The 65646-nt window shown below is 70.6% G+C and overlaps 6 protein-coding genes across 6 annotated transcripts; 3 read left to right on the plus strand and 3 right to left on the minus strand.

Annotated features, from left to right (window-relative positions):
* Window positions 1-18752: 18752 nt before the first annotated feature.
* SAMD11 (sterile alpha motif domain containing 11) lies at window positions 18753-30245 on the plus strand (the record flags this gene model as incomplete). Its single annotated transcript, XM_084241647.1, has 14 exons — window positions 18753-19242; window positions 20545-20636; window positions 22439-22617; window positions 22755-22805; window positions 24873-24997; window positions 27004-27093; window positions 27210-27344; window positions 28145-28295; window positions 28461-28576; window positions 28666-28744; window positions 28858-29345; window positions 29501-29625; window positions 29804-29914; window positions 29991-30245. 14 exons carry the CDS (start codon window positions 18753-18755, stop codon window positions 30240-30242), a joined length of 2484 nt encoding a protein of 827 aa, XP_084097773.1. The 3' UTR covers window positions 30243-30245.
* Window positions 30246-30556: 311 nt separating this feature from the next.
* Window positions 30557-38226, minus strand: NOC2L (NOC2 like nucleolar associated transcriptional repressor; the record flags this gene model as incomplete). Its single annotated transcript, XM_084241648.1, has 19 exons — window positions 30557-30712; window positions 30905-30979; window positions 31155-31290; window positions 31681-31794; window positions 31894-32037; window positions 32706-32807; window positions 32989-33102; window positions 33331-33442; window positions 33926-34065; window positions 34195-34383; window positions 34580-34693; window positions 34791-34901; window positions 35003-35081; window positions 36057-36147; window positions 36228-36348; window positions 36892-37008; window positions 37087-37261; window positions 37964-38116; window positions 38201-38226. 19 exons carry the CDS (start codon window positions 38224-38226, stop codon window positions 30606-30608), a joined length of 2220 nt encoding a protein of 739 aa, XP_084097774.1. The 3' UTR covers window positions 30557-30605.
* A 2251-nt stretch (window positions 38227-40477) lies between these two features.
* KLHL17 (kelch like family member 17) lies at window positions 40478-44716 on the plus strand (the record flags this gene model as incomplete). The annotated part of the gene is made up of 12 exons (XM_084244017.1): window positions 40478-40587; window positions 41259-41515; window positions 41592-41713; window positions 41831-42052; window positions 42279-42395; window positions 42612-42825; window positions 42988-43132; window positions 43211-43378; window positions 43719-43807; window positions 43894-43967; window positions 44063-44244; window positions 44378-44716. 12 exons carry the CDS (start codon window positions 40478-40480, stop codon window positions 44604-44606), a joined length of 1929 nt encoding a protein of 642 aa, XP_084100143.1. The 3' UTR covers window positions 44607-44716.
* A 1036-nt stretch (window positions 44717-45752) lies between these two features.
* Window positions 45753-51649, plus strand: PLEKHN1 (pleckstrin homology domain containing N1; the record flags this gene model as incomplete). Its single annotated transcript, XM_084241509.1, has 14 exons — window positions 45753-45835; window positions 45912-46008; window positions 47788-47934; window positions 48007-48087; window positions 48156-48228; window positions 48372-48700; window positions 48804-48884; window positions 49310-49385; window positions 49874-50160; window positions 50340-50474; window positions 50593-50724; window positions 50916-51107; window positions 51302-51350; window positions 51432-51649. 14 exons carry the CDS (start codon window positions 45753-45755, stop codon window positions 51548-51550), a joined length of 1881 nt encoding a protein of 626 aa, XP_084097635.1. The 3' UTR covers window positions 51551-51649.
* Window positions 51650-52038: 389 nt separating this feature from the next.
* PERM1 (PPARGC1 and ESRR induced regulator, muscle 1) lies at window positions 52039-56042 on the minus strand (the record flags this gene model as incomplete). The annotated part of the gene is made up of 3 exons (XM_084244018.1): window positions 52039-52810; window positions 52903-53028; window positions 53369-56042. 3 exons carry the CDS (start codon window positions 56040-56042, stop codon window positions 52719-52721), a joined length of 2892 nt encoding a protein of 963 aa, XP_084100144.1. The 3' UTR covers window positions 52039-52718.
* Window positions 56043-62182: 6140 nt separating this feature from the next.
* HES4 (hes family bHLH transcription factor 4) lies at window positions 62183-63124 on the minus strand (the record flags this gene model as incomplete). Its single annotated transcript, XM_084244020.1, has 3 exons — window positions 62768-63124; window positions 62591-62678; window positions 62183-62508 (listed from the first exon to the last, which is right to left on the minus strand). Exons 1-3 carry the CDS (start codon window positions 63044-63046, stop codon window positions 62183-62185), a joined length of 693 nt encoding a protein of 230 aa, XP_084100146.1. The 5' UTR covers window positions 63047-63124.
* Window positions 63125-65646: the final 2522 nt, after the last annotated feature.

A 65646-nucleotide genomic window follows, 5' to 3' on the forward strand; every position in this document is an offset into this window, starting at 1 on the left:
TTTAAAATACAGCACCATGGTCTCCCAGGTGGCACAAGGGGTTAAGCACAGCACTGTAAAGCTATCCACAGCCTCTGCAGCACAAGCTTGATCCCCAGCCAGGGAGCTGCCCACATGGCGCAGCAGACCTCTCCTGTCTCCCTGCCGCTCCTCTCAGCAGTGTATTTCAGTAGATCTGCCTGTTCTGTTCCTTGCTCTGTCTCTGGTGAGTCCTTTCACCACCCCCCACCCCCGCACCTCTGGCCTGTACCCCAGTTCTTGTATGAAAAAAAATAAATAAATTTTTAAATAAAACAAAATCGAGCACCACTTGCTCTTGTTAAAGGGAATGCCCACCTCCTCCATAATATTCAAAGACACAACATGAGAGACTGTATCCAAGTGGAAAAGAATTTGAATTTACTGAATTACATAAACAAAGCCCATAAAAAAATAACCTGTTTCCTTGTAACACTACTGAGACATGCAGGCAGCCAAACATATCAACATCTATGATCCAACAAGACTAGTGAACTAACTCTACCTTCGACAAATGGCTTCCACGGGCCTTTGCAGAGCAGCCGCATTCCAAGCTCAGATCTGCTGCTCCTCCACTGGTGGCTCAGGAGCTTCCATCAGCTTATCTTCCTCTTCATTGTGCCAGCTTTGACAATGAGTCTTGATTCAAAATTACAACATGGACATTTAAGTAAACTTTGCCATGGGCTGCTACAGGATTTTTGAGTAGAGATTCCAAAAGAAAAGCCTTGCCACAAATGGTGTAAGGACTGTGGACATTATGCTTATTTACTAAGTGATGCAAAACAGCGCCCTTTTTCATTGCACGACAGCAGCAGATTTTGCAATAATACTTCCACGTTTCATGTATTTTGAAATCTCCTCTTCAGAGATAAAAGTCTCTTTTTCTTCAGTAAATTGTAGTACATTTTTGGAGTGCTCTAAGGTAGCCATATCCATCTTGCTCTCTACTAATATCAATAGATTCCAAATTCACCTGTTCTTGGTCACTACTTGACTCTTTTTTTTTTTAAGATTTCTTTATTTATGCATACAAGAACTGGGGTACAGGTCAGAGGTGTGGGGGGTGAGAGGATTCACCAGAGACAGAGTGGGAAACAGAACAGACAGATGAACCGAAGACACTGCTGAGGGGAGCAGTGGGGAAACAGGAGAGGTCTGCTGCGCCATGTGGGTAGCTCCCTGGCCAGGGATTGAACGTGTGCTGCAGTGGCTGAGAATAGCTTCACAGTTTGCATCTTAACCCCCTGTGCACCAGGGAGGTCCCACTACTTGACTCTTGACCCTTCATATCTATCACATACAAATCTGTGTTCATAAACTCATTGCTACTCAGCTCAGCACCTGAGTTTTCTTGGTTGTCTTACAGTTGAGAGGTCAACTCTAAGTACGTGGGGTCAAGTACAGGTCTGAGGTCATGGAGAGAGGACAGGGGTCAAGAAGAGGTCAACCCTCAGTTCTCCGGGTCATGAAGAAGTTAGGGCTCAAGGAGAGGTCAACCCTAAATACTTGGGGTCAAGAGTGCAGCATAGAATTCAGTGAATTCAGAGTCACGCTTTCCTAGTCACTCGGGGTCGTGAAGAGATAAGTGAGTTCACAGAGAGATCAAATATAGGAATTAAGTCAGAAAATTAAGTTAGGGTTAGGGTAGGGGGTCAAGGTTAGGGCTAGGGGTCAAGGTTAGGGTCAGGGTTCATGGTTGGGGTTAGGGTCAGGGTTACTCAATCTGTACACACCCTCCCACACCCATTTACAAACGCAAACACACAATCACTTAATGCATTACTCGCCTAGGCTCACACACACATATCAGAACTTCATTGCACATCTAGACACACTTTCACAGACAGTGCTTCACACAGGTGACTAGACAATCCTGACTCTGAACTCACTGACATCTTCATGACCCCTTGTGTTTAGGCTTGATCTCTCTGTCTACCATACCTGTATGTAATTAACCATCAGACCCTTTCAAATATCTCTCTCTCTGATTTATCCCCTCACACCACACACTAACCCACTCTAACCCCAACCCCAACCGCCACCCTCACCCTCTGACTCGCACCCTAACCCATTACCCATATTACACTTATGCCAAAGCCAAAGACAGTGAATTAAAAAAGAAAATTATAGACCAGTATCTCTGATGAGCATAGATGCAAAAACATTCTACAAAGTCCTAGCAAACTGAATACAGCAACATATAAAGAAAACCATCCACCACAATCAAGCAGTTTCACCCCAGGGATGCGAGGCTGGTCCTACACATGCAAATCAATCAGTGGTCGCCAGAGCAACGCAAACCAAGACAGCAACCACGGGAGCATCTGGCTAGATGCCCAAAGGCATGACAAGCTCCAACATCAATTTGTGATCACGAAACACTCAACAAATGGGAGTAATGGAATTTATCTAAACATCGTAAAGACCACATATAACAAACCCACAGCCCACGTCACATCAGTGGTGAAAAGCTGGAAGCATTTGCCCTGGAAATAGGAGCAAAACAGGGCCCACCATTACCGCTGTGCGTCAACAGAGCCCCGGACGAAACAGCCAGAGCAAGCAGGCACTAAAAAGACACAAATCCAACTCAGAAACGGTCACTATTTATACATGACATGTAGATACACTTGGACAAACTGAAAGATTCTACCAAAAAAAACTTTCAGAAATAACAAATGAGGACGGTAAAATGGCAGGACACAAAATCAGTTCACAAAAATCAGTGCATTCCTATGTGCAGCAACGTATCCAAGGAAGGGAAACAAAGAAGACCATCCCACTTACAATCACACCAGAGCAAATGAGATTCCTGGGAGTAAACGTTACTAAGGAGGGGAAGGCCCTGTATATTGAAAACTGAAATTCTGTTAAAGGAAATAAAAGAGAACACAGAGAAATGGGAAGATGTCCTGTGTCCACGTCATTGAGAAGGCCGCACTGCCCAACGTGGGTCACAGTCAGTGCAACACAAATTCCTTTTTTCTTTCAAAGATTTGTTTTATTTATTTATGCACACAAGAGCTGGGGTGCAGGCCAGAGGTGTGGGGGGTGAGAGGACTCCCCAGAGACAGAGTGGGGAGCAGAACAGGTGGATCTGCTGCTGAGGGGAACAACGGGGAGACAGGAGGGGGCTGCTTATGTGGACAGACCCTGGGGATCCTGCTGGGGATCAGGATCAGGATGGCACTCAGGCTGGGTGGCTCAATGCCTTTTTTGAAGGAAACAGAACAATTAACATGTGTATGGAACAACAAAGACCCCAAATAGCAAAACAATCCTGAGGAAAAAGAAGAAAATGGAGGTACACCCCTCCCAGCTTCACACACCGTTACACAGAGGAGGTAGCCAGCAACACACAGCAAGGCACTGGGCCCAAAATGGAAACCCAGAACAATGCAGTGGAACAGAGAGCCTGGGGCGACCCCGCATGACCGCCCACACACACATGTGGACAGCAAGCCAACAGCCTCTTAAGGAACGGGGCCAGAAAGGTGGGCGATCACTTGCAAGAAGATGAAACGAGACCCATACTTAATGCCACACACTAGACTCAAATGGACTCATGATCTGGTAGAGGGTGTGTGAGGGAGTGTGTGAGGGTGAAGGTGTGTGGGGTGAGTGTGTGAGGGAGTGTCTGAGGGTTCTGTGAGGGGGTGTGTTGTGAGGGTGTCTAAGAGTGTGAGGGGGTAAGGGAGTGTGAGGGGATGAAGGAGGGTGGCGGGGTGTGAGGGTGAGGGGGATGAGGGGGGTGAGGCGGTGTGAGGGGGTGTAAGGGGGGTTAGGGGGTGTGAGGGGTGAGGGTGTGAGGGGATGAGGGGGGGTGAGGGGGTGTGAGGAGAGTGAGGGTGTGAGGGCATGAGGGAGTGTGAGGAGGGTGAGGGGGTGTAAGGGGGGTGAGAGGGTGTAAGGGGGTGAGGGGTTGCGAGGGGGTTGAGGGAGTGAGGGGATGAGGGGGTAAGAGGGTGTGAGGGGGTGATGGGGTGAAGGGCTTGTGTGGAGGTGAAGAGGTATGAGGGGGTGTGAGAGCTTGAGGGGGTGTGAGGCAGTGTGAGGGGGTGAGGGGGTGTGAGGGGGTTGAGGGAATGTAAGGGGTGAGGAGGTGTGAGGGATGAGTGTGTGTGTGAGGGGTGAGGGGGTGTGAGGGGTATAAGGATGTGAGAGGGTATAAGGGGGTGAGGAGATATGAGGGGGTTGAGGAGGTGAGAGGGTGTGAGGGAGAAAGGGGGGTGAGGGGTTGTGAAGGGGTGAGGGGGTGTGGGGGTTGAGGGGTTGTGAGGGGGAGGGAGGAGGGCTATGAGTGGATTGAAGGGGGTGAGGGGGTGTGAGGGGGTATGAGGGGTGTGAGGGGGTATGAGAGGATGTGAGGTGGTGAGGGGGTAAGTGGTGGGTGAGGAGGTGAGGGGGTGAGGGGATTTGAGGGGGTGTGAGGGTGTTAGGGGGGTGAGGGGGTATGAGGGGGATGAGGGGATGTTAGGGTGGTGAGGGGGTCTGAGGGACTGTAGGGGATGTGAGGGAGTGAGGAAATGTGAGGGGGTATGAGGGGAGTGAGGAGGTGTGAGGTGGTGAGGGAGGCGAGGGAGGGTGAGGAGGTGTGAGGGTGTTAGGGGAGTGAGGGGATCTGAGGGGTTATAGGGGATGTGAAGGGGTGTGAGGTGGTAAGGGTGTGAGGGGGATGAGGGGATGTTGGGGTGAGGAGGTGTGGGGGTTGTGAGGGGGTGAAGGTGGGCGAGGGCTTGTGAGAGGGTGGATGAGGGTGTGTCTGAGGGTGTGAGGGGGTGTGTGTGTGAGGGGGTGTTGCAGGGGTGTGTGAGGGGGTTTTATGGAAGGTGAGGGGGTAAGGAGTGAGGGGGTTTCTGAGGGTGTGAGGGAGGGTAAGGGGGTGAGGGGGTGTGTGTGTGAGGGGGTGTTGCAGGGGTGTGTGAGGGGGTTTTATGGAAGGTGAGGGGGTAAGGAGTGAGGGGGTTTCTGAGGGTGTGAGGGAGGGTAAGGGGGTGAGGGGGTGTGAGGGTGTTAGGGGCTGAGGAGGATGAGGTGATGTTAGGAGGGTGAGGTGTGAAGGGGTGTTAGGGCTGAGGCGTTCTGAGGGGTGTGAGGGAGGGTGAGGGGTTGTGAGGGGGTGAAGGTGGGTAAGGGCTTGTGAGGGGGTGGGTGAGGGTGTGCGTGAGGGTGTGTGTATGTGAGTGGGTGTTGCAGCGGTGTGAGGGGTTTGATGGAAGGTGAGGGGGTAAGCGATGAGGGGGTGTCTAAGGGTGTGAGGGGGGGTAAGGGGTGAATGGGGTGTTGCAGGGCTGAGTGTGGGGATGCACCCCCCTCACGAGGCCAAGGCAGGGTTTGGGGGCCGAGGAGCGGGACGAGGCCCGAGAGGGCGCCCGCAGGCGGAGCGGAGAGGCTGCCTCAGGGAACCTCGGGGACCTCGGCTTGGGGGGCTGCGCGGAGCCTGTGGCGCCCCATCGGCCCTTGGGCGGCTGCACGGCCGCGGCCCCGGCGAGTCCAGCTGGCTCGGGCGCGGCGCACAGACACCCAGACCGCGGCGCGCGGCCCCCCTCCCCGCGCCCGCCCCCCACCACGCCCCCCAACCCCCACCCCACGCCCCCCGCCTGCAGCGCGCGGCCCCGGCCCGTGAGCGCGCACCTGGCCGAGGGGGGCGGCGGCGGAGGCCGCTGTCTCGTCCATGGTGTCCCGGCCGCCCACACACAGCGCCCACGGGGGTCCCGGGGGGGGGAACTCCCCGGTGCGGGCGCTCGTGACGCCACCCTGCCTGGCTGGGCCTCCCCGCTGCCCCCGCCCCCGGCCTGGGCGGAGCCGCGGGGCCTGGGCGGGGCGGGCGGGGTCTGGGCGGGGCGGGAGGGTCTGGGCGGGGGTGGGCGGCACCGGCGTGGGCGGGCGGGGCCTGGGCGGGGCGGGCGGAGCCTGGGCGAGGCGGGCGGGACAGGGGTCTGGGCGGGGTGGGCGGGGCCTGGGCGGGGCGGGCGGGGTCTGGGCGGGGCGGGAGGGTCTGGGCGGGGGTGGGCGGCACCGGCGTGGGCGGGCGGGGCCTGGGCGGGGCGGGCGGAGCCTGGGCGAGGCGGGCGGGACAGGGGTCTGGGCGGGGTGGGCGGGGCCTGGGCGGGGCGGGCGGGGTCTGGGCGGGGCGGGAGGGTCTGGGCGGGGGTGGGCGGCACCGGCGTGGGCGGGCGGGGCCTGGGCGGGGCGGGCGGAGCCTGGGCGAGGCGGGCGGGACAGGGGTCTGGGCGGGGTGGGCGGGGCCTGGGCGGGGCGGGCGGGGTCTGGGCGGGGCGGGAGGGTCTGGGCGGGGGTGGGCGGCACCGGCGTGGGCGGGCGGGGCCTGGGCGGGGCGGGCGGAGCCTGGGCGAGGCGGGCGGGACAGGGGTCTGGGCGGGGTGGGCGGGGCCTGGGCGGGGCGGGCGGGGTCTGGGCGGGGCGGGAGGGTCTGGGCGGGGGTGGGCGGCACCGGCGTGGGTGGGCGGGGCCTGGGCGGGGCGGGCGGAGCCTGGGCGAGGCGGGCGGGACAGGGGTCTGGGCGGGGGTGGGCGGGGCCTGGACGGGGTGGGCGGGGTCTGGGCGGGGCGGGGGGGTCTGGGCGGGGAGGGCGGGTCTGGGCGGGGCGAGTTGGGGCGGGGCGGGGCGCTGTCTGGGCGGGGTCTGGGCGGGGCGGGCGGGCGGGGTGAGGCGGGGCGGGGCGGGCGGGGGCGGGGCGGGGCGGGCGGGGGTCTGGGCGGGGCGGGCGGGCGGGGCGAGGCGGGGCAGGGCGGGCGGGGCGGGGCGGGGCGGGTCTGGCGGGGTCTGGGCGGGGCGGGTGGGCGGGGCGAGGCGGGGCAGGGCGGGCGGGGCGGGGCGGGGCGGGGCGGGCGGGGGCGGGGCGGGGCGGGCGGGGGTCTGGGCGGGGCGCTGTCTGGGCGGGGTCTGGGCGGGGCGGGCGGGCGGGGCGAGGCGGGGCAGGGCGGGCGGGGCCGGGGCGGGGCGGGTCTGGCGGGGTCTGGGCGGGGCGGGCGGCCTCCTGCAGGGCCCGCGCTCCGGCCGCTGCCCGCCTGTGCTGCCCCTGCGGGCGTGAGTCGCTTCCCTGGTGCGAAAGGACCCAGCGCTTCCGGCTGTCCCGGCCGTCGGCCCCGCGACCCGGCCGCGAGGTGACCCCGCCTGCCGCCCGCCGCCCTCAGCAGTGTTTCAGTGGACCCGCCCGTTCTGCTCCCCACTGTGTCTCTGGGGAGCCCCACCCCCCGCACCCCTGGCCGGCACCCTAGCTCTTGTATTCATAAGTAAATCTGTGAAAAAAGATGTCCAGGACAAGTGGCCGCTGGGCTTGGGGGCCGTGGGGGCAGAGAGCCCCAGGCCGGGAGGGCCGCCCACGGCCTTCCTCCCCCCGCGAGGCCAGCGCGTCCGCAGGCGCCCAGGCCAGGCGCCCAGGCCCGGGCAGCTTCGGCCGCGCAGAACCTCTGCAGCAGGTTGGCTCTGGCTCCGCAGCGCCGCCGAGCAGTGGACAGCGGGCAGCGGACAGCGGGCCAGACGGTGGACAGCGGGCTGCGGGAGGTGGACCTCGGGCTGCGGGCGGTGACAGCGCGCCGGGCGGCCCTGCGGGCGGGGTCCGCAGCTTGCAGGCAGCCCCGGCCCGCCTGGAGCGCGGGAAGCGCTGGCGAGGAGGTGGGGCAGGCCCGGGGCCCGCCGCGGCCGTCGCCCTCACAGAAACTCAAGAAGCAGGGCCCTGGGGCGAGAGACCCCAAGAAGCAGGGCCCTGGGGCGAGAGACCCCAAGAAGCAGGGCCCTGGGGCGAGAGACCCCAAGAAGCAGGGCCCTGGGGCGAGAGACCCCAAGAAGCAGGGCCCTGGGGCGAGAGACCCCAAGAAGCTGGGCCCTGGGGCGAGAGACCCCAAGAAGCAGGGCCCTGGGGCGAGAGACCCCAAGAAGCTGGGCCCTGGGGCGAGAGACCCCAAGAAGCAGGGCCCTGGGGCGAGAGACCCCAAGAAGCTGGGCCCTGGGGCGAGAGACCCCAAGAAGCAGGGCCCTGGGGCGAGAGACCCCAAGAAGCAGGGCCCTGGGGCGAGAGACCCCAAGAAGCTGGGCCCTGGGGCGAGAGACCCCAAGAAGCTGGGCCCTGGGGCGAGAGACCCCAAGAAGCTGGGCCCTGGGGCGAGAGACCCCAAGAAGCTGGGCCCTGGGGCGAGAGACCCCAAGAAGCTGGGCCCTGGGGCGAGAGACCCCAAGAAGCTGGGCCCTGGGGCGAGAGACCCCAAGAAGCTGGGCCCTGGGGCGAGAGACCCCAAGAAGCTGGGCCCTGGGGCGAGAGACCCCAAGAAGCTGGGCCCTGGGGCGAGAGACCCCAAGAAGCTGGGCCCTGGGGCGAGAGACCCCAAGAAGCTGGGCCCTGGGGCGAGAGACCCCAAGAAGCAGGGCCCTGGGGCGAGAGACCCCAAGAAGCTGGGCCCTGGGGCAAGAGACCCCAAGAAGCAGGGCCCTGGGGCGAGAGACCCCAAGAAGCTGGGCCCTGGGGCGAGAGACCCCAAGAAGCAGGGCCCTGGGGCGAGAGACCCCAAGAAGCAGGGCCCTGGGGCGAGAGACCCCAAGAAGCTGGGCCCTGGGGCGAGAGACCCCAAGAAGCTGGGCCCTGGGGCGAGAGACCCCAAGAAGCTGGGCCCTGGGGCGAGAGACCCCAAGAAGCTGGGCCCTGGGGCGAGAGACCCCAAGAAGCTGGGCCCTGGGGCGAGAGACCCCAAGAAGCTGGGCCCTGGGGCGAGAGACCCCAAGAAGCAGGGCCCTGGGGCTCCGCAGCCGCCTGCGCGCGGGTCCTCGCCCGGAGCCCGGGGAGGCCGAGGCGCAGCCCCGCCCTCGCCCGCCGCCACCAGGGGGCGCTGCTGCCCCTCGAAAGGCCGCGCGGCCGACGCTCCCGAGCCGCGGCGGGAAGGGCCGCGCGGGCAGCCCCCGGGACGGCTCCGGGCGCGAGGCGGGGCCGCTGTGGACTCCCGGCCCAGCACGTGTCCCGGGGCGCGGGCTCCCTGCGGGCTCACGGGCCGAGCCGGCGCCCGGGACGCGGGGTCCGGGGGCGGCGGGGGCGGCGGGGGCGGGGGGGCCTTTGGCGCCGGCTCACCCCCTCCCGAAGGAGCCGCGGCGCTGGCCAAGCCCTGGCCCCCTCGACGGGCGCCGCTCCTCCGGGAGGGCCGCGGGGGCCGCCAGGGGCGCGGCGCGCGCGGGGCGCGGGGCTGGCGGCGGTTGGCTGGTGATTTCGTGTCTCATGCATTTCATTTCAACAAAACCAAGGCCGCGGCTCGGCGCCAGCTGTGCCCCCCGCTGGCGCCCCCTGCAGGCCGGCCCCGCAGGCATCGCGGCTCGCGCCTCGCATCCTCGGGCGCCCCACACGCGGGCGCAGCTACCCTGCTTCAAAACCCACACCCCAGTTTCCAGCAGCACCTCCTAGCCCGCCCTTCCTCCCCTTCACCGTCCTTGACCCGACCTTGAGGACCCCCACCTGTCAGGCGCTCCAGCCCTCCACCTGCAGGGTCCCCCCGCCCCCCGCCCCAGAGGCTGCAGACCTCTCTCCTGCACCCTCCACCCACTTGGCGAAGGCTCCCGGGTCACAGGAAGAGAGGGCTCCCGGCCCTCGCCGCTGCAGCTGCAGCCTTTCTGCAGGGAGAGAAGCTGGGGGGGGGGGCAGGAAGGGGGCAGGAGGAGGTGGGAGGGGAAGGGGTGGGAGGAGGGGCCAGGAGGGCTATGTGCGCCATCTGGGCCCCCATCCCAGGTCCTGGCCTCTGGGCCTCTGTCCGCGATCACCTGGGCCCCGCTGCAGGCAGCTCCTGGCTGTGAGTGCCGTCTGCAGCACACTTCGGGCACAGTGTGGCTGGTTGCCACGACCGTGGTGGTCATCTCTGCTGCTGGGGGGACCCTGGGTGGGGACTTGGGGCCCAGGAGGGCCCCAGGGCTGCCACTCGGTCTGTGTCTCCAGGGGGCGGGCCGCCGAAGCAGTGCCCCAGGCTGGGGGCAGAAGGTTACCCAGCCGTGCTCTGCTGGTGGGCCGGGGCGGGAAGGGTTAAGTGCTGACTCGCAGGGATCGGCCTGCTGGGGCACTGGACCGGGGGCAGCTGTGGGCTGGCCGCCCAGACTTCCCGGCTGTGCTGGCGCCTCCGCTTCTGCCGGTGGCCTCTGGGGACACATGGCCGGCTGCCTGGGGACAGCACCACTCCCGGCCAGCCCCCTCCCCTGCTCCACCTAGGGGAATGGGGGGGCGGCACGGTGGGACCTCCAGCCGGGGTCAGCGCTGCCCTCGCTGCTGCTGACCACAGGGGAACTGCCCTTTGGCCCTGGTGCGGGCGAGGCTGTGGGCCTAGGCCTCTGCTGGCTGAATCAATCCGTGCTGCTGGTCACCCAAGCCCAGGGCCAGGCCCTTCTCCCCTTGACTGCTGCCTGGCCAGACCCAGTGGACGCCGCTGATGTCTCAACCCCAGGACCCAGGACCCTCCCAGGCCACTTCAGAGGGGGCTTGCCCCCAGGCACCAGCGCCCACAGCAGCCCCCGGAGCCCCCAGCAGCCCCAATGGCCCCATCAGCCCTCCAGCGTCGCCGAGGTGGTCCCTGCCCCAGAGCCACAGGAAACTTCCCCACAAATAAAAGGGCCATTCCGGGCCCTGCAGACGGGCCTCCTCCCTGTCCAACCGCATGGCCCCGGCTCTGGCCTCGGCCTCCCACCAGCCGGCCAACCTCCCCACCTGTGGCTGTTCCCTCCTCAGCGGGGCCTCTCCCAGGGGAGGAGGGAGGTGGCGCCCCCTCATCTATTACTCTGCACAGTTCTCCTAATGAAATTACTCACATTGGCCAGCGAGAGATGAAACCAGCCCAGAGCGGTACCACTGGGGTCCCTTCAGGGGTCATGCAGCCTGGCAGCCCCTCCCTGGCCTGTGTGCCAGTGCCCTTGGGTGGACAAGCCAAGTGGGGTCCACTGCGTGCTCTGGACAATTAGAAGGCCAGGCCCCAGAGGGACGCCGGCCCAGGACTCTGAGGTCAGGGCATGTGGTCAGGTAGAGCCGGACCAGGCCATACCCCAGGGCAAGGGCTGGGGTGGGTTAGAGTGGGGTGTAGGCAGACAGGATGGGGGTCCGGAAGGCCAGCCCAGGACCCGGGGGGGGGCCTGATGGCCGTGTCCGGGGCACCTGCAGCGTCGTGTTGAGGCGCACCCCGCCCTGCAGACCCAAGGGCCTGGAGCCCCTCCCCAGGGCCAGCACAGAACCCCGAGCCGGGCTGGAGGACACCATTGGCCCAGGCAGGGAGGACACCCCTCTGGACTCACGCTTACAGTGAGAGTGTGGGGTGCCAGGTGAGCCACCATTCTGGAAAAGAAGGGCAGGGCGCTTGGAAGCCATGGGGACAGGGGCTCGTTCTGGCTGGACAGATCTGGGGGGGGCTTCCTGGAGGAGGCGGCACCAAAAGGCACGTGGGGAGCCTGGGGTTGCCACTCTGGGGGGGGGGCACAGCCGTGCCCCGGGGAAGGTGAGTGGAGTGCCCAGCACAGCGGCCGGCCTGGGGCTTGGAGACATGTCGGGAGCACCAGTGGAGTTCACCCTGCAGGCCTGAGGTCATGAGATGGGGGATGATAGGTGGACGCAGGGCAGCACCAGAGAGGCCAGTGGAGACCCACAGGAGCCGGGGCCCCTGCCAGGATGCCAGGGCAGGGGACTGAAGCCCCGGGGCACAGCTCCTCATGACCCTCCTGCTGTGGGCTGTGGCTCTCCTTGGGCCCGGCCACTCCCTGAGTTCTCTGGGGACGAGTTTACCCGCCAAGGAACCCCCAACTCAAGAGACAAGGGGTCCAGCCTGTGCCCCGAACACAAGGGAGAGGGTGTGGCAGACGGGCGGGGTGCTGGCTCCCAGCCCCACCCTGTCGCACCCCCATCCCTGGTCACCCCCCTCCCAGTGCTGAAAGGCAGCCCCTGCCCTGGAGCCCCCAGGCCCCTGAGCCAGCCACCTGCACCCGCGCCCTAGAGGACAGAGGCACCAGCCTTGGGGCTGGGAGGCCGAGGCAGCTCTGGGCTCTCTCTCCAGGACTGGGCACCCACTCAGTCCTGTGCTGCGCCCGCCCTCCTGGGCACGTCCTGGTGGCCCACAGGCCAGAGGGCCAGTGGAGGCCAGTGTGGGGGGCTGCAGGGCCACGGCCCCCGGTCCTGACTGCAAGCTGCCTCCACCAGCCTCTCCCTGGTGGGGTGTCCAGGATGTGTCCACTCCCAGGCCACGTGCTGGGACTTGGTGGGCCGAGGGTCACCAGGAGGGCTCAGACAGCCCCTCTGTGCAGGCCTGCGCCGTGCTCATGCTCACAGGACAGACCCTGGGCGGGACTCACACAGCCGGGACTGACTGGACACTGGAGAAGACACGGGGACATGGCAGTAGGGGAGGAGGGACAGGCGCCGCCAGGCAGGGCCAGTGGTGGGAACCTCCACGGCCCAGCTCCAGGCCTTGGGCCAGCCAGAGTCCCGGGAGCCGAGCGGGAGGAGCCGGTGGGGGCCCCCAGGGGTGCTGCTCAGGGCTGTCCCTCCCGGGCAGGTGCCCCAGAGGGGGCCCAAGGGTCTCAGGAGCCCTGTCCCTGGCTCAGGTGGGCAAGACATGCTGGCCCCCATGCAGGTGGGGGTCTCGCCTCAGCAGCGGCCACAGTGAGCGGATGGACATGCCGGGTCCTCCCGGCCAGGTGCAAAGCTGGCAGGGGGAAGTGGGGGCTGCTCCCCAGAGACTTCCCGGCCCAGAGCAAAGTCCAAGCATCATCACAGAAATGCAGCATCTGCGGCCTGGCCAGCAGCAGGGGCGGGGGAACCAGCAGGGGGGCGCTGGCACAGGCGCCTGCCCCAGGGGCACCAGGTGTGGGCGCCAGGTGTGGGCGCAGCCACAGGGGCGCCGCGCAGGTGGAGGCAGGCCCAGAGGGGCCCCTTCTCCCTGGCAGGGGTGCCCCACCACAGCCAGGCCTCCCCAGGTGGGGCTGAAGCTCGGGCTGCAGGGCCAGCCACGGGGCTCCCGGTCAGGGTGGGGGGTGTCTCACTCCAGCAGCAGCTGGAGCCGGGCCAGGGGGACGGGGCGCCGCCGCCCGCCAAGCCCGGCAGCATGAGCGATGGCGGGCTGAGCGATAAGAAAGTAATAATTTATGTTTCCAGCTCCAGAGCCCGGCGCCGAGGGAGGGCTGCCACCTCCCCCAGCCCGCGCCCCGGCCTCACTGCGCAAATTATTAACGACCTGAGAATGAATGGCTGTGGCTGGACCAGGCCCACACGCTCCGTCCGCGGGCGCTGAAACCAGGGGCTGCCTCGGAGCGGGGAGCACCCCACCAGGCCAAGCCCCACCTCCCCCTGGGATGGGGGGGGACAGAGGAACAGAGGCCTCACAGCAGACTTGCCGGCCTGTGCCTAGCAGGGGAGGCATCCCCGGTGCGGGATCCTCTCTGCGCCACTGGCCTCCCCTTGGGGCCCCTCCAGCCTGGGCAGTGCCATCCTGGTGTGGGGGCACAGTGACAAGGGTCCCCTCCTCTGCACCTCGCTGGCCCCCACCACGCGCAGGCTCAGATGTGGGCGGACACAGCACAGACCGGCCTGCAGACCCAACCAGCAGGCGAGGCCATCTCCAGTGAGGTGGGGGTTCCATGGCCTCCAGCTACAGGCCTGCGGGCACCGGCCGGGCCTCCTGTGCTGTTCCAAGGGGCCGAGTCCTCCTGCCACCGTAGCTGGCCCAGGCAGGGCACAGGGAAGCCAGAGGGGCTGCGGCGGCAGGAGGGGGCGCTGCTGTGGGCCTGGAGGACAGGCAGGGGCGTTCCTGGGTGTGGCTAAAAGCACAGCAGACCCCACAGCCTCAGAGGGGACCTGGCAGGAGCAGAGCTGGCTTGGGACCAGGGCCCCAGGCCAGTCTGGACCTGCAGGCCGCCGCCCACCTTATCTGCCACGGGCCCGGCCCCGCTGCACCAGCCCCAGCGCCGCGGCTCACCTAGTGCCTGCTTCTCCAAGACCGCCGAGTGCCCGCTGGCCGCACCTGCCCGCCCAGGCCTCATGGCCCCGCAGGCCAGGCACCATCTCCAGGCAGGGGCCTGCGGGCTCCCCGGGGTGAGTCTGGAAGGCAGCCCAGGGCCAGCTTGTCTGCGCCCTGGGACTCAGGCCACAAAAGTCTTAACTTTAATGTCCTTTGCATCAGAAGATAGGCCAACGACCATGGCGGCAGCGGGCCCAGCCTGGCTGTGCTGCCCTAATGTCTGTGCGGGCCGCTGTGGCTTGGCAGCCCTCAGGGGGAACAAGTGGTCAGGCCGCGGTGCTAAGGGGCCACAGCTCAGGGACGGGGGCGACGAGGGTCATGGGGTGGGCGACCAGATCCTGGCAGTGGGGCCCTGGGGCCAGGGCATTGGAGGCCGCCAGGCACGCAAGGCCAGGGCAGGCAGGCTGGGTGGCGCTTAGCCTACGGAGGCTGCTTGGCCTGGGCCCGGCCACCCTCTGGTAATAGGTCAGCCTGTGGGCAGGGGCTCTGGGACCATGAGGGGGCCCATAGGGCAGCAGGTCCTGAGCATCTGGACTGCAGCTCGGAGAGGAGGGCCAGGATGGACAGGTCGGCTGGACTGAGGCCTCAGACTGCCCATCCGCTGGGCCAGAGCTGGGGCTGAGAGAAACGTGTGGTCCTGCAGCCCTGCCTAAAAGGCCCTGGTGTGACCAGTGAAGGGGGACACTGCCAAGGACCACATGCAGGAGCAGGGCTGGGGCCAGCAGGAGCCCCTGAGAGAGGCAGCCAGGCAGTGGGTGGCCCCGAGTGGGCCGGGCCGGGCTCAGGCCACAGGGAGCCCTGCGGAGCCGGGGGTGAGACCCAAGCGGGCCGCCCCTGGTGCTGTGGCCATGCCCGTCACTCAGAACACACCCCTGCCAAGGACACGTGAGGAGTCCCGGCCACCCCAGGCTGACCGCTCTGCTGCTAGCTCCTGAGCTGGCCCTTGAAGACCTCTGGGCATGGCAGCTGCACCCCTGCACATGGCTGGGGTCGGGAGGTCCGTGAGTGCCAGCCTCGCCCCCACAGGGCATCGGAGCAGAGCACCCTGTTCTTGGGCTCCACCTCCCCCCAGGGGAGGCCCAGCCCCCGGCACCCTCGGGGTGCCCATGGCCAATGCGCAGGAAGGGGCTGCCTGGGCAGAAGCCCAGGGCAGGCACTAGAGAAGAGCTGGGCAGGCAGAGCCACCAGGGCAGGGAAGGCAGCGAGGCTGAGGGGCTGTGGGCAGGCGAGGCTGGGCCCATGTGCCGGCGGGGGCCTCGCGAGCAAAGGGAGCTCGTGTCCATCACAAAGTCCAGCACATAACTGACCGGTTGCTTCGGGGCTGTCTGGTCTGGGGACCACGGAGCAGGAGGAGCTGAGGGCGGATAGCCGTGGTCGCCAGGAGAGGAGGGGGCAGGGGTCTCCTTGTCCGCGCAGACCCGGGGGCCGGCGGCCATGGGGCCAGGCTCGCTGCTCCACCCGCGGCACCTCCCCGTGGGCACCTGAGAGGACCTTGGTGCTGTGGTGCCGGAGCCCAGGGGGTCCCGGGCGGCAGCAGCCATGTCTGGCCCAGCCAACTTTGGCGCCCCAGGCCCCAGGCCACCAGCCCGGTCTGGCTCCCAAGGCCCCAAACACCTGGGGGTTCCCCTGCATGGTCCACCAGTAGTGAGGAGCCCCAGCTCCTGCACTCAGGTCCATTTACGGAGGAAGCACCCGAGGGGAGCAGGCCCTCCTCCCCCTGCTGACCAGGGCTCCTGCAGCCACAGCTGTCCTAACCTCTCTGCTCCAGGCTGCAGGGACCCCACAGTTTTCAGATGGGGAAACTGAGGCCCTGAGGTGGGCAGAAAGGGCTGGCTTGTGCCCAGGCCAGACCCAGGTCTTAGGCCACCAGGGGTCCACTCCCTCCATGACCTGCTTGGTGCTCCCCAGCGCCCGCCCACCCCAGGCTGGCCACCACGCCGGGAGGGGAGGGACCAGTGGGTGGATGCCTCGAGGCTGCAGGACAGCTCCTCCAGGAGGCCTGCAGCCAGCGCCTTTGTGGGTGGGGCAGCTGGATGGGGCCAGGGGCCGCGCGTGCCCCATGGGTGCCCCACAGGTCTTGGTGGCACAGGGGAGGCCGACCTGCTTCCTGACCGTGGCACAGCCAGGCTGCAACCTCTGGCCCCAGGACCCTTCCTCATGCCAGGGTGCTGCCCACACCCCCTCCGAAGGGCCTGGCCTCCCAGGCACACCTGCGCCACCTGCCGCTGCCGGCGCACGGCCCCTCCCTGCAGGTGCGGGCACATAGGCGGCTGTGGGTGCCTGAGCGCCCCAGGGTGCGGCGCCCCCACCCTGCCCGCGCGGCACCCCGGTGGGCTGGGAGGGAGGGGGCGCCTCTGCACCCGTGGCCTCGCTCCGCTGGGCCTCCCGCCTCACCTCTGGGCTCTCCGGCCAGAGCGCACCTGGGCACCGTGACCGAGTAACGGCGCGGCCGCGCGGAGAGGCTCCGCAGGAGGGTGCGGCGGGCCGGCGGCCGGGCGCGGGCGGCCGGGCTGGCGGCCGGGCGGGGCGGGGGCGGCGCGGCGGCTCCCCGGGGACGTCTCGGGTCACCGTCTGCGCGCCCGGCGCCCGCCCGCGGGTTATTTATGACCCTCCCCTCCCCCTCCCTGGCGGCAGCGGCGGCTCCGGCCGCGGCCGGCGACGGAGGGCCCCGCGCGGGGGGACCGTGAGGGGCGACGGCGCCGCGCGGCCGCGCGGGGCGGGGCCTCCCGCCGGAGGAGGGGCGGCGCGACCTCACCTGCGCGGCGGGGGTGGGGGGCGGGGGGGGGGCCCCTGCCTCTGGCTCCCCGCGGGAGTGCGCGGGGCGGGCCGGCGCCGGCAGGGGACGCGGGCACATGCGGGGGCGAGAGGTCCCCGCGCCGGCGCCCGCCCCAGGGAAGTGGCGGAGGGCGCGGCTGGGAGGGGTCTGTTCCCGCCCAAGGGGGGCGCTGAGCAGGTGGGGACCCCCAGGCCGCCCAGAAAGGTCCAGTGGCGTTGGGCCCAGCCGCTGTCTTTCCAGGAGGGGCCCTGGTCTCAGCGCGGAGGGCGTCGGGCTGGAGAGCCAGTGCCCACACCCCGGCCCACCCGCCCTGGAAGCCCGGAGGGCCGCGCCTCGGGGAGCAGGTGGGCCGCGCCTGAGGACACAGGCCTGGGGGACAGGAGCCTCTCTGCAGGCTGGGGGGCAGGCCTGGCCACCTGTCACCTCCTCAGCTCTGAGCCGGGCTTTCATGCCCTTCCAGCCCCAACGCCCCGGCGAGGTCAGGGTCAGGAGGCCCGAGGCTGCCCGGAGCAGGCAGCCCTAAGCACTGGACAGAGAGGCAGCAGGGCCAGGGCTGCGGCTGGAGAGAGGACAGACGCCACTGGGCTTATAGCTAAGCCCTGGCGGCCTCCACACAGGGCCTCCTGCCTGCTGGGCGCACACCACCCTGGGAAGCAAGACTGGACGTCCCAGGTAGGGGGAACTCCAGCAAAGGGGCGCAGGGTGGGAGGTGAGGAGCAGCTGACCCCACCCCCCAGCGGCCTGCTACGCCCAGCACAGACAGGCCAGGGGTGACCAGCGAGGTGGCCACATGTGCACCGGTGCCCGTCCAGGCCTGGCTCCCAGGCCAGCTCTGGGGCTGGCAGCTGCCTCAGCCGAGAGGGGGTGGGCATTGGTGCTGCTGGCAGTCAGCCAGGGGCCCGGGGGTGCCAGTGTCCGGTAGGGGGCCTTGTGTTGCCTCAGTCCAGCCCTCCCTTGCAGAAGGTGCTCCAGCGAGCACCCCTGAGACCCAGCACTGCCCCCCAGAGCTTCAGGGCAGCGCGAATGCCCAGAGGCAGGCACCCCGCGGCCAGGGCAGGCCCTGTGCCCGCAGGGGTCTGTGGCTACTTCCCAGCTGGCCCAGCGTCGTGCCAGCTCTTCCCAGAGCTGTGGGGCTCCCGGGGCTGCCTCTCCCCAGGGGGTGCGCGGCCCCCACTCCTGGCACAGGTGCAGCGCTCCCTCCCCCAGATCTGCTCCCAGGGGGCACAGAATGTGCCGGCCCCAGCCCTGCTCTCCGCTGCGCGTCCTGCCCTCGGCGGGCCGGACGCGGCTCCTCTGCACTGGGAAAGGCTGGTGCCATCCCCGCAGGCCTTGTCCCGTCTGGGCCCCGCTTCAGCCTCGGCACCGCGGGGTGGTCAGGGCCGTCCTGCGGGCGGGCAGCCGGGTCGGGCAGGCCCTGCGGCCACATGCCAGCCCGCAGCCTCGGCGCCAGACGCTCGGGCCTCCTGGGCACCGGTGCGGGCCTCGGCCGGGCCAGCCCTCCCGCGGCGCCAGGCGGCCAAGCCGCCCGCCCGCGCCCCGGACGCCCCCCGCGGGCCGGGCCCGGCGCCCCCTCCGCGCCCGCCCGCGACCCAGCAGCCCCTCCCCCGGCGGGGGGCCGCGCCCGCGCTCCCGCCCCCGCCCGCCCGCCGCCCCCGCCGGCCCGCCGGGCGCGTCGGCCGTCACGCACCCCCTGCCGGAGCCCGCGCCGCCGCCCGCCGCGCCGGGGCCGTTTAAATGGGCCAAGTTGTGGCGGCGGCGCGAGTCTCCCAAGTCCCGGCGGCGCGGGGCGCGGGGCGCGGGGCGCGGGGCGCGGGGCGCGGGGCGCGGGGCGCGGGCGGGGCGGGCGGGCGGCCCGAGGGCGCGGGCGCAGGTGCCCCGCGGCGGTCGCGGCTCGGCGGTCGGACGGACGGCGCCGGGCGCGGGCGGCGCGGCCCGGGGGCGGCGCGGGGCGGGGGGCGCGGGGGGCGCGGGGGGCCATGCCGGCCGTCAAGAAGGAGCTGCCGGGCCGCGAGGACCTGGCGCTGGCGCTCGCCGCCTTCCGCCCGCCGCTGGCCGCGCTGCCGCTGCCGCCGCTGCCCGGCTACCCGGCGCCGCTGCCCGCCGCGGCCGCGCTGCCGCCCGCCGCCTCGCTGCCCGCCGCGGCCGCGGGCTACGGGGCGCTGCTGGCCCCGCCGCTGCGCGCGCCCCGCGCCTGCCTGAGCCTGCCGGGCGCGGCCGCCCCCGCGCGCCCGCCGGGCCCCGCGCGCCTCGCCGCGCCGGACTTCCAGCCGCTGCTGGACCGCGGCGAGCCGTGCATCGAGGTGGAGTGCGGCGCCAACCGCGCGCTGCTCTACGTGCGCAAACTCTGCCAGGGCAGCAAGGGGCCGTCCATCCGCCACCGCGGCGAGTGGCTCACGCCCAACGAGTTCCAGTTCGTCAGCGGCCGCGAGACCGCCAAGGACTGGAAGCGCAGCATCCGCCACAAAGGTGCGGCCCGGACCCCGCCCGCGCCGGGCCTCCCGCCGCGCCCCGACCCCCGCGCCGGCCCGGCGGGCGGCGCTGCGCAGCGGGGCCCCGTGGGCGCGCGGGTCCTGCCGGCGCCCCGCGCTCCGGGCCCGGGGAAGAAGTTTACGGGAACTCGCGGAGCCGGCGGGGCCTGGCGGAGCCGGACACTCCCCCCGCGGCGCCGGCGGGGGCGGGGGACACGTGCGGCCGGGGGCGCTCTGGGGCGGGGGGCGCGGGGCTGGGGGCGCGCTGGGGCGGGGGCGCGGGGCTGGGGGCGCGCTGGGGCGGGGGGCGCGGGGCTGGGGGCGCGCTGGGGCGGGGGGCGCGGGGCTGGGGGCGCGCTGGGGCGGGGGGGCGCGGGGCTGGGGGCGCGCTGGGGCGGGGGCGCGGGGCTGGGGGCGCGCTGGGGCGGGGGCGCGGGGCTGGGGGCGCGCTGGGGCGGGGGGCGCGGGGCTGGGGGCGCGCTGGGGCGGGGGGGCGCGGGGCTGGGGGCGCGCTGGGGCGGGGGCGCGGGGCTGGGGGCGCGCTGGGGCGGGGGGGCGCGGGGCTGGGGGCGCGCTGGGGCGGGGGCGCGGGGCTGGGGGCGCGCTGGGGCGCGGGGCTGGGGCGCGGGGCTGGGGCGCGGGGCTGGGGGCGCGCTGGGGCGCGGGGCTGGGGGCGCGCTGGGGCGCGGGGCTGGGGGTTCGGGGGCGCGGGGCTGGGGGCCCGCTGGAGCGGGGGCGCGCTGGGGCGCGGGGCTGGGGTTCGGGCGCGGGGCTGGGGGTTCGGGGGCGCGGGGCTGGGGGCGCGCTGGAGCGGGGGCGCGCTGGGGCCGGGGCGCGGGGCTGGGGCGCGCTGGGGCGGGGGCTCGGGGCTGGGGTTGGTCCGCCGGGGCGCCCGCGCGTCTGTGCTCAGAGGCGCTGGTGCGGACCCGACGAGCGCGGTGGGCGCCGGGCGCCGGGGCAAGGCGGTTAGAAAGTTAAGGACCCTTTAGCGCTTGACTTTGGGGTTCTCGGCCACCGTCTTCCTACTGTGGGGTCAGGCGCCTCCGGGTGCCTACGGCACCCCCGTCTCCGGGGCGCGACCTTCCTGGGTGGGCCCTGCTGCGCGCGCGGGGTGCCGACTTGGAGGGGCGCGGGCGCGGGCGGGGCCGCCTTCCCACCAGGGGCGCTCGCCGGGACCCTGCGTTTCGGGAGCTCCGCAGACCGCGGCGGTGTCCGGCGGGGCGGGGCGGCAGGGCGGGGGCACGCACGGGCCCAGAGCCGGCGGCTTATGCCGGCCTGGCTGCTTCGCGCTCTCCTGCAGGGAAAAGCCTGAAGACGCTCGTGTCCAGGGGCATCCTGCAGGTGCACCCGCCCATCTGCGACTGTCCAGGCTGCCGGATCTCCTCCCCGGTGGTGAGAAGCGCGCAACGCGCTGGGTTCCTATGGCCCTAACCCCAGGCCTGCGCCGTGAGGCCCAGAGGGGAGAGAAGGGAGACTTGGCCATGAGCGGTCATTTGGGGCGCCCTGAGCCAGGCCAGAAGAGGGCCTGGGCCGAGTTCTGAGTGTGGTGCCTGGAGGCGCCGGCCGGGCTCGCAGTGGGTGCTGAGCCTTGGAGCCAGGCCTGGCTCTGGGGTGAGGAGGTCTGGAGCTGAGACAGGGGGACACCTGTGACCAAACATCCCCCCCCCCTTGTGGCGGGAGCCGGGCTGCCTGGGCCTGTCAAAGCCCTTTAGGCCACGGGCCCAGCACTGGTCTGGAAAAGACATGGGTGTTGAGTGGAACCACTGGGAGCAGGGAGGAGCCATGGAAGCCTCGGCTCCCCATGGGCTCGCGGCAGCCGCTGATCCTGGCTGCTCCACTCTGGCATGAGGGGGGTGGGACCAGAGGCACACGCTGGGCAGCCTGTTTGCTTTGGGCAGGGGTGCAGGGAGGGGTCGCCCTGGGCAGCCTGGGCTAGGCGGAAGCCACAGACCTCACTGGCGAGGACAGACACAGATGCTGCCCCTGCTGCCCACCCCACAGACCTCTGACCAAGCCCCTCACACCCACAGTCATGAGTGCCCCGGGCTGCGTGCCCAGCTGGCCCGTCTGAGCTGCCCCTGTGGGACAGACCGGTCAGGGCGTCTCACCTGGGGCCACAGAGAAAGGCCCTCTTCTCTGGCTGCCCGGCCCAGGGCAGCTCCATGGTTCCCAGACAGACCCTGAGGGCAGGTTTGGGGGCCGCTCCCAGACCCATAGGGGGGACTTCAGCTCCCAGATGGAGAGAGTTGGCAGCCCGCAGGCCCAGGCGGGGAGGAGACTGGGGCCCAGCCCGGTGGCGGGCTGCCTGCGTCGGTGGGGTTCCTGGGTGTAGAGAGACCTGACCTGGACAGAACACAGGCTCTTCCAGGCAGGATGACTCCCACTCTGGGGGGGGTGATGGGCCTTCCCGACACCTCCTTCCTGATGGGGGCGCGGTGGGGAGTGGGTCAGGGTGCCCGGGACTGCAAAGACAGAGACAAGAGCTTCCTGGGGCCTGTGCCTTGCTGACCCTGCACTTAGAAAAGGCCAGCAGAAAACAGCCAGTGGCCGCTTCTCTCCTGGGTGGCAGGACCCCAGCTGCCCGGAGGCCGGGACAGGGAGCCAGCCCGCTGTGAGCACACCTCATGCAGTGCCCCCTCCCCAAGGCCCGGGGTGGGGGCTGGGTTGTGGGAAAGCCCCAGGAGCCCAGAGGCCCCAGCAGGGCACAGGGGTCAGGTCCCAGCCTCCTGCCAGGACCATGAACTTGCAAGGGGATGGGAGGCAACAGCCTGAGCTGAAGGCCCCAAGCCCAGCTATCCCAGCGCCACCAGGGAGACTTGCTGGGGGCCTACCCAGTGTGCAGGGGCTGCTGGGGATGCAAGGGTGGGTCGCACACAGTCCCCAGGACTCCCTGAAGCTGGAAAGCAGGGGCACCTGCAGCGCAGGCTCCCAAGGGCTCTGCACCAGGCAATGCCCCAAGTAGCCCAGCCAGCGCCCTCCAGGAGAGGGGAGTCGAGGGTCCCTGGCTCCCCATCCCTGCTCAGCCTGGGGCCCAGCCAGCATATCTCTGGCTGGCCTTGGTGCATCCCAGCTCAGGGGGGCCGCAGGAGCCTCAGACTTGAGCCCCCCAAAGCCCTCCAGTTGCTGGGCCTCCGGGCAGGACCTGGGGACGCCACCCAGGAGGCCTCACCGTCCTGTCCTGTCTCCCTGCCCAGAACCGGGGGCGGCTGGCAGACAAGAGGACAGTCGCTCTGCCCCCGACACGGGTCCTCAAGAAGGAGCTGACCCCCAGCTTCTCTGCCAGCGATGCCGACAGTGACGGGAGCAGCTCAGCCTGCGGGCGGCTGGGCCTGAAGAGGGAGGGCGACCCACACGTGCGCGTCATGAAGAGAAGGTGCCTCGGGCGGGGCATGGCCGAGCCCGAGCTGAGCAACCCATGTCACGGCTGAGGGCGAGGGCCCCTGGGCAGCCGCTGCTACCTCAGGGTGGGGGCTTGATCCCCGCCACCCTGACACCCCCTTCTCTCCGCAGAGTCCACACCCACTGGGATGTGAACATCTCCTTCCGAGAGACGTCCTGCAGGTGGGCAGGCAGTTCCTCTCCCGCCGGGCTCCCCGGGCCTCCCTCCCCTCCGGTGTGGTCTGTCTGGGTGCTGGGCCTTGGTGGCGGCCAGGGAGGACTCTTGGCAGCCTGGCCCCAGCACAGAGCCCCCGGCCCTGCCACCCTGACGCCCGAACCCACCTGCCCAAGCAGGGGCCGCCAGCCCCTCCGCCCCCCAAGGCCGCCAGGGGGTGAGGATGGTGGCATGTGGTCGGGGCGAGAGGCGTGTCTACAGGGCAGGCGGGGGAGCCGCAGTTCTGGCCTCCTGGTGCGGGCCGGGGTGCGCCCCCCTGGGAGCAAGGGCATGGCGTGGCCGGGCTGTCCGCTCCGCCGGGGCAGAGGCCGGTGCGCAAGGGGCGGCCGGCCCAGGACTCGGTGAGCGGATGGGGAAGAGAGTGGGAGGGGCGCCCGGCTCGAGGGACAGTGGCAGCCCGTCCCCGGGCCCGCTGCAGCTTCTGGGCGCGGGGTCAGCTCAGTGCCACGGCTGCCGAGGGCCCCGGGCGGCGGCCACCCAGCTCGCGGGCCGTGGCCATCATGCCCGCCTGGAGGGCGCCCAGCCCAGAGCCGGTCACACGGGAAACATCCTTAAACTTATGTCCACTTCAACTGGGAGTTGCCAGCTCGACCGCGCCTCTTAAGGGCCCTCGCGGACACTGTGACGTTTTATGGGCCTCTCACTTGGAGGCTGCAGGGTGGACCTGCGGGAGCTGGGCCCTGGGGCAGGGCGGTGCGGTCAGAGGGGAGGGGCGCAGCTGGACTTTGGCCCCCACCGCTGTCTGGCCCAGCGCCCCTCCCCCAACGCCTTGTCCTCCTGACGCTTCATGGCCCTGTCCATCGTCCTCGCACCCTCCGTCCTGTCCCCTTGAGCACAGCTGGCAGGCGTGGGCCAGGGCTTGACGGCGAGGCTGGGGGTTCTGGCCCAGTCCTGCACGCCCTTCCCTGCCACCCGCACAGCAGCTGCCTCCTCCCTCCGAGGCCCACTGTGGGCAGCGTGGGGCCAAGGCTGAGTTTCCTTCCTTGACACCTGCGGTGTTGGTCAGCGTGAGCAGGGAAGGTTTCCCGGGCCCCAGCCAGGCCCTCTGGGTGGTCCCAAGGCAGCGTGGAAGGGCCTCTTCCCCGAGGCAGCACCCAGGGCCCCGGCAGTGGAATTGCCAATGCCACCTTGACGGGCCACCTCCCATAGCGTCCTGGGGGCCCCGGCAGGCGTCCCTGGGGAGGAGGGTGCCGCCCGCCTCTAGCTCTGCAGACTTCCCTGGTGCTGAACCCAGCAGTTCTGCCCACAGCGCCCAGGGCATGCGGACACGGCGCGGGCAGGAGACGCTGCGGTTAATCCCATAAACCACTCGCCCGCCCTGCCCTCCTGTCCGCCTGGGGCCGCTCTAGCGACGGGGCTAGGGCGGGGTGGCCGGCGCATCTGGGCTTCCCCGAGGCTCTGGAGTCCAGCCCTGGAGTCTTGGTGCTGGAACTGCCCTGCCCAGGGCGGCCGGATGAGCTGGCCAGCCGCCGGGCCTACGGGGTCGGACCGGTCCCCAGGTCGCCGGGGAAGTCGCAGTGCCGGCCTGGCCGGAGGCGGCTCCGTAAGGGTGGCGGGAGCTAGGCTGCCGTTGGGCACCCGCAGGCCCATGTCCAGCCCCTCAGCCCTGACGTTGAGCTGTTCTCAGAGCCGAGGGCAACGGGCGGGGGCCAGACACGCGGTGGACGGTGGTCGCACCCATCCCGGGGCTCTGTGACGTGGGAGAGGCGACCGCGCAGAGCGGCCGGGCCGGCGGTGGAGGGGGGCACATCTGGGGCCTGCACTTGAGGCTGCGACTGTGGGCCCGGCCTCGCTCCATCCCGGGGACCGGGCTGCTGTGCGCGCCACGGCGGGACGGGGTTCACGCTCATGCGGACTTGCTCCCAGGCGGGCCGGGCAAGGCACAGATGGCACAGCCAGGCCAGGCCAGCCCACCCGGGGCCGGGTCTGCTCCGAGGCCCGTGCCCCGTGCCGGCCCCGGCGGGTGCCCGTGGGTGCCAGGGCGCCCTCTCACCTCGCCTCTCTCTCCACTGCAGCCAGGACCCCGACCTCCCCGCCCTCGTCTCCAGCGTGCACCGCAGCCGCCACCTCGTGATGCCGGAGCGCCGGAGCCGCTGCGAGTTCCAGCAAGGAGGTGTAGAGCCCGGCCCGGGGGCCTCTGGTGAGGGTCCTGCGGCGGGCTGCGCGGGACAGCAGCCCTCCCCCTCCGCGGCTCAGCCCGGCCAGCCGACGCCCCAGCAGGCTTGGCGGGCAGCCAGGGAGGCCGGCCGGAGGGGGAGGCGCTGTCCCCCGGGGCTCGTGTGACGGTAATTGTGTTAATCCCGGCCAGCCGGCAGACGGGGAGGCGGCAGCTCCGCCGTGGCTGCAGCGGGTGGGCAGGGGCTGGCGTGACGAGGCCACTGCCCCCACACACACTAACAGGCGCCGTTGCAGTCGGCGGTCAGGGATGGGCTGGACTCACAGGGTTCAGACTCCCCGCTCTGCTGCCTGGACCCCCAAACTCCCGGAGCAGCCCCCTCAGTGTGCCCGCCTGGTGCCCCCCAGGAAGGAAGGTGGGAACCGAGCATTGAGGTCACCCAGAGGGGCGGCTCCTGGAGGCAGGGGCCAGAGGGGCCTTGACCCCAGGAGACCCGGGGGCACAGCTGAGAGGTGAAGGGGCAGAGGGGCCCAGAGGGAGCTGGGGGCGCCTTGAACAGACAAGTTTCTGGCTGTGGCCATGACTCCCGGGACCCCCAGGCAGGGAGCTGGCCACGGCCACGTCCTCAGGCCCAGTGACAGCCCCAGGCGTGTGGGGGTTGCAGCGCTGGAGGAGCTGGGCGGGCAGCGGATAAAATCTAATTGCCGCATCGACCGCGGAGCGATGATTGAGCTATCCTGAGCCTCAGGCCCCTGCTCCTGCCCGCTCCTGGGTGCCCGGGTCCAGCGAGCACGGGCCGGGCCCTGCACCCCACCCGGGTACCCTCCTCCCCACTCCGCCAGGGTGCAGGCCGGGGCAGGCGCATGTGGCCAGAGCCCCCGTGGCTTCCCCGTGTCCCAGCTGGCCTCTGGCGGGGACATCTGCCTGTCATCACCTCCGCTGGCCGCCCCAGGGCTACTGTCCATCTCAGCCAGGCCCGCCCTGCCACAGCAGACGTGGGACTCAGGCACGCCAGGGAGCCACGGTGACCAGGTGTCCCTCGGAAGAGCCCCCCCCAAGGACACGCGAACCCCTGCCGTGGCAGGGCTGGGTCTCACTGCGGGGTGGGGGAGGGGGGCTTCAGCCCTGCCCCGGGAGAAGAGGAGCCTCCGCACCAAACAGCAAGGGGAAGAGGGTGGGGAGGGGCTCCGGGCGTGGCAGAACGGGAGGCCTGTGTGGTTGGGGCGCCCACAGCCCTCCTGGCCTGGCCGTCCAGGGCCCCGGAGCCCTCGGGCCGCAGGGACCCGACCCTCCCGGCCTGGCCCTCCTGGCCTGGCTGTCTGGACCCCAGGAGCCCCTGGGCCGCGGGGACCCACCCTCCTGCGGCCGTGGCAGCGAGGTGGCCGAGATCGATAAGTTATTAGCACCATTCTGTCAGCTGTAAAGTGGAGATTGATCGGCTCTCCGGGCCGCACTCCCCGGCCTGATAAAAATGACAGATTAAGGGAATAAGAAAAAGGAATTAGCCTCTGGGGCTGACGCCGGGGCTCCTGGGGCTGCGCCACCAGGGTCGTCAGCCTGGTTGGGGGGGGGCAGGACGTGGCTCCTAGGCGAGGGGGCCTGGGCCTCCCACGGCAGGGCCCGCTCAGGCTGGTGTGGGGGGGTGCGGTCTAGGGGTGCCCTCTGGAGGGGAGCAGGTGGTGCCCGGACCCCATGCTGGCCTGGCTCTCTGGGGTCAAGGGGGAATGGGGGGTGCGGCAGCGAGCCCAACCGGGGCCTCAAGGCTTTCGGGGCTGAGGCTGCCCTGGACAGACAAGTCTGGGGTCCCCGGGACAGGACCCCGCACCCCATCCCGAGGGGGAAGGTGGGTCTGCTGGATCAGGCCTCTCATTCCTCTCCGGCAGCGCTGGGATGGGCCTGGTGGGGAGCAAGCACCTGGGGGGTCCCGAGTTGCCACCTGAGGCTGTTGCCACAACGTCCCCATCACACGTGCACCCCAGCCCTGCGTGGGGTGAAGGCCAGTGCTGGGAGCAGCCCCTCCCCTCTCCCAGGTGAGCTGCTGGGCAAGAGGCTGGGCGGCCTGCCCCCCATTAGCAGTGACTGCCCCGTGGAGAAGGCTCGAAGAAGTCAGTCCCCCCAAGGTGGGAGCACGGCGTGGACGGGCGGGGGGCGCCTAGAGGAGGGAGGGGGACGGAGCCCTGGGCCAGGAGGCTTGGGGTCTGACGGGGGGTGCCGCCTCGCCCTGTGCCCCATGCAGAGGCTCTGCTGCTGTCGGAACTGGGGCCCGCCATGGCCCCCGAGGACCACTACCGCAGGCTGGTGACCGCGCTGAGCGAGGCCAGCTCCTTCCAGGACCACCAGCGTCTCTACCACCTGGGCGTCCCAGGTCCTGGTAGGTGGCCCTTGGCATGAGCCCCTCACCCGCCCTCGCTGGTGGGTAGTGAGCTGCCCTGTCCCCACCCACGTGGCCCAGCAGGCCCAGAGGGCCTTCAGAGAGGGGGCGGGGTGCCTCCCGCTGGGCAGAGGCCTGGAGGCGCCCAGCGCAGGTCCGAGAAGCCCCACTGCAGAGGCAGCGGAGCCCACCCGCAGCCGCAGATCCCCCCACCGCCTCACCCGGACACCGGCCCGAGGGGGCGCCCCTCACCCCCCGCCCCCCTCGCGGCCGTGGACCTCGGCTTTCCCCCCCGCGGTGCTGGGAAAGGGGCAGCTTTCCTCTCCTCACGCGAGCCTGCCCCCCAGGGCAGCTCCGGCGCGGAGAGCCTGAATAATTCACCAAATGTGAATAATTTAAAAATCTTCCTTTTTAATTGCTTTCCCGGCCTGCCCGCGGCGGCGCGGCGGCCTGCGCGGGGGCGCGGCCCCGGGGGGCGGCTGCCAATCACGCGCCCCCCCGCCGCGCCCCCCCCCCCGGCGGCCGGGAGGGGCCGCGCCGGCTGGCGCCCCGCCCGCGCAGGGCGCCCCCCGCTCTCGGGTAATTAATTTATAAACAGGCGGCGGCAGCGGGCGGAGAGGGCCGCGGGGGGCTGGGGGCCGCCTGAGCGGGGCCGGGCGCCGGCGCGGCGCGTCCGGGGGCCCCCGGGAGACCCGGCCCTCGAGGCCCCGCGCCGCGGCCCCCCACGCTCCCCTCGGCCGCGCACGCCCCCCCAGACCAGACGGGCCGGGGGCCGCGCGTCACCGCCGCGACCCCCCCAGATCTCCTGAGGGCGCGGCAGGAGGCGCCGGCCGCGGGGGGCCCCGGCGGCCCGGAGCTGCACCTGCGCCCGCCGCCCGCCGCCGCGCCGCGCCGCAAGCCGGGCCTGGCCGAGCGCCGGGAGGGCGCGGGCCCCGCCGCCTTCGCCGACAGGTACCGCCGGCGCGGCCGTCCCCGGGGCGGGGCTGAGGGGCCGCCCGTCGGGGCCCGCGCGGGGCGGTGGCGAGACGCCGCCGCCGAGGGGACCCGGCGCCGCGGGCGGGCGGGCGGGCGGGCGGGGAGGCCGGGCGCGCGGCCCCTCACCAGCCCCGTCCGCAGGGAGCTGTCGCGGCCGCCCCCGCTGCCGTCGCCTCAGAACGCCCCTCACATCGCTCTGGGCCCCCACCTCAGACCCCCCTTTTTGGGGGTGTCTTCTGCGCTGTGCCAGGCCCCAGGTGAGGCACGGGCGGGGCACCAGCCGCGGGCCAGGCCAGGCCAGGGCAGGCGGCGGCCCGGGGCGCCTGACTTGGGACTGTCCCCCCAGGTTACGGCTTCCTGCCCCCCACGCAGGCCGAGGCCCTCGCGCGGCAGCAGGAGCTCCTGCGGAAGCACAGCCTGGCCAGGTTGGGGGGGCGGGGACGTGGTCCTGCGGGAGGGGGGAGGGGGTGGGGGCACGTGGTCCTGCGGGGGGGGGGGCGCCCCTGCCCCAGGCCAACCCTGCCCCTTCTGGGCCCAGGCTGGAGATGTCAGCGGAGCTGCTGCGCCAGGAGCTGGAGAGCGTCCCCCCGCCACAGCTACTGGCCCCCGAGGCCGCACCGCGCCCCGAGAGCACCGAGGAGCTGCAGCGGCGGGGGGCCATGCTGGTGCTGGGACACAGCTCCACGCCACTGCTGGCCCTGCCCCCCCAGGGAACACTGGGCCCCCCCACACTGCCCCACAGAGTCCCTCATAAAGGGGACCCCAGCCCGGCCTCAGCTCAACCCGGGGAGTCCGAGAAGACAGAGGCTGCGCTCTGGGCACAAGACAGCTCCGAGGACGAGTCCCCCAAAGACTCCGACGGAGAGGACCCCGGGGCAGCAGCAGCCGGGGGCCCGGGCCCCACGCCCGGCCAAGCCCCGACCGGAGGGGCCAGCTCCCAGGAGAAGGGGCTTCTCTCGGGGCCCACGCTGCCCCCTCCATCGCCCCTGGGCCCGGGCTGCGCCGCCAGCGCCTGCTCACACACAGGTGGGCCCCGGCCCGCAGGCAGCACATGCTGGGCACATGGGCCAGCACCCCCAGCCCAGCCGCTGGGGGCGTCCTAAGAGCCCAGCCCAGGAAGGCCAAGGGCAGGGGTGAGGCCCCGGGGGAAGCCAGGTCTGACCACAACCCCCCCCACCCAGGAGCCAGCGGCGGATTCCTTGTGGATGGGGAGGCGGCCCTGGCCCCTGAGGACATCAGCAAGTGGACGGTGGACAATGTCTGCAGCTTTGTGGGGGGCCTGCCTGGCTGCGGAGAATATGTTCCGGTGAGGGGCGCCCGTGAGTCTGAGCCGCATTCGCATGCCTCCCCCACCCCGGCCCCTGCCCCACCCCAGGCTCCTCCCTAAGGCAGTGGGAGGCAGAGCAGGCACTGCCCCCTTCCCTGCACTGGACCTGGGATGGGGGGGGGGGAAGGCAGCTCCTGCACTCAGCCCTGCCTCCCAGGTCTTCAGAGAACAGGGCATCGACGGGGAGGCCCTGGCGCTGCTGACGGAGGAGCACCTCCTGACCACCCTGGGGCTCAAGCTGGGACCCGCGCTCAAGATTCGCGCCCAGGTGAGGGGCCGGCCTGGGGCCCTGGGGTGGCCCCAGCTCTCCTGGCGGACAGGCCCCCACCGCTGTCTCCCCGCAGGTGGCCAGGCGCCTGGGCCGCATCTTCTACATGGCCAGCTTCCCGGTGGCCCTGCCACTGCGCCCACCGCAAGCCCCTGAGCGGGAACCCACCTCGGAGGGGCAGCCCCTGTCGCCTGCTGCCACCACCACCACCTCCCCCTCCCCCTGCGGGGGCGAGCAACCCGCGTCTGGCCTGGCCTCACCCAAGCCAGAGAACAGGCCCCTGGCTCTGCTGCTGAGGCCTGCGGATACCTCCCAGACTCTGGGCTGAGCGGCGGGCGGGTGACGCAGGCCTGTCCCCTCCGGGTTGTGAGGCGAGATGCTGGGCAGGAAACCCAAGGGGAGGTGCACATCCAGAGCCTTTCTGGGGCAATGGCAGAGCCCGGTGCCCAGAGCCCAGGGCCAGCTGGCGGGGGCTCTGCAGACCAACCAAAGATGGAGGTGCGTCGGCCCCTCCCCGGCGCTGCTGGGGGCCACTGAGCATCCTGGGGGCAGCTGCCACCCGCTCCCCAGCGAGGATGAGGATCAGACATCGGCACAGGGCGCGGCACTCCCGGTCTCTCGTGTTGTGAAAATAAAGCCCCGTTCCCTCTGCCGCCCGCCCCGCTGTGCTGCGTCGGCCCTCGGGGCCTCCTCAGTCCTCCTCCGAGAGCTCCAAGTCCTGCAGCTCGTCCTCAGGCCCCTGCGCCAGTCGCCACAGCTCCCCCGGCGCCAGGGCGGCCTCTGCATCTGGGCCTTCATCTGTAGGGAGGTGCCTGCTCAGTCCCCCCTGTTGGGAAGGAACCGCCTCGGGGCTTCACGGGCTGGCTCATCCCAGCACTGATGTATCTGGGCAGACCCGCAGGGATGGAGCAGCTGACTGGCACCCAGGGCCCAGCCCTGGGACAGATGGACTCAAAGGGTCATCGTGGCTCTGACCACGCCAACACTCACCCTCTGAGCTGCTGGCCACAGCCGCCTCGTCCTCCGCCTCGTCCTCCTGCGCCCTCTGAGGAGCTCTCGGGGCACCTGAGGACAGATAAGTGCTGGTGGGAGCAGGTCCGCCAGCCAAGCATGGCGGGGGCAGCCAGGCGCCCTCCAATTCCAGAGGCCCCACCCCACACCCAGGCGGGTGTCGGCTCCGCCCACAGGGGGGCCAAAGCCTCCAGGCCCAGGACCCAGCAGGCTGAGGGTGCAGACCCACCTCCCCGAGAGAAGCAGGGGCTAGGCTCATCCTCGTCACTGTCCAGGTCGAAGAGGTCCTTGAATTCTACCCTGTCCTCGTCCTTCCTGTCCCCCACCTTGCGTCGCTTTATTTCCGGGAAGTTCAAGTCTTCTAGCTGGGGGGCCAGAGCAGCAGGTGTGGGCAGGGTGCCCTGGCCCTGGCTCACCAAGCCTCGGCAGAGAGGTCACCGCCACAGGCAGCCATTCCCCACCCTTCCGGCCAGGGCCACCGCAGGGCCAGACCCACAGCGGTGAGGCCTGTCTTGGCCACGGCCCTGGCCAGAGGCCCAGTCGCAGACCCCACCTTCCTGCTCCCCAGTCTCTAGCCCTTGCCCCTGGGCAGAGAACAGCACCAGGATGAGGCCCCAGCCCCCACAGGCAGCAGCCCGACACGTTCCCCAGCACCCCACCTCAGCACCAGGGCAGGCTGCAGCCGGGACCTCATCACCGCCTGGCCCTCCTGGCCTGCGCAGCCCCCAGCCCCCCACCCAGGACACTCCCTGTACCCGCTCTTTGCCGCTGATCTCCAGCTGGATCTCACGGTCCCGCAGCTTCCGCCACTGCCTGTAGTAACGGGTGAGCGGGGTCCCTGCCGCCCGGGCCTGTTGCTCCCAGGCCTCCTGAGGGGCACAGGCGGGGTCACATCCTCCTGAGCCGACCCCCAAGCCCGGCCACACTGAACGGCACACTCTCCCCGCCCCGGGCCCTGCTGAACTGACCGCCGCAGGCCGGTCCGACACGCCAAAAGAGGCCGCCTGCCGGAGGCTGCAGATGTGGGCGGCGTTCTCCTGCACCTTGTCCAGCAGCTGGCGCACCTGTCGGCAGTAGTTGGCCACCTTGCACTCACGGAGAAAGGCCTTGAGCTGCGGAAGGAGGCCAGCACCCATGAGCCCGGCACAGGCGCCCGTGTGTGCGAGGCAGGGTGTGGGGGAGTGTGTGTGTGTGTGTGTGTGTGTGTGACAGGCGTGGGGGTGGGGGACAACTGTGAGGTGTGAGAAATGGCCACCTTTGGAGCCCTGCCCACCCATGTTGGGGGTGGGGGTGCTCAGAGAGGGGTGGCTGGCCTCAGAGCACCCCCGACTCCAGGATAGTCCAGGCAAGCCCCCACCCGCAGCGTGTAGCTCAGTTTACTGTCCTCCGTCCTCAGGCCTGCGGGCCCTACTGTCCTTCACGGACAAGTTGCGCGGCTGGCGGAAGCCGCGGGACTTCAGGCCCTGCATTGTCTCCACCTCTTGGCTCCACTGAGACACTGTGGGGTCACCCTGCTCTAGGCAGCCATCCGGTGGGCCGGGTGCATCTGCCCACACTCGGGCCGGCTGGGCCTCTGAACCAGGCAGTAGCCCTACCCCAAGCAGGCCTGAAGCGAGTATGCTGACTGCACCCCAGCGCTGACAGAAACTTCCCGGCTGAAAGCAAACACCCTACATAACAGCCCAATAGGGGTTTCAGACAGAACCCCCGCCCCCATCAGCAGCAGCCAGCTGAGGCGGAGCAGGCCACCCAGGGGCCCAGCGGGGAGGGAGAGGCAGACCTGCAGGACGACGGGCAGCGCCAGCTCAGGGAAGGCGATGCTGTGGGCCTGGCTGTGCAGGTACTCCAGGGTGAGGTCACACAGCTGCTCCAGCAGGCCGTCCTGGGTGAGAGCGAGGCTGGCTCAGTCTACGGTGGAGCCACAGGACAGGACACCGTAGCCTCCCAGACACTAAACCCCCACGCCCGCCAGTCACTGGGCACAGCACTGACCCCAGCACCCCAGTCCTGTCGTGACCCCCAGGGCCTCCCCACAGCCCCTCCCGGACAGTGGGCAGCCTCACCCGGTAAGCCTTCTCCTGCAGGTTAGCCTTGGACAGCTTCAGGATCACGGCAAAGTTGATGGGCCTGGCACTCATGCGCCCTGGCCTCCGATTAAAGTCGACCTGCTGGAAAACCTGCCCCCACCCGGGTCAGCCCCCCTGTGCGAGCAGAGAGCGAGCTTGGGTGGGCACCTGGCCTGCCAGTCCGGCTCCCCTGCTCTCTGTGACGGGGGGCAAAAGCCTGGATCACCCCTGCAGCTGCCCCCAGCTGCCTGCGGCAGTTGTGGGGCGATGGGTGCCTGCACTCCAGCGAGCGGGGCTCACACTGACACCCCTACTGCCGCCCCGGCCTGGCCTGCTCACCTCTAGGACGAAGGGCAACACAGGGATGAAAGCGCCAGTGCTCTCCGAGAGCAGAGTCAGGGCCCGCACGCAGTGCATGCGCAGCGGGTAGAAGCGGGCCGTGGGGACCAGCCTGGGCGGGAGGTGGGCGAGAGGCCCTGCCTTAGACCCGCCGCCCAGCCCAGCCCACTGACCCCCCCGCCCCCCATACCTGCTCACCCACCAGATCTCTGCAGGGGTCCGCAAAACACAGACCCAAACGCCTCGGCCTGGAGAAGCCTCCATGCACTCAGCCTCAGGTTGTCTTATTGGAGGCCCTTCCTGCCTTCCCTGGTCCCGGAAACCTCCTTCAGAGGCACAGGCTGCCCCCCATCCTCTATCCCAGATGGACGATGGACGTCCACACCCAAACCGCAGCGCTCTCTCGCCCAGGTCCTGTCCAGACCCCGTTCTCAAAGCCAGCTCCCCTTGTCCCGGGGGCCACAGCCGCCCTGCGTCCAGGCCTCCCGTAGGATCAGCCCTGCCGGGCACCTCCACACAGCCCCCACAGTCCATCTGCAGGACGCCGCTGTGGCCCCAGTGTGGCCCAACCCGCCTGCCCGCCACCCAAACTCACTTGATGCAGCCGATGACCACCTGGGCAAGGGGGTAGACCAGGGGCTGGAGGGCGCCGCTGGGGCGGATAGTGCTGAGCGCGCGGCACCACAAGTACAGGCAGTGCACGAACTGCCAGTTATACACCGACTGGTACGTCTCCTGGGGGCGTGAAGCCACCGGGCGGTGAGCTGGGTCCACCCCCCTGCCCACTTGTGCCCAGGGCCACCGCTGGCAGTGCCTCCCCACCCCGCCCGGCCATCACCACCACCCCCCCCCCAGGCCGCCCACCTTCTTACGAGTGGTCATGGCACTGCGCAGGTGGATGGCCAGCTGCCGGATATAGAGGAAGGCGTGCTGGTAGGCCAGACCGGTGTCCAGTGCGAGCAGCTCCGTCAGGGTCCGCTGCATGAAGGTGATGTGCGGCAGGGCGCCGGGGGAGGTGAACTTGCAGTTCCTCACGTAGGTCAAGTACATTTGCTGCCGGACATACCCAGTCAGAGGCACTTCCAGGCTCCCTGCTGGGCACCCGCCAGCAGACCAGGGCCTCCCAGCCCCCAGGAGATCAGTGGGGTCCCCGGACACGCTCACCCAAAAAAAGCAGCTCACGGGGCACCGCGGAGGTCCAGGGCTGCTGCCACGGCCCCCTCCTCACGCTGGTGCTCCCGCCACTCACCTTGAGCAAGGGACCCAGGAAGATGTCCTGCTTGCGGCGGCAGACTCGGGTGAGCACCAGAAAGGCCAGCACGCGCAACGTCTCCTCCCCCGTGCTCCACAGCACCACCATCCTCTGCGGAAGACCCGCATCACTAGCTGCCCCTGCACGCGAGGGCCCAGGAAGAGCAGTGCTGGGTGCCCACGGGCGGGATGGGCACGGGCAGGCCCACCTTGAGCAGCATGCGGCACTGCTTGGGGAAGGCCAGGTAGTAGGGAACAGAGTTGCTGACGTGGTGCAGGACAGCTGCCGCCACCGTTGTCTCAGCCAGGCAGGTCACCAGCTGGGAGCATTAGAGGACGAACCATGAGGGCCCACGCCGTCGGATGTGCCGGCCCAGGCGACCCAGGGAGGAGCCCCCACGGGCCAGCCCCAGAACCGCACCTGTATGACTGCGCTCAGGTAAGCCTTGATGTCCAGCCGCAGCCTTCCCCACAGCGGGCTGCTGGATGGTAACAGTGCCCTGCGGAGAACACGAGCCGGCCAGTGAGCCCCGGAGGCAGGAGTGCACCCAGGACGCAAGAGCCCACAGTTTCCCGGGAAACCCTTCCGCGCTCGCCCAGAGCATGTGGCCTTATGGCTGGGCCAGGACGCTCTCAAAGGTACCCAAGTCAGACACCCCCACCCCAACCCCCCCAGAGCTAGGGCTCCCCAGAGCCTCCAGAGGGACACCAGGCACAGGGCGCCAACCAGGCAGCACGGGCCAGGAGACGTACCAGTCGGCGTACAACTGGCAGTTCGTGCACTGCCGCGTGCTCAGCACCATTCGCCCCAGCGGCGCTCTCCTGCCCCTGGTCTACCCCCTTGCCCAGGCAGGCTCTTAGGCCCCGCACCTGGAAACCCCGTCACCCTCATTCACAATTTAGCTGCCAAGAAACCAGGTGCAGGGCTCCTGGAAATGCAGAACACCCAGCGATAGCCGAGTGAGCTTTCCCACAGGCAGCAGCATAGCTTCACCAGGCCTGGCTTGGCGGCAAGGGGCCGCTCCCCATGAGACACAGCCACAGGGCACGGCTTCCGGGGTGCCCACTGCAGCATAGTTCCTTCACCAGGAGCAAGAGAAGGCAGTGCCCCACACTCAAACCACCTCCACTGCCTCCCTCCCTGCCCCTACTGGGGGGCCCCCTTGACGGGACCCCCCACCTCAACCCTCCACCCCAACACCCTCGCAGGGAGCCTGCGCCTTCCCAAGCAGGACGGGGGTCCCGTGGCTTTTCCACAGGCCTCGCCTCCTCTGTGCCAACTCAGATTTTCCAGTTTGGGATGAAGATTAATCCTGAGCCAATCTATAGAAAACTTTCCTTCTCAGGAAGAAGAGACAAGACAGGGTAAGCCCACGACCCCAGCTGGCTCTCCTGGGGCCCTGCCAGGAGCCTGCCCCACCCCGCCGCACGCTGTTGGGTCCTGGGTGCCACAGTCAGGGGCTCTTTCCTCTTACCTGCTGCTGTCCTGAGAGACCTTCCCGAACAGCAGCTTCTGGAGACAGCCGAAAAGATCTCTGATGCAAAAGGTGACCAGAGCGTTGAACACTGCAACAAGGGACCACAGCGGCCACTCAGGCACACAACAGGACAAAAAGTCTGGACCCCAGGCACCCGGCCCCACTCACCAGCACTGTCGGTGACCTGGAACTTGCTGGGCTCAGCACCCTCCTGGTCGCCTTGGGTGGTGGCCACGGCGGCTCGGAACGCCTGCACGACTTCGTGGAATACCTTCGGGGTAAGTTGCTGCTACGGAAGCAAAAGAATGTAGATCGTTGGAAGAACGGTCAGCATGTGCCCAAAGCAAGAGGCACTCAGGGCCCTAAAACCCGCCCCGAGGAGAAAGTGACCCTCGCCCACACCACAAAGAGCAGCGCCACAGCCAAGCGCCGGGGACAGGCAGATGAGACCCCTGGATCCTTCTGAAAGGGCAAGGGGCGTGGCTGGGAAGGGGCCAAGGACCTGACCCCGGCAGCAGCTGGAGGGCACCTGAAGTGCCCACTTCTGTCCTTCCTTTCCCTGCAGACGCTACCGTCTACTCGCGGGAACAGGCCCCGGCTCTGCCAACAAAGGAAAGAGGACGCCGCCCCGCGCATAACAGACCCTGGGGACAGGGGACCAGGGAGAACCTGAGGGGAGGGTTCCCGAGAAGAAACAGTTGGTGCGCAGCCTGTGGCAGACGCCAAAGCAGACACGAGTCTCTTATCCTCAGAGAAGGGCTCCTTCTGCAGCCCAGCCCCAGGGGACTGAAGCAATGTGAGGGACACCCCTGCCCCCCCCCCCACCTTTCACCTTTGCCACCTGCTTCCATCTTTCGACCATGGCGAGAGTCACAGGAACAGAATCCTTCTTCTCTTTGGGCCCTCCGGGAACCCCATCTTCAGTGTCATCCTCTTCCTCGCTCGCTTCCTGTGTCAGGCGGAAGGCTAGGCTGGAGCTCGGGAAGGGAGGCCAAGGGTCCCCACCCACAGGCTCTGCCGGCCCCACCTCCAGCTCCGTGGGCAAGGAGTGCAGCTGCTGCTCCTCATCATCAGAGGAGTCCGTCTCGCTGAAGTTGAGCAAGCTCTGGTCGTTCTCCTGCAGGAACTTGTAGAATTCCGGGTCCTTGTCCTTCAGCCGGGAGAGCTGGTCCTTATGCTCAGAGGCCTGGCCCTTGCGCCGGCTGAGGAGATGCGGGCAACGCGGTTGAGCAGCAGCACAGGCGAGGGCAGGGAGAAGAGGTGGTGGGCTTCCTATCCCCCACGCTTCCAGCACGGTGGCCTCCACAAACGCAGTGGCTTCGACAGAGGCAGTGGGGCTCCCGGGCTGTGATTTCTCCAGGCCTTCTGCCTGCCTCCAAGCCCAGGTAGCCCAGGGCACTAGGCACTATCTCCACGGGTGCACTCCGGCGTCCAGGCTGAGCCAGGGCTGCCACACAGCTGCTCCCGCTCACCGGTTGGCAGCCCAACTGCAAGCAGCCCGAGGAAAGCGACCGCTCCCCCGTGCCGCCTGCAGCCCGCGACCGGCCGCAGGTCTCAGCCGCGCTCCCGCGGTCCCCCTTCAAAGAGCAGCAGCGCCCAGTTGCCCTCAGCCCGGGGCCCCGCCTCCGTGCCCGGCACCTGCCACCTGGCCCCACACGGGCGCCCCGCGACCGCCCGTCCGCCGCTGCTCCAAGCGCCGAGGCTGCGGTCGCCTCACCGAGATCTTGCGGCCCGGCCCGGCCCCTTCAGCCACCACCTGCTCCGGCCCGGGCACCGCGGCCCTCGCCCCCGAGCCTGCTTCGGCCAGCGCCTCCTCGGAGGCCTCTCCGGCCCTCACCACCACAGCCCGGCCGCGCCGAACGCAGCCGGGGGTCCACGCCGCGCGGCCCCGGCCCCGCACTCACCCGGCCGAGGGGCTCCCGCCGCGCCCGGGCGGGCTCCGGGCCGCTCCGCGCGCCGCCCGCGCCGCGGGGGCCGGGCCTCCTTCCGGCTCCGACTCGGACTCGGCGTCGAAGCCCGAGGCCAGGAACTCGTCCACCGTCAGCTCCGCCAAGCGCCTGCGGGACACCTCGTCAGCCCGCCCCGCCAGGACGCCCCGCGAGCGCGGCCCGGCAGTCCCGGCCGCCCGCCCCGCGCCTCACCTCCGGCGCCCGCGCGCCGCCGCCATGCCTGCCGCCGCCGCCCGCGCCACTTCCGGCCCCAGAAGGCCGCGCGCGGGCGCACTTCCGGCGGCCGGCCCCGCCCCGCCCCGCCCCGCCCCGCCCCGCTCCGAGGGCGGCTCTACGGTTCTCCACCCCAGCGCCGCCGTGTCCGAGGCGGGCGGGCGCGCGCACCGCCGCCGCGCCGCCCGGGCCCTCCGCGCCTCCCTCGGCGGCCTGGGGGCTCGGCCGCAGCGCTGGGGCCTGGCGCAGGCCTGCTCGGGGCGGCCGCAGCCCGCTCGCTGGGGGCCTCCCTGAGAGCAGAGCCCCGCGCCCGGCCGTCGCCCGAGGCCGCGCCACCGCGTGCGGGAGGGCGGGGCGGGGCCGCGGACGCGCCTGAAGAAGAGCGACCGCTGCTCGTGAGGAGACCCTCGCCGGCCACGAGAGAGGCGGGAGGGGAGCCAGGATGGCGCGACGGATGGGCACCTGGTCAGAAACGGAGGCCCGAGGCCCAGGCCGCTCTTGCCCTGCCCAGCCAGAACCGGAGCCTCGCCGGCCCACTGGGAGCCCCGCGCCCGGGCGAGGCGGCGGGCAGATCGGCCAAGTGTCCCTGAAGCTGCCGGGCTGCTTTCCCTCAGACCGCCACGTCTGCTGCACGATCCCCACAGCACCCGGGGCCGGCATCACCCTCCCGCCCTCCCCCAGGCAGGCGCCGCAGCCGGGGCTTCCCGGGGCCGCGCGCCCACCGTCCTGCCCTGGCCCCGGCACACCGAGGGGGGCGTCCCCCCTTCGTACCTGTCTAGAGGATCCTAAGTGGACCAGTCAGGTTCAAGCTCACCTTTCTGGTTAGTTATTCGGGTTGAAAACGGAAACTGAGCTGATTGGTGCCAAATAGTCTGAACAATCCCGTCGGGCCTGTAGGGCCGGGAGCCTGCGGGGAATGTAAGACAGAGCGAGCCAGGTCGACTCACTCTGCTCCAGCCTCTGAAGAAAGGCAGGGGGTCCTGTTGCTGGCCTTCAAGGAGGAAACATTCACCAGACACCTTCGAAGCAGGGTTGGGCAGACAGCCTCTGTAGGAAGAGCGAAGCACCAGGCGCCGCTGGGCTCAGTGACCCTTCATAGACTTGCAGGCCTCTGCAGACCTGTGCAAGGACTAGCCACTGCACCCCGGCCTCTGCCGTCACCCATAAGGAGCCCATCGGGCATGGCCCAGCGTCTCAGAGAGCTGACCACAGCCCCTGTTTCTCCAGCACCACCCCGGGGGGCCATGGAGTCTCTTGCTGTCTCGGCATCCAGCTCAGTCTCTGGGCGGCTGCTGTGGGCATCACCTCGTCTCCCATGAGTGCCTGTGGTTCGGGGCATCCGGACACCTGTGGCCTCAGAAACACTCCCCTTCCCTGACCTCCTATTGGATAAATAAAGCCTGTGGCTGTTGGCCCCTGAGCCTGAGTGGTCTTGCAGCAGCACACATGGACGAGAACCTGCGACAGGACCGTCCCCCACTGTGGTGCTGCCCTTTGGTCCCACCTGGTACCATTTCCAGTGTCTTCGGCACTCTTTTGTGCTGTCAGTATCACCCCTTCGTGCTGCCTTAGCCGTTTGGACATCCTTTTGGGTGTGCTCTGTGCTGTTGCCAATACAGCAAATCTGCACTCACAAGACAGTGCTGGGCAGCGAAGGTCGCGCTTTCTCTGGCCTGTCTGTCAGCAGGTGCAAAGGCTGCCTCTGGAAGGAGGGAGGTGAGGAAGCCAGTCTAGAGGGAGGGAGAGACAGACAGACAGACACACAGCTGCCTGGGCCCCAGACTCCAAGCAGGCCCTCCCCCAGCCCAGCCTCCCGCTGAGGCTCCCGGTGCCAGGCCTGCCCTTGCAGGCGGTCCTGGAGGATTCTAGCGCGGGCGCCCTCGGGCAAAGCGCCTGCCTGGGGACACGGGGCGGGCGGGGGGGTGATGCCCAAGTCGGCCCCGCCGAATGAAACCTGGGGGCCTCGGTCTCTGGCGCCGAGGGGTGGGGCGCTTCTCGGATGGGGGGAGCAGAAGTCCTGGCCGTCCGCACGGAAACAGGCCCAGGAGGCGGCGGGAGGATTCGCGGCCGGCGCCGCCCGAGGCCGCCCGGGAGCGCGCGCGGCGGGGCGGGCGGCGCCGAGCAACGACGGCGGCGGGCGGCGGGGCCGGGGACGCGCCGCGGGCCGCCGCCGCCGAGCAGCCCCCCGGCCGGCCGTGCGCCCGGCCCTCCGCGCTCTCCGCCGGCCGCGCGCGGGTCGGTCCGGCGGCCGAGCCCATGCAGCCGCGCAGCGAGCGCCCGGCGGGCAGGACGCAGAGCCCGGAGCGCGGCAGCCCGGGGCCGGGGCCCGAGGCGGCGCCGCCGCCCGCACCGCCGCAGCCCACGGCGTGAGTGGCCGGGCGGACCCCGGGGCGGGGCGGGGCGGGGGCCGGGGCCGGGGCGGGGGCCGGGGCGGGGCGGGGGCCGGGGCGGGGGCCGGGGCGGGGGCCGGGGCGGCCGCCCCGGAGGGCCCCAGCCCGCTCCGTTTCTCCGCGCTGGGCGGCCCGGCTGGGCGCGCAGCGGCCACGGCTCCCGCGGCCTCTGTCCCCTTCCCGCGGCCCCCGCGGCCCTCAGGCGCCCGGAGCGGCAGGGAGAGCGCGTGGGGCCGCCGAGGGCGCGGGGCGGGCGGGTCCGCGCCGGGGGTGGGGGCCTCTCCCGGCCGCCCGCCCCGCGGCCGCGGCCAGCCCCGCGCCAGAGCAAGCCCTGCGCGCCGGCCCCCCGGGCACGGGCAGGGCGCGGGCGGAGGGGAGCCCCGGCCCCGGGGGGCGGGAGGGCTCTGGCTCTCGGGAGCGGCGGGCGAGGGGCGGCCTGTTCTCGCGGGGGCGCCCGGCCGAGGGGCCGGCGGAGCAGGGCAGGGGCGGCCGGGGAGTGGGGCGGGGCGAAGCCGCAGGGCGGGGCGCGGGGGGCAGCGGACCCTCCTGGGTGGGCTGCGGGGACGGGGCGGCAAGCGCGGGTGAGGGGCTTCCGCGGCCCAGCTGACCCGAGCTGACCCGAGCTGACCCGGCGCCGCCGCCCGCAGCCCGGAGGCGGAGCGAGCGCGGCCCCGGCAGCCCCGGCCGCCCCCCATGGAGGGCGCCATGCAGCTGCTGAGCCGCGAGGGCCACACCGTCGCCCACAACTCCAAGCGCCACTACCACGACGCCTTCGTGGCCATGAGTCGCATGCGGCAGCGCGGCCTCCTCTGTGACATCGTCCTGCATGTGGCCGCCAAGGAGATCCGGGCGCACAAGGTGGTGCTGGCCTCCTGCAGCCCCTACTTCCACGCCATGTTCACGAGCAAGTACCACCCCACACGCCCGGGCGCTCGGGGCCGAGGCTACCCCAGGGCCAGCCTGACCTGCGGTCCCCACAGGTGAGATGAGCGAGAGCCGCCAGACGCACGTGACCCTGCACGACATCGACCCTCAGGCTCTAGACCAGCTGGTGCAGTTCGCGTACACGGCCGAGATCGTGGTGGGCGAAGGCAACGTGCAGGTGAGGCCCCGGCCCGGCCCGGCCCGGCCCGGCCCGGCCCGGCCCGGCCCAGCCCGCCCCGCCCGCCCGCCGGTCCTCACGCCCCTCCTCCGCCCGGCCCCGCGCTGCCCCGCGCAGACCCTGCTCCCGGCCGCCAGCCTGCTGCAGCTGAACGGCGTGCGGGACGCCTGCTGCAAGTTCCTGCTGAGCCAGCTCGACCCCTCCAACTGCCTGGGCATCCGGGGCTTCGCAGACACGCACTCCTGCAGCGACCTGCTCAAGGCCGCGCACAGGTACGTGCTGCAGCACTTCGTGGACGTGGCCAAGACGGAGGAGTTCATGCTGCTGCCGCTGAAGCAGGTGAGGGGCCCGCCGGCGCCCCGCCCTTGACCCCATCCCCACACTCCACCGGACCCCCACCCTGCCCTGCCCCTTCTGTCACCCCAAATCTTCCCCTTCAACTCCTGCCCTGAGCACTCCCGGCTGCTGCCCGGGTCCCTGTCCCCTCTCTGGGAGCCAAACCTGCGACCCTGGCCTCACTGGACTCCCGCCCAGGGCCCCCCAGACCTCACACCCGGCCCCCCAGGTGCTGGAGCTGGTCTCTAGCGACAGCCTGAACGTGCCGTCTGAGGAGGACGTCTACCGGGCCGTTCTCAGCTGGGTCAAGCACGACGTGGACGCCCGGAGGCAGCACGTCCCACGGGTGAGGCCAGGCCCCGGGCCCTGGGCGGCGTCAGCAGGGCATCGCTGTGGGCCTGGGTGCGCCTGCCCCTCCCGGGGCCAGGGTCCTCCAGGGCGAGGAGCCCGGACCTCCAGAAGGGTCCAGTGCACAGGAGACCAGGCTTCCGGGGGGGTCTCCCCATGGGGCCAATGGTGTCCTGGCCCCACCCGCCCCTGACAGCGGCACCCCCCACCCCAGCTGATGAAGTGTGTGCGGCTGCCCCTGCTGAGTCGGGACTTCCTGCTGGGCCATGTGGACGCCGAGGGCTTGGTGCGGCACCACCCGGACTGTAAGGACCTGCTCATCGAGGCCCTCAAGTTCCACCTGCTGCCTGAGCAGAGGGGCGTCCTGGGCACCAGCCGCACCCGGCCCCGGCGCTGTGAGGGCGCCGGCCCCGTGCTCTTCGCCGTGGGTACGCCCGAGCCACGCCAGCCCTGCTCAGCCCGCACCTGCGCCCCGCCCTTGGGAGGCCCCCATGACCTGGCCCGCCCGCCAGTCCCCACCCCACCTGCCCAGGCACCCCTGCCCACCCCTCCTCGGCCACGTCCTGTCTGTCACCTCCCCCTTCCCCCAGGCGGCGGCAGCCTCTTCGCCATTCACGGGGACTGCGAAGCGTATGACACACGCACTGACCGCTGGCACGTGGTGGCCTCCATGTCCACACGCAGGGCCCGGGTGGGCGTGGCGGCCGTCGGGAACCGGCTCTATGCGGTAGGCGGGTAAGCGTGGACACTGCTGTCGGTCTGGGACTCTGTGCGCCCACCACGCCAGCCCTGACCTTCAGCGGACCCCCCTAGCTACGACGGGACCTCGGACCTGGCCACCGTGGAGTCTTACGACCCTGTGACCAACACCTGGCAGCTCGAGGTGTCCATGGGCACCAGGCGCAGCTGCCTGGGTGTAGTCGCCCTGCACGGGCTCCTGTACGCGGCCGGTGGCTACGACGGGGCCTCCTGCCTCAACAGGTAGGGCCGGGGAGGGGTGGGCTGCCTTTCAGGGTCAGCAGTGCAGGGATGCAGAAGTCCTCCCTGAGGGGAGCAAAGAGGTGTCGCACCTGACCAGCCACAGTGCCTCTTCCCTCTCGGGGTCTCTCCCCGCCGTCAGGTGCTAGACCCTGTGGACACTGGCCCAGGCTCGCCACAGCAGGCAGTGGTCCGTGTCCAGCCAGCGAGGGGACACTGGCCCCAAGCTCCTCGCCTGCCCAGCCTGGGTTCCAGCCACTTACAGGGCAGGGAGGGTGGCCTGGGCAGGGTGGCGAGGGCAACTTCTGCCCTGCTCGAGAAAGCTGCGCCCCTGTATTTGCAGTGCTGAGCGCTACGACCCTCTGACGGGCACTTGGACGTCCATCGCTGCCATGAGCACCCGGAGGAGATACGTGCGCGTGGCCATGCTCGGTGGGTGACCCGGCCTGCCTTCCGCAGTGCCTGCCTCACCTGCCCCTGGCCCCCACAGCAGGCCCTGCCCTGTCTCCTCCCTGCAGATGGGAACCTGTATGCTGTGGGCGGCTACGACAGCTCCTCGCATCTGGCCACAGTGGAGAAGTACGAGCCCCAGGTGCGTGGCATGTGCTGCCCACTCCGAGAGCCCACAGATACCCTGCCCTGGAGTGGGTGGCGGAAGGTGGTGACGCGTCTGGCCCTCGCCCGCAGGTGAATGCGTGGACGCCCGTGGCCTCCATGCTGAGCCGGCGCAGCTCGGCAGGCGTGGCCGTGCTGGAGGGTGCGCTCTACGTCGCGGGGGGCAATGACGGCACCAGCTGCCTCAACTCCGTGGAGAGATACAGCCCCAAGGCAGGGGCCTGGGAGAGTGTGGCCCCAATGAACATCCGGAGGTGTGTCCGCCCCCCTACCCCCAGGGTCACTACCCCGGGGCGCCTGCGCCTCCCCCAGATCCGACGGGCAATCCTGCGGCTCCTGCCAGCTGTGCCTACTCGGCCCCTGTCTCACCACCTGCCCTGCCCCCAGGAGTACGCACGACCTGGTGGCCATGGATGGCTGGCTGTACGCTGTGGGGGGCAACGACGGCAGCTCCAGCCTCAACTCCATCGAGAAATACAACCCGAGGACCAACAAGTGGGTGGCCGCGTCCTGCATGTTCACGCGGCGCAGCAGCGTTGGCGTGGCGGTGCTCGAGCTGCTCAACTTCCCGCCGCCCTCCTCGCCCACCCTGTCCGTGTCGTCTACCAGCCTCTGACCCGGAGGACTGCCCGAGCCCGGCCCCCGGCCTCCCACTTGCCTTAAGCCTGGGGCTGCCCCGCGGACCTCCCGTCCCGTCTGTCCGTCTCCGTGCGCGTGCCTAGGCCCTCTTCTGTGTGCGTGTCGCGTATTTATTTACTCATCTGTCCACAGCGGGTGGGGAGGCTGCAGCTTCCGTCTACTTGTTTACTCTCCAAGTGTCCTGGGGTCGGGGACCGCCCGCTGGGGGCACCCACCCAGCGCGCCCCAGGCTCTGTGGACCTGGAGTGGCCAGGTGCCAGAGCAGGCCAGCAGGCGCGCTTTCCGAGCAGGTGCGAGCCCGGCCGCGCTTTGCACACCCCCTCACTGGCCAGGCACAGCCCGGGGCCAGCCTGATGGGGGCTTCCTTCCTGGCGCCTGCGGTCTCTCGTGGGTCCTGGGCCGAAGCGGGTGCACGCGCGTGCCCAGACCTCACGCAGCAATATGAGCCACTGGAACAATAAACACGTTTCTCGGGCTGCGGGGACTGAGGCTGCGTGTCCGTCTCCAACCCTTGGGGTGGGAGAGGGGGCCATGCAACCTGGCCGAGGGCTTGGCCTTGCTGGCCAGTGGGGCAGGGTGGGGCAGGGCCCTTGTCTCCCACTGGCTGGGGGGCCCCTCCATGTTCTGGCTCAGCCTCGGAGCCCTGCCTAGGCCCGGGGTGAGATGGCCCAGGCAGGAGAGGGGCTGGGGAAGGGCCCTGGCTTCTTCTCCCCCAGCCCGCCGGCCCGGGCCCCGCGCACACCCTGCCAGTCGCTGGTGACTCACAGCAGCAAGCACAGAACAGGAGGTGACCCGGGTGGGCTGGAAGGGGGTCTCCTGGCTCAGGCTCCAGCCCCAGGCAGGCCAGCTCACCGACCAGGCTCCCGAGGGCCCTTGTGTATGTAAAGGCTGAGATGGGGGAGCCTCTGCCCCGCCCTCACCGCCCCAACTTTGCCTGCCAGGGTGGGGGCTGGCGGCAGCGACTGGCCTCAGGTGCGGCCGGTTCCCGCCGGGAAGGCCCCGCCCCGCCTGGCCTGGTCGGGTCAGGCGGGACCGCCCGGAGCCCCGCCCGCTGGTGGAAGGCGGGGCGGGAGGCTCGGGAGACGCATCCAGACCGACCTGCTCGCCGCGCACCGTGCCACCCATGGGGAACAGCCACTGCGTCCCCCAGGCCCCCAGGAGGCTCCGGGCCTCCTTCTCCAGAAAGCCTTCTCTGAAGGGGAACAGGTGAGGGGGCTCCAGCTCGGCCCCAGGGGCTCCCTCCCGCTCTGGAGCCGGCTGAGAGCCCTTCCCTTGCCCCCAGGGACGACGGCGCGCGGCGGGCAGGCCTGTTTGGCGCCGAGGCGGGTCCCGACGGGGACAGCCCTGCGGACAAGCTCTTCTACTACATCCCCGGGACGGTGAGCGCGGCGGCCAGCTCCGGGCGCGGGCGCGGGGGACACGGCTCTGCTGCTCGAGCGTCCTGTCCGGCTCGCCCGGGGGTGCAGACCCGGTGGGGAGGCCCCGCCCGGGAAGCTCTGGGGCCGAAAGTCTGACGGATCGAAACTGACCCGGGACTGACTCAGTGGCTGGGCGAGCTCCGCGGAGGCGCGGGCGTCTGAGTCCTGTGTCCCGGCCGGCTCGAGGCCACACCCCGGCAGTGGGCCCGCGTCTGCCCGCACCCCCCAGCTGGGTGCGGGAGGCGCGTCCAGGCACGTTCCCGCCAGGGAAGCACCCAGCCTCCTGCCCGGAGGTGGCTGTGCGTGTGCGGGCGCGAGTCCCCACCCCCTCGTCCCTGTGGAGGGAGTTGGGGCTTCTGATGACCACAGCCTAGCGCACGTCCAGGCTCAGCTCCTTGAAGCCTCCCATGCAGGCCACACCCACCCCACCCTGCGGGGGGGTGGGGGTGGGGTTGGGGGGGCAGGCATGGCTCCCACGTCGGGCCAGGTCAGCTGCACCACCTGCGCTGCCCCACTGAGGCCAGGGCTGCTTGGGGAGACCCACCGCAGCCATGCTGGGTGTGGTCCTCAGGCTCCAGGTGCCCAGTCTGCTGCTTCTTGCCCTGGGCACATCTGGGGCAGGCTGGGAGTGGGACGTCTGGCCACAAGGGGCCTTGCCAAGTGAGGCTGCCCGCCTCCCAGCAGCTCTGCCAGGCGGGGAACTGGGTTTGACAGGCCGGTGTGCCCAGCTCCCTGGACCCCCTGCCAGGCATGCGCTGGCTTCAGAAACTGGGCTGCCTGAGACAAGTGGACAGGGCCCTGGTCCTCTCAATGGCTGCGTCTCAGCCCCAGTCCCTCTGTCCAGGCCCAGGGCACGCTGTGTGACTGGGGCGTCCCTTCTGGTCTGGGTATGGTGAAGGGCAAGGGGAACCTCTGGTTGTGGCTGCGGGAGGAGCCTTCTCAGTCCCTGCCTCCACCCTAGAGCCCCGCCCCAGCTCTGAGCTGACCCCTCCCCTCCAGTAACGCCCTCCCCAGGCAGGTCCAGTGGTCCATCCGGCTCCTCGGCCTATTTTCCACAGGTCTCCTGGCCTTGTTCCTGCACTGGGTGTGGGGCAGGAGGCCCCGCCCAGAGTCAGGGAGTCTGACTGCCCATCCTCCTGGATTTGCCCCCAGTGGCCAGGGCACTGCGGCCCTAGCCCATGGGCCTCAGCCCCTTGGGCCCTAGGTCATCATCCATCCTGCCTGGCCCACAGCTAGTGCGGGCCATTTGTGCAGGGCTCTCTGACCCCCAGGCCCTGCCCCAGGTGCCAGCAGGGCTGCAGTGGACAAAGCAGGCCCGTCCCCCATGATCAGGCCACCCGCACATGGACCCAGGCAGGCCCGGGCTTGCCGTCCTGGGTCCTGAGGTGCTGAGGGGGACAGGCGGCTGTGGGGCAGCAGGGCCTGGAGACGCGCCCCGGAGCCCTCGGCCACCGCAGGCTCTGCTGGACGTGCAGGGGCCTGGGGGCAGTGCTGCCTCAGGGTCCCCGGTTTGGCAGAACCAGGTAGTGAGAGCTCCATGGCCACCTGAGGGGCTCTGTGTGCCCGCTCACTGGCCAGGCTCGGAGGCCAGGCCACCAGGACGAGGGTGCAATCCCAAGTCTGCTGCGGCCTGGAGCGCAGGTCCTGCTTGCCAGGTGGCAGCTGCGGGCCCCGTGCCTGGGGGGGTGGGGCTCCCGGGGCTGTGGCCCCAGGTGGTCCCCTGAGCTCTGCTGCCCCCAGGACATCCCGGGCCTGGAGAGCCAGCAGGAAAACCTGGAGCAGCCGTTCCTGAGTGTATTCAAGAAGGGCCGGCGGAGGGTGCCGGTCAGGAACCTGGGCAAGGTGGTGTACTATGCCAAGGTCCAGCTGCGGTTCCAGCACAGCCAGGTGGGCGCAAGGCCGGGAGGGTGGCGCAGGGTGGTCCGGACCCCAGGCCCTCAGACCTAGGCCTCTCTGCAGGACATCAGCGACTGCTACCTGGAGCTGTTCCCCGCCCACCTCTACTTCCAGGCCCATGGCGCCGAAGGCCTCACTTTCCAGGTGCGGGAAGCAGCCGGGGAGGCAGGAGGAGAGGGGGGACAGGCTCAGGAGCCCCTCTGCCCTCGCAGGGGCTGCTGCCGCTGGTAGAGCTGAGTGTCCGCCCGCTAGAGGGTCCCGGAGAGCACGGCTTCCAGATCACAGGTGGGCGGTGCCCTCACGTGGCTGTCAGAGGCGACTGTGGTAGCTGCGGGTGGGCCCCAGACCCTGTGCGGGGAGGGGGGTGTCCCCCATGGGGCCTGGGAGGGCCCTCCCATGGGCACTGGCCAGCTTCTCTGCACCCACAGGCCCGCTGCCGGCGCCGCTGCTGGTGCTGTGCCCAGGGCCAGCCGAGCGAAGCCACTGGCTCTACCACCTGGAGAAGCAAATGGCTGTGGCGCGAGGGCTGCAGCGCTGCCACTCTGCGCCCCCGCAGGTCGGTGCCCGCGCCCCGCACCCCCCTCCCAGCCCCGCCCCCCCCACTGCCCTGACCCCCCTCTGCCAGGGCCCCCTTGAGGACGAGCTCCCCTGGACTCTGCAGCGCAGGCTAAGTGGGCTGCGGACAGCACCGGGGTGCCAGGCGGCGGGCAGCGCCATCTGTGCCTCCAGGGTCCAGCTGCAGCACCTGCCTGCTCAGGTGCGTGTGGGACAGGGAGGGGGAGGGGGGCATGGGCAGGGGGTAGGGCCGCGGGGGCGGGGCTTGCGGGGGCAGGTGGGGCCACTGTGCTGTGCCCCCCCAGGAGCAGTGGGACCGGCTCCTGGTCCTGTACCCGGCGTCCCTGGCCATCTTCTCTGAGGAAGCCGACGGGCTGTGCTTCAAGGTGGGGCTGCCCAGGCCACCCCAGGAGCCGCCCTGTGTGGGTGCGGGGTGGGGGGGGCAGTGCAGGTGGAACCTGTATTTCGGGGCCTGTTGGGACAAAGTGAGCCAGCCCCACCCCCACGCCCTGGTCAGTCTGGCCCTGGCCCCGAGTGCCTAGGGCTGGCTCCCCAGTCGCCGGGGTCCTAGCCTGGCCGCCATCACGACGGGTGGCGTGGCCCCCTCTGACTCCGGCCCTGCAGTGCCTCCCTGAGGGTGAGCCCGTGGCCGTGTCACCGAGGGGGGGCGCGTGGCTGAGACTCGAACTCCCGCTCCTGTGCGCAGGGAGCTCTGTCTGGGGGCGGAGGGGGGCTCCCGGGAGGGAGACGCGGCCTTGGCCTCTCCTCGCTGGCGGGTGCCCCCGGCTGAGGTCCCCGTCCCGGCTGCCAGGGGGAGCTGCCGCTCAGCGCCGTGAGCATCAACCTGGAGGAGCAGGAGAAGCAGATCCGCTCCTTCCTGATCGAAGGTGGGCGCGTGGGGGCGGGGCTGAGCGGCCGGGGGCGGGGCTGGGAGTCTGGGGCGGGGCTGGGCAGACTGGGGGCGGGGCTGGGTGGCTTGGGGTGGGGCTGGGTGGTCTAGGGCGGGGCTGAGCGGCCGGGGGCGGGGCTGGGAGTCTGGGGCGGAGCTGGGCGGCCCGGGGCGGGGCTGAGCAGCCTGGGGGCGGGGCTTAGTGGCCAGGGGCCGAGCTGGAAGGTCTGGGGCGAGGGGGGGGGCTGAGCGCTCTGGGGGAGGAGCTGGGTGGTCTGGGAGGGGCTGGGTGGCCCAGGGCGGGGCGGGACGGTCTGGGGCGGGGGGACGGGGGGCGGGGCGGGCGGCCTGGGGGCGGGGCTGAGTGGGCGGGGCGGGGCGCGGGGGCGGGGCGCGGGGCGGGGGGCGGGGCGCCGGGGGCGGGGCGCCGGGGGCGGGGCGCCGGGGGGGGCGGCCCGGCCGGTGCTCACGCGCCTTGCCCCGCAGGCCCCCTGATCAACTCCATCCGCGTGCTGTGCGCCAGCTACGAGGACTACGGCCGCTGGCTGCTGTGCCTGCAGGCGGCGGCCCGCGCACTCCGGGCCCCCGCGCCGCCCGGGCCCCGGGCCCCCCTGTCCGCGCAGCCGTGGGGCGGCGGCCGGAGCTCGCTCTCTTCCGACGGACACGCCAGCTGGGACTCCGGGTGCCCGGCGCCCCCCTCCGCCCACGCCAGCCGCTCCCTCCCGGAGTCCTCGGCCGTGTCTGCTGCAGGCCGCGCTGCAGTGCCCGCACCCGTGAGTGGCCAGGGACGGTCAGGGGGCCCGAGGTCAGTCCTGTTGGGTGGCTGGCCCTGCCTCCCCAAGCAGGACCCCAACCCTGGGCAGAGAGGTCCCCGGTGGGTGGGCGCTCGGAGCCACCTCTAGGGCTGTGTGGGAGGCCCTGGGACAGTCTGGAAGGCCCTTCGCGCCCACAGGACAGCCCCGGCTGCTCCAGCATTGGGAGACAGAGGACGGAGCTGAGACGGGGCGGCAGCCGCCGGTCACCCCGGGGCAAGGCCCATGCGCAGGGGCTGGGCCCGGCACCCCCGTTGCACCTGGACCTGACCAAGGTGGGCCCCTAGCGCAGCCTGCGGGCGGGCGGGCTCCCCTGCCTCCGTGCCTGGCGTCCGCAGAGCGAGGTGGGTGGGCCTGGGCGCCGAAAACATGCCTCCCCTGCTCCCGCCTCAGCTGGCCCTGGAAGCTGGACCCGAGGCCCCAGATGGCCCCCCGGACACACCACGCTCCCCGCTCTACGCTGACCCCTACACGCCCCCGGCCACGTCCCACCACAAGGTCTCAGACGTGCGGGGCCTGGACGAGGTCAGTCCCTGGGGGCGGTGGCTGCGCCGCAATGGGGTCAGGGAGGAGCCTAGGCCTCGGGCCATGGGGTCCCCAGCTCCGCCAGAGCTCCCCAGAGACAGGCCCGCGCAGGCTGGGGGAGAGGCCAGGCCTGCGCGGGCCCCTGCCCAGGAGGTCCCACTGGGCCGTGGGTGACCAGCGCTTCCTCGCAGTTCCTCGTTGCCATGCAGAGCTCGCTGGGGCCCAAGCCCCCCAGCCCTTGCCCCTTGGTCCCTGTGTCTGTGCCCGTCTCCGACCCCAGCTCCAGACTCTCCCAGAAGGGAGCCCCGCAGCCTCGAGCCTCGCAATGGCACCAAGGCTCTGTCAAGGGCCGGGGACCACCATCTCCAGACTCCTCTCGGCTCGTGAGTAGCAAGCCCCCAGGGCCTGGAGGTCTAGAGGGAGGGGGATCCTGGGGCCCAAGAGTGGGAGGGGCGTGGGCAGGTAGGCAGGGGCAGCAGGACGGGGGGGGGGGGGTGGGGGGGGTGGCGGAGAGTGCAGTCCAGCTGGGCCGCCCTCCCCTGGGGCTCGGCCGCCCTAAGACTGTGCTTGGCCCCAGGTCTGCCCTGCCAGGGAAGGCCCAGCCCATGCCTCGCCGCCGCCCCCAGGTGAGTGGGGGCCCTGCCTCGATCTGGGGGGCATGGGGGTGACCCTCCTGACGGCACACACATCTCTGCCCTCCCCACCAGATAGCCGGCTCCCCGTCAACACCGACAGCACCTGGGGCAAGGCCCCGTCTCCACCCCATCAGCGGTGGCCCTGGCTCGGAGCCCCTGAGGCTGGGGTGGGGCTCGTCCAGTGGATCTGACTGCTTGGGCTACCTATCAGGACTGCCTGCTGTGCCCGCCCGCTGGACAGGCCTGCAGCTGACTGGGTCTTTCTCTGTGGGGCCACAGCTGACCAGCACCCCGCCCTGTGCTGAGGCAGGTCTGACCCCCAGGATGGAGAGGTCTCTGGGGCCCAGATGTCGGCAGGGGCTGGAGGATGCCCCATTCTGAGGAGAGGGCCTGCCCTGGTAGTTGGACCCCACATGGGGGGGTGCCCCAAGGGCCAGACCTCTGCTCTGTCCCGGGAACAACAGGGCTTTGCCAGGGGGTGGGCGCACGGGGGCCATCAGGGGCTGAAGTTGGCTCTGGGGTCAAAGGCTGCGGCGAAGTCAGCTAGCCACTGCCCAGGACAGCCAGCTGCTGCCCACACGCAGAGCAGGCAGTGGCCTGGTGGCATGAGTGGGAAAGGACTGGTTGGGAGAGGCTGACAAGAGGAAATCCCGGAAAGAAAGAAAACGCTAAACAGAAGGACGGGGAAGGAGCTTTACTGGTGTGTGTGTCCACTCTGTCCCCTGGCCTCCTGCTGCCCTGGGGCCCACGCTCTGCCCGCTGCCGCGTCCAGCCCTCCATCCAACGCCACTTGCTCTGCCTCTCACCAGGCTCCCCGAAGGACTCCCTGACCCCTGTCCCTGTAGAGCCAGGCCCCCCGTGGGCCCTGTCCCTGCACAGCCAGACCCCTTGCGGTCCATCTGTCCCTGCACAGCCAGGCCCCCTGTAGTCCATCTGTAACTTGGGCAGAGTCCTGGCCCACCAACCCTGTGCCTGCCACAGCGCAGGTCACCAGTGCCCTCTGATGCCCAGGACCCGCCCTGACCAGACACCAGCTCAACATCTCAGGTGACCAGCAAGCGCTCCCCAGCGCAGTGACTCATGCACATATCTGACCTTGGAGCCCCAGGGCCCTGCTTCTGTTGCTGCCTGGACACCTCACACACCGGCTCCCCGTCATTCCCGCCTCCCAGACCCACGGGCCCCCCCCAGCGCGGGTGCGGCCGCGCCCTGGCCACTGGCTGGACACTTGGGTGGAGTCCGAGGAGCCACCGCACTGGCCCCTCCTGGACGCTGGCGCGCACGGGGTCAAAGGACCAGGCCTGGGGCCGCACAGGTGGCCAGTCCGCGTCCCGTGTCCATGGCGCTCCCAGCCTGGGCCTAGGGGCTGGGGCTGCGGCTGCGGCGCCCCCGCCCCACCTGCCGGCGGAAGTAGCGGATGGCAGAGATGGTGCCGATGTTGGCCAGCAAGACTGCAAGAGAAGGCACGCCTGAGCCCGGCCCCAGTGGCCGCTTGCTTGCCTGCCTGCCCGCCCACCACCGCCGCCCTGCTCCCGGCCCGAACCTGTCTTCCAGGCGTCCGGCGCGTGTAGGTCGGAGGTCCTCACCGCCCAGGTAGCAAAGGCCACGAACACCAGGCACATGTCATTCTGGCTGAGGCTGAGGGAGCCCAGGGGGTTTGGGGGGTCACCTGCAAGGAGAGGCCCCGTCTGAGCCCGCGGCTCCGTGCCCACCCTGGCCGGACACACCGCCTGAGTCGCCCTCCCGTGACGCGTCTGTCCCGAGACATAGGCCGCGGGCGGCTGGGCCAGCACCTCCGGCCCGCTGTGACTGCCTGGGATGAGCAAGGGGCTGCCGGCCCAGCGCTGCCCCAGCGGGACCAAGCCTGGGCTCCTCCCTCCCAGGTCGCCCGGCGGCCCCACAAGCCCAGAGCCGGCCCTGGCCTGCCCCTCCCTGACAGCCGTCCTGGCCCAGCTCCCTGGACAGTGTGTTCCCAGGACCTGGGCAGGCAAAGGCCACACGACACGCACCTGCTCGCCTGACCACCAGGTCCAGCTGTTCGGCGGAGGCTGGGCCGGGTTCTGGCAGGGAGCCCGGCCCGGGGGCCCCCAGGGCTTGCAGTCGGAGGAGGGTGGCGGGGCCCGGGCTGCCCTCCGGCCCGTCCTCCCCCAGGAAGTGCTCGTAGGCCTCGGGGATGGTGATGGGCATGGGGTCTCCAGTTGGAGGCGCCGGCACCGGCTCTGCGTGGGCCGGGCCGCCCGGGGCCCGCGTGCGGCAGTCCCGGAAGAAGTACTCGCACATGTCCGGCCACTGGACTGCAGCCTGGCCGGCCTCCTCAGCGCCTTCGTCCTCCTCCTCGATAGTGTCGCAGAAAAAGAACTCGTAGGCCTCGGGGAGGGTCACGGCAAAGCTGCTCCGGGATCCAGCCCCCGCCAGCACTGAGGCAGAGGGGGCCAGGGGGGGCAGGTGCTTCAGGATCCGGGGCTGGGGGGACCGTGGCCCAACAGCCACCGCGTCCCAGGCTCCAGGCCCCCCGGGGCTCCCTGGGGCCACCCGGGAGCCCGGGGGCAGATTTGAGGCCTCCCCCACACCCAGCCCCTCAGGGCCAGGCATGGCCACGGAAAACCGGACTTTCTTCTTCTTGGGGGCTCGGACAGGGCCTCCGGGGGTCTCCCCATCCTGGTGCACCCCTGGAGACTCACCAGGACTCAAACCCAGCTGGGCCACCGGGGCAGCCCCCACCTCCGCCCCACAGCGTGAAGCTGGTGCGGACACACCCACGTCCGGCCGGACCCCGGGAAGAAGGCTGGGTTGAGCCTGACGTGGGCTGCCCTTGGGGACAAGGGCAGGGGGACCCAACTCCGGCATGGCCACCGGGCCTGGCGTCGGCAGGTGGGCATTCAGTCTAGGCTGGGAGGCAGGTGTAGACAGAGTGGAGTCAGGCAGAGGCTGGGAGGCGGGTGTAGACAAAGCCGAGTTGGCAGGAGTCTGGGCAGTAGATGTAGACAGAGCCGACTCAGCAGGAGTCTGGGCGGTGGATGTAGACAGAGCTGAGTCAGGTGGAGGACTGGAGGCAGGTGTAGACACAGACGAGGTGGGAGGGGGCTCGGAGGTGGGTGTAGACAGAGCCGAGTCTGGCGGAAGCTTGGAGGCAGGTGTAGACAGAGCTGAGTCGGGCAGAGGTTTGGAGGCAGGTGTAGACACAGATGAATCGTGAGGGGGCTGGGAGGCAGGCGTAGACAGAGCCGAATCTGGCAGCGACTTGGAGGCAGGGGTGGACACAGATGAGTCTAGCGGACGCTGGGAGGCAGGCATGGACAGACCTGAGTCGGGAGGAGTCTGGGCAGCAGGTGTAGACAGAGCCAAGTCTGGTGGAGGCTTGGTAGCGGGTGTAGACACAGATGAGTTGGGTGGAGGCTGGGAGGCAGGTGTAGACACAGATGAGTCTGGCAGACGCTGGGAGGCGAGTATAGACACAGATGAATCTGGTGGAGTCTGGGAGGGGGGTGTAGACAGAGCCGAGTCTGACAGAGGCTTGGCCGCGGGTGTAGACAGAGCTGAGTCACGCAGAAGCTGAGAGGTGGGTGTAGACAGAATCGAGTCTGGCAGACGCTGGGAGGCAGATGTAGACACAGATGAGTCTGGCAGATGCTGGGAGAAGGGTGTAGGCAGAGCTGAGTTGGAAGGAGTCTGGGAAGCGGGTCTAGACACAGACGAGTCAGGAGGAGTCTGGGCAGCGGGTGCAGACAGAGCCGAGTCCTGTGGAGGCTGGGTGGCGGGTGGAGGCAGAACTGTGTCTGCCTTGGCCACTGAGATGTCCAGACCAGTCTCCTGGGCAGGTGTGGGCACAACGTGTGGCTCAGCTCTCGGGGTCGTCCTGAGGTCTGGCCCGGGCTCCGGTTGGGGGGCGGGAGTCGACAGACCCCAGCCTGGCCCTTGCCTGGACGGCTCCTCCGGGGCGCTCGCAGAGTCCGGCCTTAGCCCATCCTGTCCAGCTCCTGCCGTCCACATTGCCGTCCCCACCAAGGGGTCCTGTGTCCTGGGCACCCCCGGCCCTGCCCCCCACTCAGGCCTGGCCTCTGCGAGCACAGTGGGGGAGCCTGGCGGGGTGGGGGCACTGGTGCGACTGCCCCCCTTGGCCCCCACAGCGCGCCTCTTCTTCCGACTGGGGCTGCGTGTCGGGGTTCCAGGGCTGCTGGGGGGCTTTTGCGGGGCAGCGCTGCAGCCAGCGGCCGGGGGACTCCGAGGAGCCTGTCCAGGGGGCCCGGGGGCAGCGCCCTGGGAAGCTGGCCCCTGCAGAAGCCTCTGCATCTCTGTGGGAGCCGTCCCTGGGGAGCACGAGCTCTGGCCGGAGCCGAGGGGCAGCCTGGCTTCTGACTGTGGGGACGTGCCGGGCGTCTGCTGACCGGCCCCCGGGGCCAGGGCGGGCTCAGGCCAGGACCTGCTGACTGGCCGCCGGGGGGCCGCCTTGTCCCCCGCTGTGCAGCCGGGCCAGCCCCGCCCCCGGGGAGCCTGCCGCCCCTTGAGAGGCGGCGGGGGCCCGGGGGGGCTGCTGCCACTGCTGTCCCCTTGGTCAATGTCACTGGACAGGGGCTCGTCCCCGGAGGCCAGGCTGGCCTGCAGGAGGTCACATTCTTCGGCTGCGGCTGCGAACTCCGCCCAGTCTTGGTCGCTCAGCTGGATGCTGTACTGGAAGTTTTCCATTTCCGGTCAGCCGAGGCGCCTGGGCGGCCGTGCTTGAGGCCAAACAAGGTCTTCAGAGGCCCAAGCCCTGGGCCGCGGCCAGTGCACACTGCCGCCCGCCCGGCCTCCCCCTGGGGCGTCCCCCAGCTCCCTGGCAGGGGGCCACGCGCTTCACCACCATCCTGAAAGAAAGCAGAGCTGGACCCTCACCGCCCACCAGCCACTGTGAGCCCCCACTCCCTCCCGGCCGACCCAGCCACAGCGCCGCACGCCCGGGTGGGGACGGGGAGCCCATGGGGCCCGTGGCTGTGGGAGAGGGGCCGCAGGACCAGCAGGTGGCCGGCCGAAGGTGGCTCTTAGCCAGCCGGGCTGGAGGGCCACAGCTTCCTCCGCACTCAGAGCCGCGCTGGCGGTGCCGGGGGCTCTCTCGGGTGGTCAGTGTTTCCAACCGAAATAAGCCTCCTGCTGACCCCCAGTCACGCTCAGGGTCTGGGCCCCAGCCCAGGCCCGGCCAGCAGCCCCAAGCTCCACTGGCCTCTCCGCCATGGGGTGGCCTGCTCCTGTCTGGTTGGCGCCCTGGCCTGGCAGGGAGGTCTCGCCGGCCAGGCAGGGGCCTCGGGCCCTGGGAGAGCGTCCTTCCCTGGCCCTGGCCAGGCCCTGTGGGGGCTGCTGGCTTGCGGGACCTTAGGCTGGGTGGGCGTACCTGGGGCCCAGGGCGGCCGGGCAGCAGAGCCGGGCGTGCGGGCAGCCTGTCCCAGAGCCTCCGAGCGGCTCCCACGGCAGGCCCCACCCCCACCGCCCAAAATACTGGCGTCCCTGGGTCACATGCTCCTGCCAGCTCTCGGAGTCCCGCCACAAATAGATGGCCTTTGCGGCACCTCCAGCCACGAGCAGGGCCCTCCTCGCCAGGCCTGGCCCGGCTCCCGGCCCGCGGCTCCAGGCCTCCCTGCCCAGGCCAGGCCCTGTCCTCTTAAAGCAGCCGCCCTCCCCGTGGGCAGCCCAGGAGCCCCTGCTGCCACCTCGGTGTTTGCGAGGGACGAGGGGCTGACGGAGTAACAGGCTGGCAAGTGGCTGGTTCCAGAATGCTCCCAGAGGCCCTTTGGGGGGGCTGCTGCCAGGCATGGGGGCAGCTTAGGGCGCGTCCCCTGGCACCCAGGAGAGGGGGATCCTGCGAGCCAGGACCCCTCCTGAGAGTTCCCCAGGAGACCCTCAGTGGGGCCTAGGGGCACCGGGGACACAGGGCCGGTGCTTGGCTGCACCCCCTCCTGACCCCATGGCCCTGCATGTGTAACCCCCAGCTGCCCGCAGCTTCCGGGGGCTGCGAAGAGCAGGGAGTCGCGGCCTGGCCGCTGGGATAAGGCGCTCGGCTGCGCGGCCAAGGCAGAGGACACTCAGGTTCGCGTGTTCAGTGTGGAGAGAGCGAGGCTGGGCAGGCGGCGGGCGCAGGCGGCGGGAGCCCCGGGCGTCCGTGGCGGGGGGCAGGAGAGGCTGCCGGAGCCCCGAGCTCCGGGCTCCCGCAGAGCTCCCTCGGCTGGACGCGCACCCGCGGGCCGCCTTCCCCTTCGGGGCGGGCACGGCCGGGAGCCGCAAGCTTCAAGCTTCTCGCCGTCTTGCCGCCACCAGCCCCAGCCAGGGGCCCGCCCGCCGAGGGCGCCGGGAGGGGACAGGGGGGGTGGGGTGGGGTGGGGTGAGGGGTGGGGGGCGCCCACCTGCTGCTGCGCTCCGGGCGCGCCGTGGCCAGCGGACCGGCGGGCGGCCACCGCCTTCCGGAGTGTTTCCTCGGGGAAACTCCACGTGCGGCTTTGGGGTCGTGGGGTCAGGGGTCGTGCTGGCTCAGCCCGCCCAGGCTGTGGGGGCCGCGCCGCGCACCCCTCCCCGGCAGCGCCACGTTTTCAGTTTCCTTCACGAATGAAGCTGCTCGGGCGCTGCCCCGGGAGGCCACCGGCTCGCGGGCCTCGGGGCGCGGGGTCCTCTCGGGCCGCGAAGGATCTCAGTCCCGGTTCCGCTCCCCGCTCGGTCTGGGGGGTCCCCCCCCGCGCCGGCGCCTCTGGCTGTGCCCCGCACTTGTGCGCACAAATAAATAAACCTTTTTCTTCAAAGGGGCCGCTGAGCTGACACTGCCAGGGCGCCCCGGGCTCAGGGGTGGCCCGGCCGCGCGCCCCTTCCCCTGCGTCCGACTCTTTCCCGAGTCCTGGGGAGCCCCTCGCGGCGTCAGGCCCAGCGCCGCGCCCGCGGCCAGCAGCCGCCCCGCGATGCCCGCTGCCTCCCCGGCCCCGCCCCGCCCCGCGGCCCTGGCGTGGGCGCGCGGGACCCGAGCTGGTGGGGCCGGGGCGGCGCGGGCCTGGGGGTCCCCGCCTCCGAGCCCCCAAGCCCCGCCCGGGGGCGCGCGGAAGGCAACGGGCGTGGGGCAGAGGCCCCGGGGCGGGCGGCGGGGCAGGGGCGCGCCGGGGGACCCCTGGGGTACCCGGGGAGGCTGCCGTCCCGCTGGCGGCCACCAGGGGGCGCCGGGGCTCCGCCGGGCTCGGGGGGCGCGGGCGGGGGGGGGGCTCCGGGCGGGGGGGGGGGGCGTCTGAGGAAACCGCCCGGCGCTGGCCGCGGTCCCCAGGGCTGGTCGCGCGCACCTCCCGGCACGGAGCCCCCACAGCCTCAGCAGGGCCCCCCAGCCCGGGCACGGAGCCCCCCCACCCCAGCACTGCCCCCCGCAGCCCCGGCACAGCCGAGCTTCTCTGCGTGCGGGGGTCCGGCGCGGCCTCCGCCGTGGCTCGCGGTCAGTGCCCGCGGGCGGTGCGAAGGGCGGGACTCCTGGACTCTGAGGCTCCTGCTCTGCGCTCCCCGAGCTGCCCGGCGGAGTCGCGCCCCGCCAGCCTTGCCGGCCACAGGCCCCAGGGGGACGGCGGGGCAGGCGGCAGCTGTCCAGGCTCAGGGCCCATTCTGCGGACCGGCTCCTCCCTGACGCGAGGGGTTTCCTCCCCTGCAGGTTCTGACCAGTCTCAAGAAGGACATGCAGCAGCCCCCACGCACTCCCCCCCCCACCAGTCTCTGCCCTGGGAGCCCCGGGTGTCGCCCAGGCTGTGCCCAGCCCTCAGGGGTCGGCTCTGCTGTGGCAGGGGCCTGGCGCATTCTGTCTGCCCGCGCCCTCAGGATGGCCGCCTCAGCCTGTCCGGCTCATTAGCTGCTCTAGACAGGACAGGCCCGGTCCCCGTCGCCCGCCTTGGCTGGAAGCCATGCTCACGATGCAGATCTCTTCTCCCTGAGCCCTCCCAGCCACCCCGAGGGGCCTGAAGCTGTGAGCAGCGCGGCCCGAGGATGCCCTTCCCTACACGCGCGTGCCCCACGCAGCCCGCCTTGCAAACGAGGCACGGCCGACACGGGGACCGACGACAAGGCTGGACGGCAGCTGGATTCCGGCGCTCTCTCCTTGGGCAGCAGCCGGCTGAGGCGCCTCTGGGCTACGCCCAGCCGCTCGCCTGACCCGGCCACCTCCCAAGGCCCTTCTTTCTCACCCCAGCACACGGGGTCGGGCTTCAGCACGAGCCTGGGACAGCCCCGGCCCAGAGCAGTCGGCCCTGTCGGGAAGAGTCTGCCAGCAACCCGGCACAGGGAGCCCACTCGCCTCCCAGGCCCTGGGCCTCCCTCGCGGCACTCTCTCTGGCCCTAAGGCTGGAAGGGACGGGGGAGGGACTTGTGTCCCCGTCACGTGGCCACACGGCCCTTGCCTGCCCTGGCGCCTCCTCCTGGGCCGTCCTGCAGAGCCCTTGCCCACCTGGGCTGGAGGGACGGAGGCGGACCAGGCCTTGCAGGAGCTGGGCGGCAGTTGGTAATCAGCTCAGAGCCCAGCCAGCTGCTAAGCTGGGGGGGCGGGGGGTGTCTGGGGAGTGACTTGCCCTCCCCTGCCTGGTGCTGTAGGCCCGGCCCTCTGAGCTGGGGGCACGCATGGGGGGCCCGAGTAGGGGCAGCTGTGCTAGGGAGGCACCAGGGGACACCTTCCAGGCTGCGCCAGGTTCTCCCGGGTGACCACAACCCCCTCCCGCACACCAGGCACGCAGGGCCTCCCCCAGACCCTGGAGCCCCAGACCAATGCCCCAGGCCATGCCCCGCCCCGAGGCAGTGGGCCCCAGAGAGAGGCACAGTGCGCAGCCCCTGCACCCCACTTAAGCCAGGGGCCCTGCCATGGGGAGCAGGTGACCGCTGGGCTCGGCCAGCAGGGGCCTCTTCCTGCCTGTGCTGTGCCAATGAGCACTTCTTGGCCTTGCCTTGGGATTGTTTCATGGCCGTAGTCAAGAGCCAGAAGCCCCAAACCCAGTGCCCCAGGAGATGGCCACCCACGACTGTGTCCTGCATGGCGCCTCCCAGGAAGGCCCCAGGCCACAGGAAGCAGCCAGGCCAGGGACCCTCAGGCCACCACGTAGCTCCTGCGCCTCCCCCAAGCCAGAGCGGTCCTGCCCTGCCCAACCCCATCACTGCTGGCCCCGGCCCCTCAAACAGCCCAGCCCAGCAGTGAGCCAGACACGCATGTGAATGCAGCATTTATTGGCTCTCGGTCAGGAGCAGAAACTGGGTTGGACAGAGGCACCAATGAAGGAGACCCCAGTGGCCTGCAGGCCCACAGCACTTCCGGCCCCCCAATCCCTGCCCCCACGTGCCAGTAGCCAGAGAAGGTGCCTGGGCTGTGATCAGCAGGACGCCTGCAAGACAAAAGCAAGACAAAGACAGCAGGGGTGACCAAGGCCACACCCCCACCCCAGGCTGGGGAGGGGCAGGAGAGAACCCCGGGGTGAGTTGGAGGGTTTGGGCCACAGCTCCCCCCACCAGGGCGGCCCAGCCAGCAGGGCAGTGGATGGAAGCAGAGCCTGCAGGACCAGCAGAGGCCGGGCAGGCGCTTCCCACAGCTGGGCCTGCTGTCCTCAGTTGCTGAGAAGGGGCAGCCAGAGAAGGGGGCGGGAAGGCAGACCCCCCCCCCAGCTCCCTGAGCTGCCCTCTGAGTCCCCACCGCCGGGCCCAGGCCCCCCCTCCGCTGTCAGGATGTGTGGGGCCGGTTCTGAGCACCCCTTGCCCACCCACCCAGCTGCATCCCCAGCCCCTGGCCTCCCTGCCCCTCTGCACAGAGCAGGCCCCAGGAGACCCAGCTGGGCTGAGAGGCCGGCTCCCGCCGCAGACCTCCAAAGGCCCCAGCCGTGGGGGGCCCGTCCGACCCACACCTCCTTCCTCGCAGATCTGCCCGCCCTAGATCTGAGCGGAGCGGGCACGGCACCCAGGTGCAGGCCCCTGAAGTGTGCACACCCGGATGGGGCTCTGGACGCTTGGGGGATGGGTGAGGCAGCCAGAGGGCGGGGGGGGGACTCAGAAGGCCCCCGCAGGGGTGCACGCCCAGGCCTGGGAGGACCGGGGGCAGCCCACTGCACGGCGCGCGGGGCGAGGAAGGGCGGCCAGAGTGGGCAGTGACTCACCTCCAAGTCGATGGCTCTGGCTGGGCAGGCGCAGGGCAGGCAGGGGGCAAGTCCTGCCCCTGGGAGGTGGGTCTTGGCTCTGCAGGCTGGGACCAGAGTCTGGCTTGGGGGAGACTCCACCCTGTGCTGAGCCTGAGAGAGGGCCCCCAGGCCCGCTGCTGGGGGCTGGGCCTGCAGGGCCCCCCCAGGCAGGTGCTCAGCGCAGTGGACAGAGTGAACCCGGCCGTGCCCACCGGGCCCCCTGTCCCAAGGCAGGGCCTGGCAGGGCAGGCCCGAGAGGGTGCCGGCACCCTGAGCCCCCACACTCGGCGCCCTCTCCCGCGGGGCCGCAGCCCCTGGGGGAGACACGGGAGAAACACCCGGGGGACTCCGGGGTCCCGCAGGACTCTTCCCCACCCCAGAACATCCTGGGGCACGTGGTGACTTGGCACCTTCCCGCCGGAGCAACCCCAGGGGCCTCTCACAGACCCCCAGTTCCCAGAGGCCGCTGTTCGGACCCCGCCCCCCGCAGCGAGCCCGCGGGAGGGGCCCGGCGAGGGGCGGGCGGGGGGCCGGGCGGGCCGTGGCAGGGGGCGCAGCCCGCAGCGGGCCGGCCCCGCGGGGCAGCCTCCGCCAAAGACCACCGAGGAGGCGCCCGGCGCGGCCTCTGAAAACAAGCCCCCTCAGCCGCAGCCCGGCGCAGGCGGCGACCTCCGCCCCGGGCAGGCCGCGGCCTCACCGCAGCCACGGCCTCCAGGGCGCGCCCTGGCCCTGCGGCCCCGCCCCGCGGACAGCCGCGGGCGCCCGGCTCGGGCCCGGCGGGAGCGGGCGCGCGAAGACAGTCCCGGGGCGCCGCCGGGGGCCGGGCGGCTCGGGCGCGGGGGCCGGGCGGCGCGAGGGCTGCAGCTGGCCCAGGCAGGCCGCCAGGTGGCCGAGCAGGCGGGCGCGCACGTCGGCGGGGACGGCCTCGCAGCCGGCCAGGAAGCGCTCCGCCTCGGCCAGACACTCGCGGAAGCCGGCGCGGTACTGGCCCAGCACGGCGGGGTCGGCGGCCAGCGCGGCTGCGGGACGAGGCACAGGGGTCGGGCGGGCGGCCGCGGCCCCGCGCGGTCCCCCGCCCCCGCCCCTGCGCGCGGTGCTCACCTGCCACCTGCACGCGCCGCAGGCTCTGCAGGTGCCGCACGGTCATCTCCAGGATGTCCGCCTTCTCCAGCTTCGAGTGGCGCGAGCTCTGCGGGGCGGCGGGCAGGCGGCTAGCGGGGGGGGGGCGCCCCCAGCCCGGCCCGGGCCTCCCCCGCGCTCCCCGCGGCCGCGACTCACATCCTTCCTCAGCGCGTCCAGGAGGAGGGTCTTGAGCTGCCCGAGGCTCTCGTTGATGCGCGCTCGGCGCCGCTTCTCCATGACGGGCTTGGAGGACTGCGGGCCGGGCCGGGGGCGTCTGAGTCCCGCGGCGCCCGCCCCCCCGCGCCCCCCCCGCGCCGCCGGCCCCCCCTTGCGGTGCTCCGCGGCGCTCCGGGGCGGGCGTGCGGATCGGCGGGCGCTCGCCGGCGCCCCAGCCAGCGGCGAGGCCCTGGGCTTCCCCGGGGCGTCGGCGGGCATGTCGCGCCCCGCGGCTGCCGGTGCCGGGCACAGCGCGCCTCGGGCCGCGGGCGGCGGGGGGCTCGGCGTCCGCTCCGGCGGGGCCCGGCTCCCCCAGGCGCGGCGCGGGGCGTGCGAACCCGGCCGGGCGGCGGTTCCCACACTCGCGCAGCCAATGGGCCGCCCGCCCGCCCCGCCCCGCCCCGCGCGGCCCCGCCCCGCCCCGCCCCGCCCCGCCCCGCCCCGCCGGCCGCCGCCCCCCGCGGGCCACAAAGGCCGCCGGGCCGCCCGCGCTCGCCCGCTCCGTCCGCGGGGACGCGGCGGGGGTTGCCGCGCCGCTCGGCCGCCCGGGCCCCTCGGAGGCGCGCGGGCCGGCTCTGCGGGCGGGACCCCGCGGGCCGCGCGGGGCGGGCGGGCCGGGGCGGGCGCGGGAAATCCGAAAGGAAAGTTCCTTGGGGCGCGGACTCGGGCGCCCCAGAAGCGGGCGAGCCTCTGCCGCGGGCCTCGGCCGCCCTCCCTGCCCGCCCCACCTCCCGCCTCGGCGCAGCCCCGAATCCGGCCCCGCGCAAGGGGGCCCCGCACCCGGCCCGCGAGGACCCCCTGCCGGGAGGGGCGCCCGCTGGCCGAGGTCGCGCGGCGTCCGGACAGTCCCGACGAGCGCGGGCGGGTGGGGCGACCGCCGGGCGGCGGGGTGGGGTGACCGCCCGCCGGGGCGGCATGACGTCGGAGCGGAATGCGCTGACGTCAGTGGTCAGCCCCGGCTCTGCTCGGTCGGCAGAGGGGAGGCCCGGTGGGGGGGCGGTGACCTCGCCCCCTCCACCCTGCGCACCGCGGGGTCCCGCCGCCCTGCGCGCCCGCCCCCTCTGGGGCTTCTGCTCTCCAGCAGCGGGAGGGCAACAAAGCGCCCCCGCGAGAGAGAAGCGCAGCGGGGACGGCGGCCTCTCCACTGGGCCGGGACCCTCCGCGGCGGGGAGGGGAGCCCAGCAAGGCCACCCCGGTTCCCGGGGTCAGAAGGGAGAGCGGGGGTGGAGGGAAGAGGGGAAGGCGCCGGGCAGGGCCTGAGGGCGTCCTGAGCGGGTCACCGCTGGCCGCTGACTCTGCTGGTCTCGCCTTTCCGAGGCCAGTTCTCCCGGCGCTGGCTCAGTGCCAAAGCTCCGCGACCCCCGGGGCGCGCGCCAGGGTTGAGCTCGGCGCTGTGAGGCTCTCACCAGCCTCTGCAGCACGAGTTCGATCCCCGGCCAGGGAGCGACCCACAGGGCGCAGGACCTCTCCTGTGTCCCCGCTGCTCCCCTCAGCACTGTGTCCCAGTGGATTCGCCTGTTCTGCTCCCCGCTCTGTCTCTGGGGAGTCCTCTCACCCCCACACCTCTGGCCGGCACCCCAGTTCTTGTATGTACAAACAAACAAATCTTTAAAAAAAAATCCACGCCTCCCCTTCCAGGAAGCCCTCCGGAACCCTGGCACTAACCCACCCAGGCCTCGCGACAGGAGACAGTCTGTCACAGAATGGAGGCTGCTCTCTCCCCTTTCAGGCCCCAAAAGGAGGGCACCGGGAGGCGGAGAGGGGCAGCGTTGGAAAGCCACATGGGGTAGAGCAGAAACTGGCCAGCCGGACCCTTCCTGCCCAGAAATTCCTGGGATGCCGGTAGGTCCAGTGCCAGGGCCGCTTGGGGCAGCCCTGTGACCTGGGACGTAGGAGGGGTGGGGGGGTGGAGCCCTCCTGTGGCCCCCAAATCCTGCACCCATGAGATGCGCAGAGAGAAAGCCCAAGAGCTCCTCCAGCCGCCGCCTCCGGCCAGGAGTGAACTCGGGGCAGCCAGCGCCATGGGGCGGGGGGGAGGGGCCTTGGCTGGTGGGCTCTGGTGGCCCCCAGCCTCCTGTGGAGACCGGCGGCCGGGGCTCAGACAGGAAGGGAAGGCCTCCCGCCTCAGCAGTTCAGGAGCTGGAGGCTGCGCCCCTTCCTTCACAATCAGTGACCCTTCACTTTTGCCAGGTTACCCAGCCCTTTGCCGCTGCCCCACACTAGTGAGGGGTGGCCGCAGGCACTGACAGGGAGGCCTCCCCCTCTGCTGCGGGCCCCCAGTGCTCCCCCGTCTCCGGGCACCCTACACCCATCCACAGGCATGTCCGAGGGAGCCTGGGACGCCCTCCCAGGTCTCTGGCCCCAGCAAGGAGCCCTCTTGCCCGAGTGAATGCCCATAGCTCCGCCACGTCCTCCCCGCGGGCTGGACGGCCAGCCCCCAGGGTTGCCAGCCTTGCCCCCGGGCGTCCACTCCCTTCCAGATCCGACCGAGGTTCTTGAGGCCTCTGGGCCAGCTGTCTGGACGCCAGCCCAAGTGGGTCAAGACCCAGGTGACTGGCGCGTGTGGCACCGCCCCTGGCCACAGGGGTGAGGGATCCGGGGCTGAGGCATCCGGGGCTGAGGCAGGAAAGCCCGCGGGGGGGGGGGCGCTGGGGGCAAAGATGGTGCCACCTTCCAGGCGGGACATGGAGCTCCTGCCTGTGTGTATGTGGGGGTCTCCTCCCCTCTGTCCACGTGGCCGCCTGCACCCCCAGGGCAGCAGCTGCCCCCACCGGCACGTGGACACAAGGCAGGCGGCCCCGGGAACAAGCCCCTGGCTG

This window comes from Talpa europaea (genome assembly GCF_964194135.1).
Source record: "Talpa europaea genome assembly, chromosome: 9".
Taxonomy (NCBI): domain Eukaryota; kingdom Metazoa; phylum Chordata; class Mammalia; order Eulipotyphla; family Talpidae; genus Talpa; species Talpa europaea.